This window comes from Xiphophorus couchianus, chromosome 12, assembly GCF_001444195.1.
Source record: "Xiphophorus couchianus chromosome 12, X_couchianus-1.0, whole genome shotgun sequence".
In the NCBI taxonomy this organism is placed as follows: Eukaryota; Metazoa; Chordata; class Actinopteri; order Cyprinodontiformes; family Poeciliidae; genus Xiphophorus; species Xiphophorus couchianus.
Window position 1 is genome coordinate 6,212,469 of NC_040239.1, and position 72,089 is coordinate 6,284,557.

At 36.9% G+C, this 72,089-nt stretch overlaps 2 protein-coding genes across 2 annotated transcripts; one reads left to right on the forward strand and one right to left on the reverse strand.

Annotated features, from left to right (window-relative positions):
- Window positions 1-5,847: 5,847 nt before the first annotated feature.
- Window positions 5,848-28,907, reverse strand: scarf2 (scavenger receptor class F, member 2). Its single transcript, XM_028033607.1, has 11 exons — window positions 28,183-28,907; window positions 24,790-24,848; window positions 24,594-24,695; window positions 22,193-22,712; window positions 20,901-21,119; window positions 20,657-20,785; window positions 20,306-20,409; window positions 17,707-17,821; window positions 17,344-17,441; window positions 11,720-11,875; window positions 5,848-10,667 (listed from the first exon to the last, which is right to left on the reverse strand). Exons 1-11 carry the CDS (start codon window positions 28,290-28,292, stop codon window positions 9,445-9,447), a joined length of 2,835 nt encoding a protein of 944 aa, XP_027889408.1. The 5' UTR covers window positions 28,293-28,907; the 3' UTR covers window positions 5,848-9,444.
- Window positions 28,908-32,464: 3,557 nt separating this feature from the next.
- prodhb (proline dehydrogenase (oxidase) 1b) lies at window positions 32,465-48,237 on the forward strand. The gene is made up of 14 exons (XM_028034261.1): window positions 32,465-33,049; window positions 35,002-35,207; window positions 37,345-37,379; window positions 37,468-37,617; window positions 37,790-37,854; window positions 37,960-38,070; window positions 39,853-39,926; window positions 40,117-40,198; window positions 41,129-41,221; window positions 42,188-42,334; window positions 42,513-42,688; window positions 43,261-43,359; window positions 43,520-43,608; window positions 45,404-48,237. Exons 1-14 carry the CDS (start codon window positions 32,684-32,686, stop codon window positions 45,592-45,594), a joined length of 1,884 nt encoding a protein of 627 aa, XP_027890062.1. The 5' UTR covers window positions 32,465-32,683; the 3' UTR covers window positions 45,595-48,237.
- Window positions 48,238-72,089: the final 23,852 nt, after the last annotated feature.

A 72,089-nucleotide genomic window follows, 5' to 3' on the forward strand; every position in this document is an offset into this window, starting at 1 on the left:
CCGTACATTGTCCAAATTCTTTATTTTTGATAAGAAAACACCAATATTAATTTGTTCAGTTTACAGTTGCATGTGCAACATGTAACTTTGATTAGAGACATATTGAAATGTAAAGTTGACCTCAGTCTGACTTGCTCCCACTTTCCCAGTGGGAAATCTGATGTCAGAAGGTGTTTCAGTTGATTTTACACTGAAAAGTCAGAATTTCCAGCATGAATGCAGTTCATACTTTATGAATTTTTGTTTATTAAACAAATAGAAATTCATTTTTCTTCCTCATCACAATATGTGTTTCATTGTGTTTATCTATAACACATAACACCAATTAAAGTACATTGAAGTTTGTGGTTGCAATACAACAGTTTAAAGATCACGAAAACTTTCATGAGGAAGTGTACTGTATTTGCAAAATTTGTGAAACCACTGAATTTTCTGATGAAATCAAAGTACTGTTCAAATAACAAAATGTAATGAAAATGAAAAAGGAAGGATGAAGTTTCAAATTAAATGGTCTTTTTTCTGCAGGATTACAGCAACTAACATGTTCCTGTGACTTGTTTTGTGAAAATAAAAACTTTAGCAAAACTTTGCCTCTCGAATAACAAAGCTGTTGCAAACTACAGTCCGCCAGCCACAGACTGGACTGAGCGCTGGGACAGCTGGGGTTCACTGCATAAAAACATAAGCCATCTGCTTATTTTCCTTGGTTTTGGGCAGACACATTGGGTCTTGTGATAATTTTCCATCCAATATCTCCCCTTTGGCTACTTTGGGATGAAGTGAGTAAGAAAGGAAAGAAAAGGAAAAAAAAACCCCTGAAGTGATCGTGTGGAATTATGTGAAAGCTGAAACCTCAAGTCACATTAGGAAGTCTGAAGTCCCATTTAGTGCACAGATATTGGCTAGATGGGTGCACAGGAGAACAGCTAGCTGTTAGAAGAAGGTGGAATAAGTGACGGAGAAAAGGAAGCACAATAGACTACAGACAAAGAGACATGAAAAAGAAAGGGAGGATTTAACAGAAAAGAAGAAGAGGAAGAATGAGAAAAGGCATATGACTGATCTGCTTTTTATTAGCCATCCAAATCTTTTCCCCTAATGCACTCCCAGGAATACTGCTGACAAAGGGGGAAAATCCAGGGCAATTTGAAGTTCTAGACAACTGTTTGCACACACATCCATGCAATGGGAAAAGAAAAACAGAAAGATCTTAGTCTGGATGGAAAAGGCCCGAAGCTTAATTATAAATCTGACAGTTTGTATCATTTTTTGCAGTGCTTTGCAAAAAACATTTGAAACCCTTAAACCTATTTCAAATGTTATGCAACCAAACCTCAGTGTACTTTAATTGGTATTTGATGTGACAGAAGAGCACAACATATTGCATATTTGTCAAAAAGAAGGAAAATTATTCATGGCTTTCTATTTTTTTTTTTTGTCATTTTCTTGTTTAGTTCCTGTTTTTTCTGATTCTGCTAAATATAACCAGTAGCAGCAGAGGTCACAAAATAGGTTTTCTGTAAATTAATCTCAGTATAATTCTAATTGTTCTATGAAGGCCTTAGAAATTTGTCAGAGAACATTTTTGAAGAAACAACATCATGAAGGCCAAGAAACATGTACAATGTTATTGAACATTGTACATGTTCAATAACATTTTATTGTAATTTTATTTTATATTGTATTTTATTTATACAATAAAAAATGAGATGTTGTTTCTTCAACATTTTTGAAGAAACAACATCATGAAGGCCAAGAAACATGTACATGTTATTGAACATGTTATTGAACATTTCTGTAAATATGCCAGAATTAGCCGGAATGCTATTTTTCATCTGTTGGCTCCGGACACTGCTCAGTGTTCAGATTCTAAATTTGGTAGATGATTTTATCTTAAACATTTTTCAGGTGGGGTGCTGTGGTGGTGCAGGGGCAAAGCAGAACTATGTATGGAGGCCTTAGTCCTCGTGGCGGTAGTAGCAGGTTCAAGTCCCAGCCTGGTGACATTGCCCACGTTTCCCCCCACATGGGCAAACTTACTTTCTAACAAAGGCCACTAGAGCCAACAAAACCTTAAAAAAAATTGCTCATGCAACAGACAGTTTATGTCTGTTGAATGAAAAAATAATGCAACAGACATTATTTTCTCATGTCTGCTGAGAAAATAATGTCTCAACAGACATTAATTGCACTTAATTATTACTAATTAACTGCAATAATTAGCAAAATTATAATTTGGATTTTTTATAATCCATTTGCTACATGGCACAAAAGTTCTACTAATATATTTATTAGTTTGTGTAAAATATGCATCAACTGGCATTACCGGTTTGGGCACAAGACATTGTAGTTCTTAAACTACTATGACAGAGTGGTGCTTTGAGGCAAATATGTAACAATCTATAAAGAGTAAAAGCAAGATGATACTGGTGAGAAATCTTGTTCAACTAAATTGACAGGACAGAACTGGAGAGTATTAATCACAGAAACAGCTAAGAACCTCGTGGAAAATCATTCATCAGTCTGAAAACATCAACCCCATGGTGAAATATTTTAGTGGCAGCATCATGTTATGGGCATGCTTTTCTATCACAGAGACAGGAAAACTGGTCAGATGAAAAGAGACAAGTCTTTTAAATTTGGGGAAGAGATGACTACAAATGCAGAATAGCATAGAATAGAATAGAATTACTTTATTCATCCCAGCAGGGAAATTATTTACCCAAAATTGTTGGATTTGTAATAATAAGTTTCTCTTTATAAACATGTGCTAATAGTACAATAAAATCCCAATAAAATACATATATAGTTTTTTATTATTATTAATTTATTTCCTTTATTTAACCAGGTAAATCCCATTGAGATCTAGATCTCATTTTTAAGAGGGACCTGGGCAGAAGTCTGCAATACACAGCAACCTGCGGTTACAAAATACAACTAATTCATAAACATTTGTAAAGAACTGTAAATTTCCAAGTTTAGAGAGGTACGCACATTAGAAAAAAACATTTTCATATAAAAGTCTCACATAGTGATGCAACAATGAGGTTAAAGGCAGTCAGAAAAAAAATCAGGGACTTCATAAAGGTGGCTGAACTAAAAGAATAGCAGCAGCTTTTTGCCTCCAAAATGACATTAAGCACAACACTGAAGATTTTCTCCACCCAAAGCAATGTCTTCCAGCTTCATCTGTTCTGACCCACTTTCTGCACTTTACCAGCTTGTCCGAGTGACTGTATGGGAGGTCGCCTTGCTGTGTGGTTCGCTTTAATTTGTGCAGTAAGAAGACCCTAATTTAACTCTGTGCCAAGACAGAGTAGTGTCATGTCTTATTATAAGACAGTCTCAAATCACAGAGTGTGCAGATGCCACTGGAAACCTCTGAACACATACAATGCGAGTGGTACCCTCCCTTTCTCCCCCCATCATTCAAGTTGCACGCTGACCTCAGTTCTCAGCGGTTTTGGCTTAAGAAAAGCACCAGCTCCATTTCCAGTAAATGTCATTTCATAGTTTCTGCATTTCCACAGAGCTGAGGAGCAGCGTTTTTCGTGTAGAAAAGGCTGCAATTAGACAATGTTTCTCGCAGACTGAGAGTCGACAGAGAGAAGAGATGACAATTGTATTTTTAAAATTTCCTCTGGCAACATCTGATGCAAGGATATGACAGCATCTCAGAAAACTGTGCCACATCTTGAAACAAAGGAACATCAAAACAGCATTAATGTTTTTTAAGACCCCTTTTAACCAAAGTTAGATTTTAGTAGAAAAAAAGGATATCATAAACTTGCCTTTGCTTTTAAGCTCTTAATCATCAATCTTGAACAATCATTCTCCTCTCTTTATAATTCCATTGTTAAGTTATTACTTTTAGTCACTTTCAAGTGTAATTTGACTCTCCTTTCTTTCTGCTTTGCATTGCAGAAAATATTTGTCTTTTTCTCCCTCACTCATAAATTTCTTTCTTCCTCTCCTTGCAAGGACTGAAATGGCTACCAGATGTGGTTCCAATCTGTTCTTGTTGCCATGGAAACACAGGGACTGGAATAGGGTTTTTTTTGTTGTTGTTGTTGTTTCTTAAGTCCTAGGCTTCTGGCTGACTCATGGGACCAGAGTTTTCAAGTCTCGCTATTTCTATAGACATGGCACGCGGAGGGCGCCCCGGGTCCAACTCGTGTCAGCCTGCCAGCTGAGATGTCACTGAACCCCTTTCCCACCCACATGGCTCCAACTCTGACAGTTTTTGTACAAACTTCACTTGGTGTTGTACAATTGATCCTTTGTGCTCTTTTCTCTGGCTTGAAGTCAATTACACCAGAAATAATGTTTCTCTCCACATGCTGCTATCAAAATCATTTTCATGGAACTCTCTTACTATAATAATTAAGAAAAGGACAATCAAAACTTCAGCAACAGAGTTATCCTAAAAGCTATAAACGTACATGCAAATATACATGCAAACATTAAGATCCACTGCTTTTCCCACAACATGTCAGGGATGAAAAGCTAGAGAACATGTGTCGGTATCCTCAGCTGAGAATCTTCTCCATCTGCTCGTTCTCAGCTCGCAGATGGAGGCAGTTGTGTCAACATTCCTCTCTATTCTGGCAGTAAATCTGACTTCAAGATGTTGTCACATGAAATATTGGACTATGTGAAGGGAAAGGGTGGAGGATAGATCCAGTAAAAGACCTGGTTGACAAGGCTTAACAGAATTTAAAACTAAACTTTGTGAAAGTTAAGACCAGGTTCAAAGTGGATCTAAGAAGAATGGGCCTAAAACAGATGGCTTTCCTAAGATAACAGCAAATTGAGCATCCTTCTGAAGCGGTGTATATTTGGATTGTAAGCTAATAAAATCACACTAGCAGTTAGGAATTAATTAAAGTGCCAAATTTAAAAATGTTGTCTTTTTTTCTTACTTTTATGTCCTGAAACATAGCATGTTAGGTTGTCTTGCTGTTGCGAGCAGATTTCCTCTACAAAAGAGGGAGAAAGAAAAAGCTGTGTGGGGAGCTGAAGGAAAGAGAACATAAAATGACAGGACAAGACAGGAGAAGTCTAAGTGCTATTCTACTGGAAAAATGGGGTCATACAAAGCACTGACAAAAATCATGGTAATAGGTGTGTCACTATTTCTCTTGTTAAGAGCATTTATTTCCTAGCGTTTCTTTTTTTTCTGTTTAGCTTCTGATTTAGAAAACTAATTTATTTCAAGGTTTTGCCACTTATTACAAAGAGAGTCAATAAAGATGTGGTAGTGTGGGTAAATCTTAAGTTGCAGATTTGAATGCATTGCACAATGTCGCAATACTGAAAACACTCCCACTTCTTCCAATTATCCATTCATCCATCCATTCATTCATTCATCCATCCAACCAACCAACCAGTCATACCTTAAGATCAGATTTTGCTCTATGCCCTCCAAAATAAACCATATACCCAGCACATGATTAAGTTCTTAGAACAGAGTTTCCACTGTTTTAAAACCCATGAAAGGAGCTCTTGTCCCCCTTCCTTGAGTAGCCAATCAACAGTCTCCTGGTTCCTTCTGGCTCTTTGAAGAACCGCTCTGACTGAATGCCTCGGGGCTTCTACCATGTCCCTGAGACTCAGCAGTCCAAACCAGAGAGGCAGGAAAGGGTCATATATCAGTCAATGACTTGTTCTGTATTGTTCTGCATTTCTATATATATGTATATTGTCAGCTTTACTCTAACGTCACAGACTTGGGAAAAAAATTCAATGTGAGTACATGACCCCAAATATGTGTCACAAAGGAGGATATTGTTTCTGTGAAAAGAAATTAAACTAAAGTTGAAGAGAGGATTGTTTTTCCAGTCATGGTTTCCACTTTGGCTACACATATTGCTTTTTTTATTCAAAAGAACTAAATGAACACACAGAGTTTAACAGCCATACGCTAAAAGGCAATCAAAGTTGTAGTAAAACAAACAACACAACTAAAACAAAATATATCTTACAGCTGGTGACGGTTTTGCAGTTTCTTTAGGCCCTTCTTTACAAAAATGTATTGTAAGGCAATGAAACCAGGCAAAGGCCAATCAGGCAAATGACTGCAACTTAATAGTTACACAGTATTATGGTTTTAAGCATATGCACTTGTTACAACAGTGGTATTATGGTAGTATTGTACAATCTTCTGTATAAGATTTGCTTATGGGAGGCTGCAACAACAAATGGAGAGGGCAGAAAGATTACAAATTTCCTCTGCAGCTATAATGCCATATAATTACACTCTGCGTCATGCAGTTAAGTGTTACACAAACAATAACATCAACAGAGAACAATTACAAAGCCAATGTAAACTTTAGAGAAGGAACGTACTCTTTCTGCAGATTTGATTAAGAGCCAAAAATAAGCAACACAGCAAAACCAAAAAAAGCTAATATAATATGAAAGTCAGTTCATTCACACCAAAGAAAACAGAGGAACCCACACGGTCATATAAGCACAGCTTACAAAGATAATAAAAAAAAGTACACAATGTATACAAGTAAAATGTTGACAAAAATAAAGAAATGGCTTGTACCTTGATGAAAAAAAGATAGAAACATTTTGTTAATGCAATATTCTTCAACTCAAAAAACATGCCTAAAGCAGATTATCATCATTTTTTATGCCACTAGTTGTTCATGTAGTTCAAGTTGTAAAAGCTGCTATAAATTAGCATTTTTTTCCTACCTGAAAACTTTATTGTTTGTGTTCCACAACAATACTGTCATGGATGTGAAATTATGGGGTCCGCACTTGGAGTAAACAGTAGCAAAATCCTTTGGCAGATATGACTTTGGTTTTACACACAAAATAAAGTACCATTTAAGTCTCTGTTTTTGCCAGAAGCAAGAACATTCAAACATCCTCCTAAATTTAGCATAAATCTGCTGGTATTATTTAATTCTTGGAAAGCTATTTTTGTCACAAAATTAATCTTACTGATATCTATTCAAAAATAAGAATTTGACAGTGACCTGATTTTCTGAGGGATCAAAGAATCTAGTTACAGAATGTTGAACAAACAGAAACTAAAGGACGTTACATTGTTTTGGTTCTCTTTTTTAGCTTAGTGGTTCAAGTACAGCAAGAGGACATTCTCTTTAATCTTAGCAAAATCCTTTCATATGAATCAACAAATGACATCTGACAGAGCTGGCCAAGTGATGCTGATTAAGCTTCAAGTGAAAAAAAAAGCTTAATAAGACTGAATCTATTAATGAAGAATTAAAATGTTCTTATTTTCATTTGTGAACTTTAAACCATCAAATCTGAGTGATGGTTGATCAAAGTTTTTTTTGTTGTTGTATTTTTTAATAAAGATGGTCATAGAAATACTCAGATTCACTAGACTAATTAAAAATTTTAAATAGAATACCAAGAGTAGACATTCATCTGCAAAGAAACTCTTTAAGGCTGGAATGATCTTGAAAAGCTTTGGTGTAAGAGCTATACAGCTGCATGTTGGTCTAAGTAAGTCAGAACAGAAAAATATTAGCTTCTAGTCATCAGAGCACCGATTACTCACTGTCTGTGCATTGCATGCTAATAGCTATTTTTCTGGCATTTGTTCTTTTTTATTCCAGCTGTACAACACATAAAGACATGAAATAAGTTTTGAACATGTCAAAACTTTTCTCAGTAAATGTATTTGTGATGGGGCTATTGACATGAAATTCACATCAACTCAGCAACAACATAAGTATTATACATATAAACAAACAAACTACTAAGTCTTACAAAGAAATAAATCTAAAAATAAAAGTGTGTAATAAAAACTTCAAATATAAGAACACAAACGCCACACAAAGGCATAGAAAACCAAGAAAATAGCTGAAGTTTGTTTGTAGGAATTAATCCTGCCCTCATCAGTCTCAGTTAGCATTGGTTGGCTTAGTCCTTGTTAATGGCCTTCAAAATGGTTTCTTATTATCAAGGTATCATAGAAGAAGCATGTCATAATTAGAAGAAGCTCTCTCAGGACCTTCAGATCCTAATTCCTAAGATCCTAATAGAGAATTAGTCACATACATGATTCTAATTTTTTTAATGTCTCAGTTAGAGCCATTGGGATCATCATTCAAAATCGGAAAGAACATGTCTCCATAAACCAGCCATTGCAAGATTTCTGATAGAGGAGTCAAAAGAATAATAGGCAAAGTTCTCTAATAGCCAATAATTAGTCACAGAAAGCCTCAAAACGACCTGAAATTAGCAGGTACATTCCTTTTTATGAAGTAATGCACTCATCCCATGTGGCCTCAATGCACACTCACTTTACAAAACTTCATTGCAAAGGAAAAAGCATATTGATGCTTGTTTCCTGCAGAACATTTGGACAAGCCAATCAAATATTGGGAGAGTGTAGTCTGGTCAAATGAGACCAAAAGGAATTATTTTTAATGTTATTGCACACTCCAAGTCTGGAGCACTAATGGCACTGCATATCACCCCCTAAACACCATGCAAACAATGAGCCCCAATGTAGCACTCCACCATGAAGCTTTCTATTTGGGAGTGATAGCATCATGGTGTAGCCATGGTGTACTAGTACAGCAATGGTACTGGTAAATTTCACATAATCAATGAAAGAATGACTAGAAAAATGTACCAGAACAATATTGATAATAATCTAAAGAGGAAACAGGGTTGATTGTTTTAACAAGACAATAATCTTATTAAAACAATCAACGAAACAGTCAATGAAACTATCTGTTTCCAAGACAGTAAGTAAAATTGCTGGAATGACCTGTTCAGTCACCTGATATGAATCTGTTTCAAAATGTAGCAACCTACTGAAAACAGTTTGTGTGAATGCATGGGTCAAAGTTAAATTTGAGCAATGCATGTAAATACTTTTTCCATACAGGAGGCATCTTGAAATACTCTTGAAGACATTTCAGTAAGCACATTTAAAACCTATTCTCTGTGTCATTCTACTTCCTTACACTTGATGCATCGACTGATTTGTGTGGATTACATTAGTTGTTACAGACAGCGCATTTCATATCAAAAGCCTCATTAGAAGTGAATCTACAAAAAAAATAATAAAAATATTGATGTAATCAATGCTCATTTTACATGCAGTAGATAAATATAAATGTGGGCTCATGGCCCAGCAGCTGAGATGAATGAACTTTTAGATAATGTCCCTGTTTACTGTTTTGTGTTCAGCTCCAGACAAAATTGTGTTGCGACTTGAATACATAGACTTGATATTTAACAATGGTGTTACGGTTATCATAAAACACGCTCCTGGTGTAATTCTTTTGTGCCTTTTATTTCAAAGAGGTTGTTACTTTTGAATGTTCCTGGAGGCACTGCCCTCAAGCTGTTCATTGATTAAAAAGCTATGTTGCTGCTAGCTTCAAACAAACAGTTCAGTCTTGTAGAAAATAATTGGCAACTGCTCAGAATTTTTCCAAATGCTTACTTCACTACCTGTGGTGGCATAATGGCTGTTTTTTGCTGGAGTGTTTTACTTTCAGGTGTATCAAGGGTACCACCTTTGCCTTTCTTCCTAGGTGGCTTTTTTATGGGAGTCTTCTTCGGTGTAGGGTCCAGAAGGTCCCCCATCCTGGAGCCGTTCAAGTCCTGCTTCTCCGGGCTCTTGGCTTCGGGGGTCCCAAAGTTGTTGGTGATAGGTGCCACCATTTTCTGAAGATTGCTTGTGGTAGGCAGCAGAGGCTTGGTGGAGCCCTGCTGACTAAGTCCACTGGAGTTGGTTCTTTTGGCTTTCTGTGGAGGTGTGGGCTTCTCCTGGTTATTTTTTGGTTTGGAGAGTCCATTGGTCTTTGTCAGTCCAGTCCCCTCATTCCTGTTGATGCTCTGAGTTTTCTCCTTGAGCTGTGCAGCCAGTAAAGTGGCCGCTTCAGAATTCATATGAGGGTGGATGACCTTCGGGCTCTTTGGTGGCTCTTTAGTACTCTGCTTTGGATTTTCAACAATCTTCTTCTCAGGCGATGAGCTACGGAAACTGCTTATCATTTTTAGGGCATTTTGGACAACACCGTTGATGTGCTCCATGTGACTTGGACTGCTGTGCTCATCTCCAGACTTTTTACCTTGTAGCAGTTTGTGTTTGCTAGGTGATCCATTTGCATTAGTATCATTTCCATCCTGTTTCTTCTGTTGGCTCCGACTCTTTTCTTTTATTTTATGACACTCTTTGTTCTTTGATGAGCCATTGCTAGAGCTCCTCTTTTTCTCCTTTGACACTGCAAATGCCCTATTCCCCCCTTGTTGCTCTGGTTGCTGAGACCCTGTTGCATTTCCATGAATCCATGACACTTTGGGTTTAGTAGATGGATCTGGTGGCCGTGGTTTGGGCTTGCCAGGTGAAGGGGGAGGTTTCCCATTGCCCTTGGGTTCTGATGTAAGGTTACCATCACCATCTTTGCCACTGCAATCATCCTCCTTTGACTGCTTGGAGAGGCGGGCAATGCAGGCGTATTGGGCAGCAGACTCAGACCCACTATTTGAAATCTCACTGTCAGAGCACTTGAGTATAGACAGCTCGTTGCTCTCCGGTTTGGTGACACTCGTGTCTTTTAGTGAAGTGTACTCTCCTGCATCCTCCTGGAATGTGTCATCCTCTGAGTTTTCGTCCACAGGGTTGGGGCTCTGCTTCCCTTTGCTGTCACTCATGGATTCTGTTGATTGTTGGCAGAGGATTAGTAAAGGATACAGTAAGTTCAACTTACTTTTAGATTTAAGGAACACAACCTCAGGTGGTCAACTATGTACACTGGGCCATAGCAATTAAGAAGGCCAAACAATAAAATAAACTTCAGGGTACATAACTCAAAAAGCTATACGAGTGTGTTAGTTTTAGGGGATGTAACAAATCACCTGGCACAAGATCTGATAATAAAACATTATGATATTTCTCTGTCATTTCTGTCTTGCTCAACACTTTACATTTGTTTTGAAAGCAAAGCATAATTTATGTAATCAAATCTAAGCAATTGTTATCAGCCTTATATACAGTGTGTGTTACAAGAATGGCACACTGTAAAACTCCAGAACAACCCCATGAGAATCTATATAGTACATGTTTCTTATATAGTTGGTATCTTTAGGGTTTCCCACAAATTTGTAGAAATCTTGTTTTTTCTTTTCTTTGTGAATCTAATATGTCTTGTTTCTTGAGCTGAAGAGCGCAACAAACTGATGTAAAAAAAAACAGTGGTTTATATACTCTAAATAAAGACATACCTGACAAACTGTGACAGGTTGAAAACAGTTGGACTGATATCTTGATTGATGTTGTTTTCAAATTGTTGTTTTAATTTTCTGATAACTAATATCTGTCATAGATAAGAAAATCCCTTCAAACCAAGACTGAGTTGCAGTTTCAAACTTTGAAAATAGAAACTAATAGAACTGGTGTTTTCCATCAAACTTTAACTCACTCATATGTGGCATATGCTGACTAAACCATTCCATTTCCTGTTTATACTTAATTTGCTCTCTAGAGAAAACCTGGATCTAGATGGCCTATGATTAGAAGCAAACTGTCTTCATAATGAGAAATACAGAAGTGTATGAGTCACTGGTGTCACATGGGAGTTGGCCTCTTTAGAATGTGTTTAGCTCTGTGTTTGCGTGTGCATTTATAGACCTCCTATGCCAAAGATAATCTGTAAATTTGACATGGTCATTCCAGATAACTAACTGTTTATTTGCTTATGTGATGACCAACCTTCATGCGGAACACAATAAATGGGCCCTTCATCTCCGCTCTCAAAGGAAGAGAAGGACTCCTGGGAGGACCATGAGGAGGGGGAGGGCTGCTCGGCCACGGAGGGCGGCTCAATGAAGCTGCAGTTAAAGGTGTTCTCTGGGTCGTGGTGTGCTACTGAGAAGAGAAAACAAATGCAGAAGCCAAAAGGTCATTTCAAGAGTTTTGTTCTCCATTACAAGAGTGACAAGTATGTTCCCACCCAGTGTCAAAGAAGTAAGAGGAAAACAGGTTTTAGTTAGCTCTGTGGAAAAGATGAACTTTTTAAGAGCAAATTCATTAATCTAGCAGCTTACCACATTTTTATATTTGACAGTTCAAGGTTAACCAATAGATTTATGAATTCTACTCAAAACGTCATTATAGGGATTTGAAAAGACATTCAGGACTAAATCATTCTGAATCACTTTTAACCTTAGCATTAATTAGCTTTTGTTGTTGTTGTTATTTTTTATAAAGACAGGTGCCAAAAATACTGATACAGGCATTTCATTTCAATAGGTTAGGATATTGTAAAGATGTCTTAAATAGTCTGTGAAAAATCAATTAGGCAGCTGCATCCCATGCTAAATGATGCTAGCATAATCCTGAGCAACAACAGGAAGACTCATCAAATCACACCAGAATCCCTGGAAGCTCTGTTTTGTAAAGGAATGCATTTAAAAATCCTGTTATTGGTCTAAGACACCAAATGATGTTGGAAATAATCATTTTTCCTCAACAGGTTATACGAGTTTTAGTGTTGCACATGAGCATCTACATGACTCAGGTCACATGAGACCTGTTCACACATTAGTATCAGGGCCAGAACCAAAGAAATGGACACATCTTTTATTAATCTCCTCAGCTCTCGAAGAAACTCCTTGAAAAGTGGAAATTTGCAACAAAAAAAAGGATGAAAACGTTATACTTCATGTAATAAAGGTCAAACAGAGTTTTTCTCTGGTATTTTCAAAATGTCTTGGCAATTTTTTTGAACTTTGCATTTTAAAGTTTATCTCCTTGAACTTTATGATGGAGTTTTACTATTATTACTTTAATGTTCTTTTTCTTGATGTGGTCTTCACTTGTAGTCATTCATTTATCTGTAAAGCACATTGAATTATGTACATTAATAGTGATTTAAATTTTAAAAACAGGCTGGCTAATTTTACTTAAGGGTTTTAAAAACTAATGTTATTTAATTTCTGTTATCCATTCCCTATTAAAGAATTTAAACTAACAATTGATGTCACTGCAAGTAGTGTTTGAGAGCTGCATTTTAAGATTGTTCTGTTTGAAGCTATTCTCCTCTTTGTTTAAAAGCAATGTAAGTCTTCTTCCAATAAATCTTTTTCTCAGTCTCAATGTAGGTCAAATCCTGTTTCCCTCTCCCTGCCTCCCAGCCCCCATCAGTCACCACAGCGTTCTGCTGACCCTTCAATGTCAGGACAGCTGTGGTTTCTAACGCATACTTGGAGTCAGCCTTCCCATCTGGTGTGAACAGTTCAGTACAGACCAAAGCTGCTTTCCCCGTTAACTTAACATGAGCAACCACATCAGATGCTCCAGTTTACATACCCGATGACACATGGGTCCATCCATTTGTTTAAGCTTCAGATAAACTGACTGTGGACAGATTTACAAGACTTTACAACAGGTTTGTTCAGGGATGAAGTTTTGCACTTGAAGCGTTTTTTTTTTCCAACTCTAGTGGTCTTTATTTGATAGTGTTCGGACAGGAAAGCAGGTTGTGAGAGAAGGGGAGGACATGAGGGCTCTGAATGTGGGTCACTCCTGCACTTCAAGTGTTTTAATTTGGAAAAAAATAACAAACATAGTGCCGCTACAAATTATTTTAGAACTATATAAATGCGGAGGAGATCTTTTGCCCCTCAGTAATGATAATTTGCCTATATGTTTAATGAAAGGTCACACAACTATATCATTTTGTTTCCTCATCACTGATAAACATATTTTCTACATTTGTTAGAAAAGTTTATGCAAAGACACCAAGATCAGTTTAATGAATCTTAAAATGAGACATGGGTGGAAGAAGACCTCATTAACTTGTTGGAACAGATTCAAGACAGTTTAAAATAAATTGTGCTTGCACTGCTCTTGCCAAAATATGTGTTTTCCAAGTGCATTTCATTTGAAAGCTTCTTCTAGTTGGAAAATTTTAATCTTATCAACAGTAAGAGTTAGTAAAGAGAACTCTCAAAATCACTTTTCTCTCCATATTTCTTTCTACCAAATCGTGTTTTAAACCTCTGAATTGAATCTCAGAAATGCATCTGTACATTTTTCTATGCTCACAAAAGAATGATTGGGGCATTTAATTTGCAACACACCACTTTCTTCTACCTTTGGGTAAAAATATCAGAGGAAAGTTTCTCTAAACCACTCAATGTCATTTAAGAAAGATCTTTGTTAAAATTTGAGAAGATTGTTACAAGAAAATAGCTGCTTTCAAGTTTAAAGCAAAGTTTAGTAACAAGCTGTTCTAGATTATGGAAGAAAAATAACCAGTTATATAATAAGGCTTTTTATGAACTTCATTAAGAATGCTGAATGAATAATAAAGAAGAAAAATATCGACAAAGACAAGGAGAGTATCCTGTTTCCATTGTAAGATCAGCAACAGGGAGTCAGACAGACACACAGTCACTGAGGAATGCAGAGTAGCTAACTTATGCAAAAACCTCAGCAATGCTAATAAACAAGCAAACACATGCATCATTAGATGTATGCAGTGCAGGACAACAACTGCCTCTGAAAGCTGCTGTCTTGAAACCAGAGGTTTAGTTGGGAACATTGCCTTGACGATTCATCGCCACGGTGATCCCTCCCTGCATGAAGGCCTGCACACAACAGCACATTATTGACCTATCACAGCTGCACAGCACCAACACCGCAGCTGCTCTGTGGGGCTGAGGTTGTCAGGAAACAAGAACGGTGGGATACAGAAAGAAAATTACTTGAAACCTGCCGAAGTTGTACGGTGATTATAATGTGACAGTAGTTACGGATATAAATATGTCTGAGCCTTTAATGTTTAGTTTCCAGTTTAAAAAAATGCAGTTTAAAACAAAATACACTTAATGAGATCTTTAGGAAGACAACCTTGGATCACACCATTTTAAACTATTCGGCTTTATAGGGTGAGAACACCCCCGTCACACACACACACGTAATTACATAGGCAACAGTTGCACTCTGACCTCTGCATTTACAAGTCAGTTTTTCTCTGAGCAAATTAAGATGAAACAACAGATGGTGAAGCTCTTTGCACCGATTTACAAGAAACAATTTGGAACCAGATGATGCAAGGAATACCAGACAGACACAGAAAACGCAGGGTGTGGAGTAAATACGCTCAGAGTGGAATGCTAACCTTCAAGCAAACAACCTCGGTTTGTCAAACAGATTTCTCTGAAGCTAGCAATGCAAAGAGTAAATCTTTTCTGTTTCCTATTGCTTGACCCTGTTATTCCTTCTTTAGTTTTGCCTTGGCACATTTATTAACACTGACCCCAGTGAGGATAAATCACAGCTCTGACACACACTAAAGTAAGTTTGACCACTTCCTGTTTCCAGCCCCAATGGGCCCCTTCTGGAATGCATGTGTTCAGTACCGTCTAGCTCCTGACAGAGTTACTTTCTAAATGTTGCCAGATCGCACTTCATTGGGCAGCTCTACAGAAAGCAGAGGAAAGCAAAACATGGAACAGAACACACCAAGAAACAGAAGAAACATTGAACATTCACAATAAGTAATACTTGATGTGAAAGTTTTTGTTTTAGGATTTACAAGTGGTTGATTGTACCATAAACCTGACATTTCTGAGTGTTCCCATTAAAATATTTTATTTGTAGCCAAAATATATTCCTACATTCCCCTTTCATATTATGAAGGAGAATGTGATCCTTCATAATATGAGAGATCACATTCTCCATGTGATCCTGCAGTATATAGGAAGTATATTTATGATGGTGAAAACTCTGTCTCTGTACTGTGATGGAATTCACATTGCAAGCAGAATTTAAATAAAGAAAAAAAACATGCAGTAAAACAGTGAAGACAGGCTTGGCAGTGATGGGAAGCTATTTTGCCAAAGCAACATAAAATTACATTGATGGGTCTGTTGTTGTTTCTGGTTCCCCCTACCTCCACTCCATCACACTATTGCACATTAGCCGTACATTTTATTGGTGTACAAACATGCATGAGAGCATCACAGCTTAAATGTTTTTTACTGCACACAGGCGCCACTGTTATATATTTTACTTAAGTGGTATGGAAATGTCAATTCAATTACTTAATAATTACATTAATCCTATGCAGACCCTCTGTATGAGTGAATGAAGATTCATTCAGCAGGGCAAACATTTTGAAAAATTTAGCTAAAAATTATTCAACTTGGAGGACTGACGATCATCGTTTCATTTCTAGATGGACTGGTAATGCATAAAAATATATGAAACAATGACATCACACCAAAAGGGACTTTACTGTGTTTCCCACTGACAATCTTTTAGCTGAAAAAAGGCTAATACACCTGACTTAACTTTATAGCAAAGATACATTTTGACATATAGAAATTTTTGTGACTGCAAGGAAATACTGGGAGTCATGGTGTAGAAATGGAAGGGGTAGCATCATTCTTTTTAAGTTTAAATAGTTTTAAAGCTACAGTGGACATGCTAAAATGGTCATACCTGTTAAGACAAATCATAAAAAGTTAGTGATGAATAGTCAAGCATATTTGCCACAAAAATAAAAGTGCACCCCTCTAAAATATTAAAACGCTGAAGCTTAAAAATGTTTGAAAAACTGAACAACAAAGACAACAGCCTGTGCAGACAAGATTTTTTTGGAAAAAAAAACTTATTGGTTAAAGATTTTGATCAGAATATGCTTTTCATTTTAAATTAGGCAATAGGACAAACCATAAATATGACAAATTGTTTGCAGAAGGGGGTTGAAAGATATCTCCTTTGACTACAATGAAAAAGACTGCGCTCACAGACACATATGTCACACACACACCACGAGACCTCCGCATGTAGCTGCAATGTCTAACCAAACAGTATGGCCTTTGATAGAGAGTCACACACATACGGGCCCCTGAACAACTACTTGCCATTATTAAACAATACAACCTCCTACTCAGTGTAAGGAAAAGAGCATATTTTTTGGGTGGGGGTTGAATGAAAAGGGGCAAAGAAAATGAGAAGAAAAAAGTTACATGATTAGGGTCGTAATAATATGAGCACATGGCATTTGAGAGTGCCAAGAATAATAAGGGTCTCTAAAACCAGTGCATTCCTTCTAAATGAAACCCCACATTCGTCTGCCAGCCACCATACACTTTTCAACTCTATTCATCATCTATGGAGCAGATGAAGGTAGCACTCAAGGAAAAGTCTCACACTGACACTCATTTATGGATGTACTTCTCTGTGTTTTAGTAAACATTTGTAAAGTCAGGCCTATCTGTTTTAGGAATAAAATTTCTCCGTTAATAAGTTGAATACCATAACATATAGTTTTTGGCTGGGATGTGCTGGGATATGAGGAGAAAAAAAGCTTTGAGGCTTACCGACTACTTTGGGCAGTTTCTGTCGCCTCAGTGGAATACGGGGAAGTTTAGTGCTGATTCGGCTGAATCGTCCGCACAAAATCCGCTTGGCTTTTTTGCTGTTGGTAGAGTTGTCTCAGTTAGCATTGAAAAGGGATGATGCCATGGAAATCTAAATGAATCATTGAAAACAGGCATTTTAAACCTGGCCCTCTGCCTCCTTGGAGGGCTCATGCACCAGCTTTTATCCATATGGCAATGGCAAATAAAAACACCCTTTATTATTTTACCCCTTTATTTTTGTAACAACTGTCTATATGCGAGATAAATTCTAAAAGACAATGTTACTTTTTATTTTAACCAAAATTTTCATCTATCACTCACTTGTGGTCGTCTTTGTCTTGACAGAGGCAGCAGCAGCACAGCAGAGAAAGTAGGGCAATCAGTAAAAAGGAGACCAAGGATCCAGCTGCGATCACACCCATCCGCTGGTTGGGCTCTGAAAGATAAAATGCAGTAAGTAAAGGGTGTGCCACACGTGTGCAGGAAATGCCAGTTTCAAAAGAACGACAGTCAAATTCAGTTCGTTTTTATGACTTACTGTAAAACTACATTCAACCTGAGCATGGGAACTAAGTCCAAGCACTTGTACGTGTAGGATTTGTATTAATGTGATGCCTTGGTGTTGCGTAATTCCTCCCCAAAGACATGTAACCACTTACCCCTTCAATGCAGATTTCCTGCAGCAACCTTCCTCCCCTCGTCCTAAACTCTCATCGTTAAATGATTTATTAGCACCCCTCCCTCTCTCAAATAGGATACACCCCAAGGATAATAAGTACTGTATTTCACAAGCATGGACAGTGCATTGCACTTGCAAGGACAAATGAGAATTAGATGAGGAAAAGTTTCTTCAGTAAGGAGTTAACTGACTATCATAAATAATGCTAAAGTGTGGGTGTGGCAGTTTGTAATTGCTGATTTTGAAAGAGGAGTTGTGCAAGAATGACAAGGTCTTATAATATCGCTGACCAGCCTGTCAACATCCATCTTTTCCTGTGGCCAAAAATCGCTACGATCGCTGTGTGCTCTAACCCAATATGCTTCATGCCTGTCTGAAAAAAATGTCTTTCCAAATCAACACCTTTTGCTTTCCTTTGTCTCAATTTCAGTTTCTCTATTTCTTTCCATCTTTCCATCCCCATTTCTTTCAGTTTTTCTTCCTTCTCTCCCTTGTCTCTACTCTAGCTATGAAGAACAGAGCCAACAAACACAGCCATAAAAAGGACATCAACTTCAGTCTGGAAATGCAATCAAGGACCCTGAATCTCACCTCAGACCTGAATAGATGTATTTGTTACTATGAAATGTGTACGCAATAGACACATTCTGTTGGTCTGGTGTCTAAAGAATACACTAATCAGCTGCTCTGATATGAACACATACTGTAGTCTCAGGGTGGACCCATTTCTGCCTTCAGATTTATCTGGTGATTGTGGAGACCAGAAAAGTGCAATGTGCTGCTACCATGTTTAATAAACCAGTCTGAAATGATTTGTGCTTTATGACATGGTGAAATCTCCCTCCGGAAGTAGCTATCAGAAGATGGGTACACGTTGGTGTGTCCACATTTACTTCTCCCAATGCAAAGTGAATTGCTATGATAGTTTGCTAAAAACTAGAGAAGGTAATGCCAGTCCCTTTGACATTTCGCAATGCTTGGCTTGTGTCATGATGTGACAGAACTTTCTGGTTTAACTGTGTGGTACAGTTGAAGTAACTGCAATAGAGATTGAACTGCTGACCTGAGTAAAGCGTTTTTGTTACATAGATTCTTCAAAATAAAATTTTTACACACTGCAGTGAAAATGTGAACCTTGACAAATCAGTCAAGTTGCCGTGAGCTGCACAGAAGAGAAAGAAAAGCCGTATGCGACTCGCAAGTTGCTCATTAGTCACTCCTGGTCTAACTAATGAGTCCCCCCACATTACAAATACTTCTGATCACACCCTGATCAAGGCGTTTATGTTTTAGCCAAGCTGTTTCAGATGAAATGGTATTCAATTCAATTGAATTTAGATCAATTTATTTATACAGCGCCAATTCACAACAAATATTGTCTCAAGAAACTTTACCAAACAAAAAATACTAATAATTTAAATTCAGTTATACATACCTTCCAATTGATCTGGGCTATCAAACAGTACAGTATGCTCAATTAATCATTCAAAGTAGATTAAAAAGGTTTCAATTTATATTCACACAACTACTACTTACTGGTTAATTTCTCGTTCTTTGAAGTCCACTTATCTATAAACATTAGGGTTGTAATAATATGAACACATGGCATTTGAAATTGCCAAATGGCTTGTGGCACTCTCTGCCATGTGATTGACTTATATTTGTTTAACAGGCATATACAGCATATTTCTAATATACTTCTAATATGATCATTTTTCCTCAGTTTTTTGATATGGAAATTTCTTTCAAAAGCACAATGATACCAGTGCCAAAACCAGCACATGCATTTAATCTCAAAAGTATTGCCATAAAAATGGATGTTCTTAGCATAGCATAACAAAATAGTGGCATAATAAAAGTTCTTCCAAAAATATTTGCCGAGTCAATTTTTTCTGACATCGTTTACCCTTTCTTCTACTTCAGTAAGTCCTTAAGCTTACATTTGTAGTTTATGAAGAACAGATTTTATAACATAAACACATCTCCATTATTATTGTGGTTTTAAGTATCTCTTAAATTGACTCCAGATGGATAGACCACTAGAGATTAAAAAAATCTCCCTGTTTTGTCAATAAAAATTCTATTTTGATGTGGATAGGAGGCGTAATTGCAACAGAAAATGTTACTGTTGTACAATCCAAATCTAAGGTTTTTTATCAGTGGCAAAAAAAAAAATGTAACCAGGCCATTCCTGATTAAGGCTCTAATAAAAAAGATGCATTTTAAAAAAATTATTCTTACGGAGATGACAGGCACCAGACACAGGGTCACAGTTCTTGTCATTGCAGGAGCATGTTTGGTTGCAGTTGACTCCATACTGGCCAGGCTGGCAGGTCTTATTGCAGCTTGAATGAGGAAGAGAAATGACAGCAATGCGTTAAATGTGTAAAATTAAACAAGATAGAAAAAAAGGCCTAGGAGAACCCTCAAACACTAAAAAACAGTCTATAAATGTAAACTAAACTCTTCTATTCCCAAGATATACAACTGTGTTGCGAAAATAAAATGAAAACGATCAAATCTTTTCACTATAAAGTTACCAAGGACATAAACATGTTTTCTTTTTACACTATGCACTGCCTTATAACTTACTAGATGCCATAAAAGCCTGGGTCACAAAGGCACTCTCCGGTGACAACATGACAGATGCCATTAAAACACTGGCTGCAGTTGTTCTCACAGTTCTCGCCATATGTGCCGTTGGGGCAGCGTACCTCACACCTATCACAAATAAGAAGTATAACACCAGTACTGTTAATTTAAATTATATTGATCAGATGGCCCAAATAGCAGAGCTATGAAATTAAAAATAGGTAAAGAAAAGGTTTGGTGTTACCTGTCCCCAATCCAGCCAGGATTACAGTGAGAACATTTGCCATGAATGGGGTCACAATGGTGACCGTCCTTACAAGTGGGACACACTTCCTGACAGTTTTCCCCAAAGAAGCCCTTGGAGCAGAGCTGATCACATCGTGTCCCGTTCCAGCCTCTGTCACAGGTTATGCACCGGCCCTCGGTCACCTTACAGGGTTGCTGACCCTTGCAGTGTCCACACCTGACAGCATTCAAGAAAACAGATGCAGAGTTATAGTATCAACATCTCATTCTCATTTCAATATTGAATATTCAAAACAGTACTAGTCTTTAGAGATGCACAAAGAATTTGGAGATTTTTGTTGTTGTTTGACACTCCCGGTAGGGATTCCAAAAATGTAATTATATTAAATTGAGTTTATTTATACAGAACAAAACAAGAATTCAGTTTATACTAATACATTCATAATCAACTCTGCTGGGTACTGGCCATTTTGCACCCTAATCAATTTTAGCTTTTTATGTTTTGGTTATTTCATACCCAACTTTTACTGGTAAGAAAATGAGGCATCTCTGACAGGCCATTAATTGTAAGGTTAGTCAGGAAACACAATGGGAATGTTTCCTCAGAGAAAACTGACTTCAACCTCAGTTCAGTTGACAACAGGGAGTCTGGATGTAATATAGTAAAGTATATTGGATATTGTGTAATGCATATAAAGAATAATGTTTTCACTTTGAAATGTTAACTGACAAGATGCTCACGTAATATGCTGATGACACTTTAAATTGTCAGCTCAAGCATTTTTCTGTATTATTGTACCACACCCTGTTTTACAGCAGCTGCCATCACACACATATATCATTTCTGCTTCTTCTGTACTAAATAAATGAAAACCACTCAAAGCAGGAAGGCTAAAAAAAAATAAAAAATTGTAAAATTAGTTTCAGCTGTAAGAGTTTTGAAAAGATTGATTGGAATTTGGCCATTAATTTCTGATAAGTGTCTAATACATTTGATTGACATAAGGAACGGTGATGTTTTGTCTTTTGAAAATTGTATATTAAGATACATTCAACAAAATATAATGTTTTTTTATAGTATTTGCTTTAGTGTTTTTAATTATTGGATAACGTGAAAACCAGAATAAGCATTTCCCCATTATTGTTTCTCACCATGGATTGTTACAAACCACATTTTACACTAAAAACACAAAAGCACACAACAATATGGATTTGAAATACAACATCTGTAAACTGGTTCTTGTGTTTTAAAATGGTGCATTTACTGCCTGACAGACATTTTCCCCCCACCTGTTTCTGCAGTTTTGGCCATAAAATCCAGCAGGACATGGTTCCCTGCAAAACTTCCCACGGTATCCTGGAGTGCAGGTGCATGAGCCGTCAGCCTTGTTGCACTTGCCGTGGATGCATTGGCACACTCGATCGCATCGAGGACCCCACATCCTGTCTTTGCACTGGCAACGTGTCGTGTACTGCTCGCACGGCGATCCGTTACAGTTGCACTGGTTTGCACAGTTCCTCCCAGTCCAGCCAGGATGGCACAGACATCGCCCCGTATTCACGTCACAGACAGAATTTATGCTGCAGTAGCACATGTTGTGGCAGTGTGGACCCCACCACCCAGTGTGACAGGTACATTTTCCTGTGTCTTGGTCACAGTTGCCCTTTTGGCACTGACAAGCATTCTCGCAGTTGGGTCCCCAACGATTGTGATTGCAGGTGCACTTGCCGGTCAAATCGTCACACTGGCCATTAGGGTAACAGTTGCATCTTCCTTTGCAGTCAGGGCCCCAGAACTGGGCAGGGCACTCTGTTAAAGCAAAGTAAAATGAGGGAATGTGAAAACTGTTATTGCATTAGGATGTTCAGTTAAATCTTTGTAGTTTCACACTGAACAGAGAAATGCTAACATACAGATGTTTGCAAATGTATGTTACATTATTATGATAAATAAACATAAATCTTTCCTCATGAATACACATAAATTATATTTTGAACTTATACTTTATTTTTCTAATTAAGGTTTTAATAAATGTATATATATATATATACAGTATATATACAGAGAGAGAGAGAGATGTAAATAAAACAAATATTTGATTTGTGCTCTACAAATTGATTGATTGATTGATTGATTGATTGATTGATTGATTGATTGATTGATTGATTGATTGATTGATTGATTGATTGATTGAGAGTATATTATCTTGCCAGTCTGTGGTATTTTTGTTGTCTTCCATTTACCTGAGGTCAAGTAACAGGTCTTTGAGGAAGAACCATGCATGCCTCTCCTCAAACCACGCAGCAGCTCATTCTGGAAGTTCCTAAGGCAATCCCAGGCCAGCAAAGATATACTGTACTGTATCTTCAATGAATTGTGGGTGTGGTGAGGGATTCCCTCCCTGGTCATGGTCAGAATGGTAAATCAATAGCTTCACCTTTTTTCTCCTCTTTCTTTAACAATACAGAGTAGGCAGCAGACACATTACTGCAGATAAGTTCCAAATCCATCCAATTAAGTGCAAAAACGCTTGTATGCTTCACAACAATGATCCACCGATGATTTTACATACAGTTTGAAGAGGTTACAATGCACTTAATTATATGAGGGCAGACTGAAAATTAGCATATTTAATATTGGTGTAACAATACCGATTACACCATTGTATTATGCATAAGCATGCTTGTATTAAAGTGAACCAAGCAAAATTGCTGAGGTTTACTGACATAACACTTTCATCTGGGTATTTCCCCTGAACTTGTTTATTCTGTTATCTGTTTAGGGTCAGAGGCATGTTTTTTTATCATCATTATGTGACCAGAAACTCCCTTGATTAAGTCTCTTTTTGAAGGAGACCTGGCCAACATGAGATGATGAATGAATACTCTAAACAAGTAGCCTGCTCTTCTTTTACATTTGATTTCTTATTTTCTGAGTCTGATTATTTTATTGTTTTTGTTGTCCTGTGTTAGTTCAGTTGTTTTCTTGCTCTGTCTGTATGCATTCATCATAGTTTGTTTTGTTATTTTTTTTGTAGTAAACTACCTTGATTCCTTCACTCTTCCTGTTATCTATTTGTTAATTACAAGTAACATGGTATATCAAGATTTTTTCTGTCTTTAGAACCACAGAGTTTTCAGAAAATTCTTCACATTGTTTCAAATTCATTGCGCAAAAGTCCTCCTGAAAGGTTTTAGAGTGAATGGAGTTTTCTCCATCTTTATAGTACATAATACTACCCCTCCCCCACCTGTTGTCAGGCACCCCCAATTATCTGGCATTTAGATGTCTACTACATTTTTTTGTTGTTGTTTAAAATGAAGACAAATTCATATATTGGAAATATTTCTGCTCATGCATCAAAATAACTGGAAATTTCAAGAAAATTGAAGAAGAGACACCTATCACTTTTATTAAAGTGACCTTGTCTTAAAACTAAACACTGCAGTTATTCAAATGAATAGTAATTACTAATTATTAAATTTTTCTAAGCATCATAAATTTCAGAGTTTAATTATGTGCTGTTCTTTTTTAAAATTATATTTTAATTTTAAATGCTTTGGGCTCAACATAAAAAGCTGCAAAGTGGCTTTTATTCCAAGAATTTGTTCATACAGTTTTTTTAGTATCCAAACAAAACAGAAAACTCAGATATCTTCCACCTAGAAAGGTGAAAAAATAAGGCCTCACTTGTGTCACAGCTGGCTCCAAAGTATCCATGTCGGCAGCGACATTCATTCGGCCTGACACACACCTCATTTTCCTTACAGGTGAAGTTGCCTTCACAGACGGCTGGAATGAAAAAGAATAGACCAGATTATTACAGTGGCTCACACAATGAGCCGTTTGACATGTTTTGATTAATGCAAGACCTATTCCAACGTACGTGTCAGGCATTCATCTCCCAGCTGCCCCCATCCACTGCAGCAAACCAATCTTGATGACCTGGAAAAAAAACAAACTCGAAGCTATGAGACACCGAACGAGAGGGCAGAGATAGAGCACTGCACTGAAATGAAGTAAAACAAACACATATCAAAGAGGCAGCATCCACACCCAGCTCACGTCTCTTTGAACTCACAGTTCTTAGTTTCCCACTTCTGCTAAAGTGTGCAAAAGATCAAATGTAAAGCACATTTGTTGTATAATTACACTAATATAATTAATTATAGTCTATATAAGATAAATACACTCCATCATCTATAACATCTGAGTTAGTGCAGTTTATCATGTTATCTGACTCTTCCCTGTGGGGAAGGAGCATGAATATTCAAAGAAAACATTTTGCAGACAGTTTTAGTCTTGACAGGATAGGACGGATGTGTCTCCTTTCCTCCCTTCCCTGTGACCTCTTTGGGCCCCTGCAACACGTCAGCTTCCTCTAATGCTTTGAAGATGGCGGCTCCTCAGAATGAAAGGAGCAAAGCTGTGCTTTATCCTGCCCAAACAGGCACATGTCTAGATCTATCATCAGTAGTACTTCTCATAAGAGCAAGATAAGACAAATTACTAATATTATTTGTGGATTTTGCATTCATAGCACCAGGTTTGATTCTCCCCCACTTTTTTATAGCGCTTTTAGCGCTGCCTTTAAATCTTAAAGGTATAGATTCAACAAGGAGTCTGGAGCATTTCTCAGATATTTGTGTCCATTCTGACATGTTATTGTTGTGCAGTTGTAGCAGATTATTGGCTGTATATCTGTGATGAGAATTTCACATTTCACTATTTTCCAAAGCTGTTTCACTGAATTGAAATCCGGTGGTTGTGGGTCGGTTCGCTAAGGTTGGCATTTAAACAATGCCAAGCTGGTACTAATGAGCATTGTGTGCCAAGAATAAATCCCTGCTACCATTGCGTTACCTTTACCTCCACCAGCCAGACCCATTGATACAAGACACATTGTTCATTTTGTTTATATGTAATTCTAACACTACCATGTCAGTGTTGTAGCTGAAATTGAAACTCATCAAACTGGCATCACTTTTCACATTCATTCCCGCATACATTGGTTGAGCTACTGTTGCTTTGTTTAATCTCAAACCAGTCTACCAGTTCTACTCTTATCCCTGACAATAACAAAGCATGTTGAGTTTACTTTTGAAAGACAGGTGTGAAAATCACAGCAGTTTCTACTGAGGCTGGTCTGTGTGGCACTACCAACCATGCCACTCTTAAAGTCACTTAAATCCATATTTTTTCGCTTTTGCTTAGTTTAAGCTTCAGCAAGTGGTTTTAGCCAAATCTAGAAGCCTTAAGTTACTGTAATTTAATTGGCTTAAATAATATTAGTGTTAATCACAATAATGTTGTGATTATTGAGATTATTTTTCAAATATTATATGTAAATCTTTACTATTGACTTGAAAGTTCTGCAAGCAACCTGGATGAGTAACTACATGGCAGGCCTTCACTGGTTAATCTTGTGTTTAAATAATTTTTGAATGTGTGTCTGTTTATTACCACAAAACTTATATATCATAGGCTTCCATAGGAGCTCTGTTTTTCTATTTCTGATTCAGAAACATATCAAGGCTGACAACGTTTTGGTTCCCAAGCATTTCAAGCAACAGCTAGACTAGAAAGCAATGGGTGATGAAAGGCCACATCATGACCAAGTTAGGCTATTATTGTCATTCCAGCTAAATTCAGCTGCTGATTTTGCAATGTGAGATCATGGTGGATATGCTTACAAGTGTACATAAATTCTTCTCACTTCCCCCAATTCACATGATTCAGTGAGGAAGGCAAAAATGACTATTTCAGGCATACCCAGAAACAAGAAATGCTCTTGCTCTTTTCTTGTTTGGAGATTATTTGTATGCAAAAACTGAAAAGCAGATATGCCAACCTTTGATGAGTTGCAATCTTCAAGTATTTATTTAAATTACGATTGTGGTTTCTTACAGTACCATGAATGATGCCAAATGTCATTTAGATCAGAATTTAAGAGATTTGAAGAATTTTGAGGCTAAAAAGAAATATGTTTGACATTTAGTATAGAAAACAGAATGGTGTTTGTCATTAGAACAATCAAGATTTTTTTTTTTTCCTGGACATAAATTCCAAGTTCCATCATGACTAGCAACACACATAAAACCTCCTGAAATCATTATTATTTGACAATCCAGTCACCCTTTTGCCTAACTGGTTGGAACCCCAGGCCAGAGGGGAGAAACCTTGAGCAGTTATTTTTTCAAGAAATATTATGTAAACACAACTTTATGTTATGAAAGAACAACTCCAGACTACTTCCATTCTGAAGGCTTTGGAAATTGTAGTGAGTGGCTTCATCCAGATAACCTATTTTCAGTGTGGTCACAATAATCTATACTTACTGCACATAAAAAAATTCTATATATTGAAACTGTCGTGAAAAAAACAGGTCGTTCTGAGACAGAATAAACAGAAACTTAAATACACCAAATAGACACAACATGACATAAGATTTTTTGAGATTAAAGATATACTAGCAAAAGATGCTTATCTGTTTCTGACCAAGCAACTTTTTTTTCTTTTCTTTTTTTTTTTTTTTTTTTTTAGAATTCATCGACATCACTTCAACATGTTTGGAAGTTGCAGTCAGCAATTGTGGACTTGGATGTCTTCCTTTTAGACAAGAAGCCAGATATGCAGAGGCTTCGCCAAAAATCTTCAAGAAATTCAGATTTGCAGGCAGACCAATCAGAATTCAATTTTTTTTTTTTTTTAGAGTTCCCATGCTTTGTAAAATGTAAAACTTGACTTTTATAACTAATTGGTTGTGTAAACGGTTGCCACGAAGGCCAACAGAGCGACTCCTACAGATAAAAACACTCCACATGTATGCACATCTGCACAGCTGCCTTCTTTAATGAACTCCTCCCCCTGCGACTGCTACAGTGAACAGAAACCGCGTTATGCACCTCAAAAAATAGGTCAACGTGGATAGCTTTAAAATTATGCTGATGATTATAAATACTACAGCATACAGCTTTAAAAAGTTTCATGATTTTGCAATGGCGAGAACCGATCAGAAAGTAAAACACTCGCAAAACTTTATATAAAATTTTGTCACCTGTACAGTTTAAGACCACATTTTCTTCCAAAGAATAAGACAGCAGACCCCCATTCATAAGTTTATGTAGCTGCATTCATCTCTGTCTTAATTATTTAAAGCAGACTCGCAGAAGCAAAACTTGGACGTTCATGTCTATGTTTATATTTTCAGTATGTAAACTGAAAACTACTTAAATAAAACGCATACAAGCAGTTTTATCCACCCAGCATGGATTCTTACCCGGATGCTTTGCACACATTCCTGCCTTTAACGTTGAGTTCTTGGCTGAAAACGGAGCAAAAGAAAAGACAAAGCAGCGCAGCGGTAGTAAAACAGTTCTTTACTTCCATTGTAAAAGCAGCAACATCCTAATGTAGACGCCACTCTTACTCCACATTTCCCCTTTCTCCAACTTTTTTTTTCTAATGGCGATGTTTCACTCTTCCTTTTTTCACGTCTGTTTCTTTCATAATCCAGATGTGGTCACGGTCTATGCTTAATGAAAAAACTCTTAAAATCCTCGGAAATTAGGTGTCCCAGCACCGAAGCCGACGAGAAACTCCGTAATCCCCAGGATAGTTTCAATAAAACAGAGCAAAAGTCCAAATTTTCAAATCAGCTGGTTCTCTTGGTGCCACTTCGTTGCGTAGTTTATTCCATAATAGTTCTGCAAAATGCCAAAACATAGCCTAACGGACTCCTGACTCATAAAACAAAAGACATTCCCTAGATGAAGAAAAAGCCCCATCAACTTGTCTTGAACGGTGTTTAGACTGTTGTTAAACTTTAGAATAGCAAAAAAAAAAAAAAAAAAAAAAAAAGTCCAAAGGATGGCTTTGACTTCACCCTCCTGAGGAGAAGCACCTAATCCGTAACTTTCGTCCTTCTCTTGCGCTCTCAGGAGTGGCAGAAGGGAAATTCCTGATTTGTTACTCTATCTTTGGCTTTGTGCGCCATGCCTCCGCCACCAAAATTTACATAGGCCTTCATGCAACAGGGGCGCAACGTGGTCTGCTGTAATGGCCCAAGTTAAAACAAGTACATAAATGTAAAATAAAATCCTTTTAAAAGATATGCAATATCAAATTACAATGACTGAATTCGAAGGAAATCTTATTATTATCATTATTATTATTATTATTATTATACTTATTATGTGTTATATTTCCCATAGGACCATAGATATCATCTTAGATTTGTCATAGTCCAAACAGACTAAAGTAATAACTTAAACATGCAGCATCTGACCTGTAAAACATTATGAAAAACTTTTCCACCAAAACATAATGCAAGGAAAGAGTGTGCCTTTGTCAGACAGTGGAAGACGCAGTGGCACTACATGTGGTACAATAGCGCCCCCCTCAGGTCCAAAACGATGCCGGTACATGGCATCTTCAGTAACTTTTGCTGTGAATGAATGTGTAGATCCCTGTTACCAACACAGTCACAATGTCGTACAGAAAAGCACATTTCTATATTTTGTCCCATTTCATCCACAAATTACAATGAATTTGATTAGGATTTTATTTTACAGTGTGTAACTGTAAAGTAAATAGAACATGGTAAACGGCTTTCAGTTGTGCTTTATTTTTAGAAAAAAAAAATCTGAAAAGTGTGTCAGACATGTGCTTTTAATCCCGAGTCACTGCTTTTGCTGTAATTACAACATGTAATTGTAATTAAAACATGTAAAAAAAAAGTGGTCTCCACCACTTTTTCCACATCTAGAAACAATAAACTCCATCAGATGGGATGGAGTGTATTTGTAAACAGCAATATTTAATGTTTCTGTAAATTCTTAAATAGATTTAGGTCTGGACTTTGACTGGGCCTTTCTCAGACTTAATTATACTTCAATCTAAATTCTTGCATTGTAGCTCTGACCATAAGTTTAGGGTTGTTGTCTTGCTGAAAGATGAACCTGCGGCCTAGTTTCAAATCTTGAAAAGCCTGTCATGGCTTTACTTCCAGCATCGCCCTTTATCATATTCCAATCATCGACTCTGCAGCTTTCCTGTCTCTGCTGAACAAAAGCATATCCTGATTTTGCCACAATCACATTTTGCAATGCCAAAAGTGTGTTCAGGGTAATATGTAGAAGTGTTTCTTCATATATGGTGTTTCATATGCAGACAAAAAAGTTTAGTTTTGGTCTCATTGGAATAAACTACATTCTCTCATGTTTGCTGTATTCCCTACACGTCACCCTAAACTGTAAACAGCACTTTTACAGTGGTTTCTTTTTACAACAGTTTAATTAATGCTCGATTTCGGGAGTACAGAACCAAAAAATGTTCGATCAAGCTGTGGATCTTTGCAGCTCCTCTTGTCACCACATCACATGTCACTTGGTTGTCTCTCTGATTGTTTCTGTGTCCAATCAGTTTAAGTGGACAGGAAGTTGTGTCATACCCTTTTCATCTTCAGATGGTGGACTGAAGACTGTGTGTTCAGAATTAGGGACATTGTTTTATAACCAAACTCTGCTTTCAACTTTTCCACAACCTTATCTGTCACCTTAACTGTGCTTTTTGGTCTTCATGATGCTGTTTGTTCAATAACGTTCTGTAACAAACTTGAGTTCTTCATAGAATATCAGAATTTATACTGAGATTAAAATGCACACATGTGGACTCTGAATGCTAATTTTAGAGTAAAGATGTCTAAATACAAATGCTAGGCAAACCTTTCTTAGTTTTATTTGTAAAAAAAAGAAAAAACAAACACGCACTTTGGAATGTTTGCTTATGACATAAAATCCTTGTTAAACATATCAGATTTTGCTGGGTTAACATGACAAAATGTAATCCAGAAATGTAGACTTAATAAAACATATGTTTAACCCCTTAACTGTCACCAACAAAACACTTAAATATAATTCAATGGGTCCACAAGGACACTGGTTTCCTCATGACAGTTAAAAGATTTTAATACTTGCTTAAATGTTGATATTTTGGCAAATGACTATTATCAGAACACATATATAAATGTATCCAATGTGGATAGTTGTGCCCAAGTTGCACAACTTTCCTGCAACTTTTAGATGCACAATTTCACCAATACTCAAAGGATGTAGGCTGAAATCATTATGGGATAATTAAACTTGCATGTGGTCACCATATGACATGTATTGAGTTACTTACTGACCCTTCTTATATATAATGAGTGGGTCTGGATGTGCTCTGATTATGACTGCATTTGTCATGTTTGTGGTTAGTAAAGGACCCAAACGCAGAGACTGACTGTCTCAAAAAGAGCAGAGATCTAACAAATAATGAATGCAGAGAAAAGAACTGAATACAGCAAGACGTTTCCAACATAAATAAACAAAATGATCAGAAAAACAAACCAAATAAAAAACAAAACCCATATCCACAATTATCAGAATGGCATAATGGTTTCTTTTATTTTTCACTTGTTATTTTTGAGATCAGACATTTTAAGGCTAAAGAAAATATTTTGTCTTATAGTCCAATTAGGGGAATTATCAGCAACCAAAGTAAAAAAAAAAAGAAAGAAAGAAAAACATTTAAATGCCACCACAATTTCAGCTTAATAGTTAAATGTGTTCAACATCAAAGTTTTCAGTAATCATACCCAGTACAAAATGTACTATAGTGGAATTATTTCACTCTAAAGTAAAGTGGAGTGGCAGTATATGTTTGAGCCAAAAGGACATGCTCAAGTGAAATTAGGACCTCAACATTCTGACAAATCAATACAAATGAGCAAATGTGTTTCATTGCTCTCTGCCATTATTTGAAACAGATGCGAAAGATATGCTATTACTATTTTCATGAAAGTTCCACAAAAAATAGCAAAAACACAAAGGGTTCTATGAAACAATACATATATTTTTAAATATCACACAGACTTTAAATGATGCATTTTCAGTAATGAAGATGCTGTTCCTAGTCCACAGTACCAAAAGCTAAGTAGAAAAGAAAAGCTCTCCACTTTCCAGTATGTTCACATTCCAGGCCAAACCTATGACAATAAGAGGTGGACCATCACTAAAAGAATTCTGAATAAAAGCAGATGAAAGAGCTTCATAGAGCAGCCTGGCTCAGCCTTAGAGAGGGCTGAGGAGTACATTGATCTGAGGAAAATTCAGAGTACAGCTGCTGCTACTCCACAATAACAGGAATAAGCTGAGATAAGTTATATAGATGTGAATTCCTTCTGTGAGTCGTGCAGAAAAACCTGAGGTTCTTTTCTGTCAGAGCTCATCCCACTGAAAGGAGACGCTAGTATAGTTCTAGAACTTCCTGGAATTATTAAAATCTCTCTGGATAATTCCTGGGATACCTCAGAATGAGCTGGACGGTCAAAGAGAATGGATGATAAAAGATTCAACCTGTGAAATGTGAAAGAAAAAATAAATCTGGAACGCATGAATTCAGATACAGTTGCATTTTGCAGTGCTGTGAAAAGGCTACTTAGCTTTAAGGTGGTGGGAAAGCTATTCAGTTATTTTGCAGAACCAGTTAAAACTGCCTCTAGAACCACACCTGGCCATGCGATGAAAGTCTCTGCAAGAGGAGTTCACTCATTGAATACTTTTCTGAGAAGCTGGATCAGATGCATAGTTTTTGGGTGTGGAGATCGTCACACCCTCTTTCCACCAATCAGGTGATTCCTTTGACAGGCACGTCCTGTTTATTTACACTGTCGCGTGCCAAGCTAAGAAGATGGTGTGCTGACTTTGACAATTCTTTCTTCTCTACGTTATCATTGCCGGATGTTTTGTCTCAAAACCGTGCCAGCCCCCATGTGGGTAAACGCAGAGATTATCTTGAAGCGGTTATTATCCAACCGAAGACTGCGATCCACCTTTACCTCCAGCTCGACGACCCGGCCGGAGAAGACGGACCATGGCAGAAACCGGAGCGGAGCACAGCTTGCCTCTGCCCGACTGCAGTCTCCTGGGAGGAGTGGGGGAGCAGGGAGAGACCGCACCAACTCTTCCTCCGCCGCTAACGAGATCTCCGTAGACTTTGAGCAAAGCCAGGAAGCTTATAGGAGCAAAGACTCATTAGAGCTACTCAGAAGTTTGGTGGTTTTCAAACTTTGTTCCTATGACTTCCTGGTTGATAAGAATGAAGAGGTAATGCAGACAGTAGCAAACTAACAAATAGGAATTGGAATATTTCTGGTGATGTAGTTTTGTGGGTTCAGAACGATTTAAATTAATACTATGATGTTGTAAGCAGTATTTACAACACTATAGCAACAGGTTAGAAGAATGGCGATAAACTTAAAAGCAAGGCACACGCGATCCTACTGTTACCTCTGCAGGCAATACCTCGTCACAGTGGGCTAGATATGATTTATTAGTCAGAGCTGATAACCTTTACCCAAATATTTATAGCTGTTTAAAAACAATTAGTATCTTTACCAATTTTCAAATTTGTAAACCATAAACTGAAACCACAATACATTACAGACTATTGTGTTGTCCCTGATTGCTAACCAACCAAACATCCTGCAGCACACCCATGTCTCAAATTACAACCTGCCTTTGCACGTCAAGCTCTTTGCAACCTGTTGCATAATGCAAGCTAGACACTATTTATAAAGTAAAGTAGCTGAGAGGTTTTCTATGGACCAATATTTCTGTTCACATGTACAATGTTACTTTACATGTGGCAGATGATAAATTTGCGATAATAAATGTGTAGTTGGATTTAATCTCGTATATGTTCAGACATAAACACACTTTTCTTATCCACTAATTATTTAATGTTGTGACAAAGCTGCTTTGTCTGCCTAACAGATGCACATCCATCTACATTTTACACATCAGAGAGCTGTATCAAATCATTCTTAGGCTGTCTTCATCTTCACTCTTACTTGTCTGACTTTTGCTAAGAATATCATCTTGTGCAATTTCAATTTAGCCTGTTTCATTATAAATCTTATTAGATGTGTGAAATAAAAAAATGACCTAAGTGCTAAATCAGTACAAAAGACCGACTAAATAAAATTACGTCTGCTCAATGATAGAAAAACATAATTTGCATTAAATGTCACAAAGTTGTTATCTATAAAAGATTAATCCTTTATTGCATTTTAAACACACCTCAGATATGACAGTTTATGCAGCTACTGGCAAAATTTAATCTGCTTTTATTTAGGAAATATTGTTTATAGAAAATTAGTATTAACTTGATCTGCTGTTTTAGCAACAAACAAAAGTCATACAAAAATTTGCAGTTTTGTATGACTTTATGAACTGACCTTTCTAATAGCTTCCTAAAAGATTTTCTGCTTCATAAAACAAAAATCATCTGCACATTTGTTTCTGACATAGAGAGCTTGAATTTATTGTACTTGTGTAATTAGCTGATAAGTATTGAAGTTCAAGAAGTTATTTGCACTATTGACATTGGATGCTCTGATTCTCCAGTATATCAGGAGAATATATTATGGCCAATCTTAATTTTTAGGCATTATCTAAAATCACCAATAACTAGCAATATAATATGTATTTCAAAACCACAGTTAAACAATACCTCTGACACCACAAAACTAAGTTCAATGACAGGGTCGCAGTACAGAGATTGTACCTTTTAAAGTCTCTATTCATGTTAAATTAAATATACCCAATAAAAACAAACACATAGATACACATCTTAGTTTATTTTTCATTTAAATTTTCGTACTATTAAAACCTCATTAAGGCCAAACTGCCAGTTTTTGGTAGTTTACGTTTATAATATTTAAACATCAGGATAAAAGCACACCTGCTGCATTGCAGTGGTAATCTTTGTACACTTTTTTGCATGCAGGTATCATGCACAATCCTAACCTTCACAATAATTTACTATGTTTAATTTTATTTACTTGTTTTCTTAACTATCTATTTAGCAATAACTTGCTGCTTTTATGTTTTTACATTGTTAGGTACATTTAAAACATGTCAAGTAATTGTTTGTCATTGGGTGCTATGAGTCATCTACATGTAGATTCAGTACTATTGTGACACAAATGAAGAGCCACACTGTCATTGTCTCTCATACTCCAAGACTATAGCAATGTTTTCTCTTTTTTGCCTAGATAATGGATCTTGGTAAGAAAATTCTAGGCCAGAAGCTTTTTGATCAGCTCATGAAGATGACCTTCTATGGCCAGTTTGTTGCTGGGGAGGATCACATATCCATTAAACCTCTGATCCAGAAGAACCAGGCTTTTGGCGTTGGCTCTGTTCTGGACTACAGTGTCGAGGAGGACATCAGCCAGAAGGAGGAAACTCAGAAAGAGAGGTAATATAACATTTGTTGCTTTTTATTTTACATTAGAACTGATACTACATAAAACATGAATAACCATTTCTCTGAATTTGTGTTTTAGATGTTATTTCCATCAACTTTTATCAAATATATGACAAATTACATACATTTTATAATTTGCAACTATTCATCTAAATTGGAAAAATTAGATGAAGAATTGTGAAAAAAATAAGATTAAGATAAAAACTGTGATTTTTTTGGCACCTATTTAGATTGGCAGTATTTTGTCACTTGCCTGGCATCCGGTCACATGGACAGCACAAGGCAGCAGCTATCTGATCTGCCTCCTGATGTAAACTAGGATGACAGTAAAATCCTTGTGCAACCACTATCTCTAGACAGCAGCAATGTTACTTCACTCTCAGCTCTGGGCGTTGATGCATATGTGGAATAATTAGAACATTTTCACAGACCAAGTTTAAATATAGACAGTTTGGCCTTCTTCACAGTTACTTGAGTCAGTTGAGTGAATAAGAGGGAACATTTTGATGAGAATTTCTTAGAAGCAAAATAGAAAAATCAACTTGTCAGATTTATTCAGTGTACTGTACTAAGTACAAAGACCCTGTATATCTTGTATGACATCTCAGATTTTTAAAAGGTCAAAAACGGTGAATGAAGTGTAAGGTTTTCAGGCAGCATAATTCTAGGTTGATGTAGAGTGACAGCTGACTACTGTGTCAAATCGTGGCACAAAGAAGTACCTTAGTTTTTTTATGTTTTGTCGAATGTCATTGCCTTCATTATGACCTACTTATTCTATTTTACAGTGTTGAGAAAAAGTACATGGCTCTTACAGATTTTGTTTTGATGTTTTTATCACAGTTAAATGTTCTAGAGCTGAATACAAACTAAATACAAAAACAAATGTGGGTAATTAGTTAATTCAGTTATATTTTTACGTAGAACAAGGCTAGTTTTGATAGAGTTCATTATTTAGATTTTGCATTTTGTATTTACTATTTATTTTTTGTCTGATATTAAAATTTATTTTATGACCTGAAACATTTAAGTTTGACAGTTGCTCATTTTTAGACCAGGGGACAAAATTGCACCAACTCCATCTGACAAGCTCCCCAGTGAGCTGGAAAAGCCAGACTATAAGGAAGAGAAACAAACACTGGATTACTTTTAAGAGGGAGATGCCTACAGTAATCCCCAGGTTGTTTTGTCAGTGTTAAAAGAATCCCTGTTTTTCTATTGCCTAATATAGATTATTTAAGCAAATATTTAAAGTCTTATGTTTTGTAAGTGATAAAACAACAAATCTAATCTTGGTTTTAATGCTAGAAGTCATTACTCACTCATAATAAGTCTGAGTGGGTACTTATATCTTATTGTTAGTATTACTTAGTACTAACTAATACTAATGAATATTAGTTAATTTTATGAAACTGATGTCTGTTCCCATAACATGGGAAAATGTCTTGTTGTAAATGAAATAATCTTCTAATGCAACTAGTTCTTTTTCATCAGAATTAAGAAATTATTTACTTAAAACAAGCTCCTGTTTGGCTGAAAAGTTAACTGTAAGTTAGTTTTGTCTTATTTCAAGTGTACTAAAATATTTGCACTAAGAACTAGACCAAAGATCCAAAGATGCTGTGCTTTTACAGTGCAAACAATTCAAAATTTAGGGAACTGAGCTTACAAACTAAAATATTACTTAAAATTAGTTTTTTAAAAATGTTTTTAGTTCTATATGAATTGTATTGCAGCGTGATCCAATTTTCAACTGCTTCATTCTGTCAAAATGTTGCAGTGGTAAAAGGACACAACTCCCATCAGCTCTTCTGAATTTCTGATGAGTGACTTGCTCTCTGTTAAGTCAGATGTTTGTTTACATCTGATACCTTATGATGAGAAGGGGAAATAGGTCAAGTGAAAAGTGACGCTTCAAGGCCCCATGAGGGAGTCAGCATCAAACATCAAGGATGTTTCAGCATACAGCGTTTAAGGTCATCAAACACAATGACACTCTACGGCATGCCACAAGACCAAAAATGTTCACAAAGAAATGTCAATTCGCAAAGTCTGATGCAACTTGCTTTTCTAATGTTGCCCCAATCCTGAGCAAATTAACTGCCTTTTCTCAACACGCCTATTTCAGCTCAAGCGTTTCCGCTGGAGGGAAAGGGAGCATAGGTAAGCTGCCTTGTTTTGTTCTCATTTGTGTACACAGCACATGACGCAATTAGAAGAAATAGGCATGCAAATTTGTTTTCATCCCCAGGCGAGGGCTACAGAGAGAAAAACTACGAAGCAGGCGAGCAATTAGGTGACAGTCAGAGAGAAGTGATCGGAACCTGCACATATTTCTATGCTGATGAGGCCAAATGTGACCAGCATATGGAGACCTTTATGAAGTGTATCAAAGCATCTGGTAGGTAAACTAAATAAGTGACACATTTTGAAAATAAGCTGGTTTCATGCATTTTATTGAAGTCATAAATTTAAATAGGACCCCAATAGTTATGCAATATGCTTATTTACTTCTTTCTAAATTGTTACAGCAAATGTCTTTACATCATAATCAGACAGATTCCTATCCATAGGTGGGAGTTCTATGGATGGCTTTTCTGCAATCAAAATGACTGCACTTGGACGACCCCAGCTTCTGGTAAGCTGTAAATGATAATGTAAAGCTCAGTTTGACAATCTAGCTCGAGGAATAGCAGCAGGAGAGAAGAAGAATAAGATCTTTTCTTCTCTTTGTTTCGATAAGCTCCGGTTCTCAGAGGTCCTCGTGAAATGGCAGCGATTTTTCACGTTCCTGTCATCACAGCAGGATGGCATGGAGTCCTTGGAGCAGAGGCTGGAGCTGACACAGTTGCAGGTGAGTTTTTTCTTCTTCTTTGAGTCCAGAGATCTTTTAATTCAATCTCATATGGGTAAATTTATCTCTCACAAACACCACATAGGCAGCAACAAGATATTACTACATGTTGTAATGCAGGAGCTTATTTTTCAACCTTATACTACATGCCTAAAATAATGGGGCTTGAAAGATGCTCGGAAGTGGAGTCTGCACCTGTATTCAGATTGACTCGTGTTTGAACATTAAGGACACTGAGAAAATTTGCAATTCTAACAGTGAGGAGATAAGTTGGCGAACTGATGTGCAGCTTGTCTACATGTTAAAGTTGGTCTTGTCTTTTCTTGCTGAGTATGCAGATCCTCTTTTCAATCAATAGCCACCATCAGCATGTGGGGGTGTGCATGAAGGGGTGAACCAGTGGATGTAATGTAAAGCACTTTGGGGACTTTGTGAGGCACTATACAAGTACAGACTATTACTATAATCTAAAGACCAAAACCTAGATTCTTGCTCACCTTAGTGAGATGCTGTTTACATTGGAATTTTTTGTTAGGAGATAAAAACGTAAGACAATGAGCTAGACAGTAAGAAAATACAAATAAAACAGGACATGTAAGAATAAGATAAATTAATGTACAATAAATCAAACTAAGGTTTATTGTAGGATAAACTAAGGTAGGATAAATTAGGCTAAACTAAGACAAGTTAAAAATCTGAAAATTTGATCAGATAAGAGAAGATAAATTATTTTAAACTCAATTTCACTGAACAATGACAGGCAATATGCTACAATAACTTTATCCTACTCAAAGTAAACCAAGTAAAGGTAAGATAAGGTAAAGTAAATTAAGGTTGAAGGGAAGCTTGTTTAAACCAAACTAAGTTAAAAAGTCAGACATTAGAAAAGTTAAGTTTTAATCTTATCTGAATTGTGAACTAAGAAAACTCAGAAAACTAACTAAGGCAACCTGACATAAACTATGTTAGGATAATATAATCTAAAGTAAGAAAATTATCTTAAACAAAGATAAATGGTAGAAATAAGGTAAAAGGAACAGTTCCTTTACCAAAAGATAAATCAGGCTTAGCAAAGTTAAGGTCAACTGACTAAAGCTGATCTAAGTTAAGCCAAAGCTTGAGCTTAATAAAGCTAAGTTAGACATTTTATTGATTCTTACGTGGTCAAACCTTACTGTCAACACAACGACAAAAAACAGAAGCAGTCAAAGCATAGCATGCATATTGTCTTTGAGTTCTGTTTAATCCAATTAAGCTAAAGTGAATAAGTAAGTTATGTTAGTTGTTGAACATACATCTGTACAAGATATGACTATCTAGGGTTCTGCAAGTTTAAGTATCATTTATTTACTTTTAGACTTTTTCCACAAATAAATACTCCTATTAGCTACTGCTAGGAAACAACATGAACACAAGAATCAGAATTAAATAGCTTTTGACATATGGCAAATACTTGCCTGTTAGCACATGAAATACATTTTTTGGTCTTCCTCTCAGCTTCTCTGTGCAGTCAGAAATCTGCAGGCACATTATTTCTCATTAGCATTCTTGAGCCGCTTTGCATTGATCATTAATTGGATATAAAGCCTAATCCAAGTGTGCTCATTTCCACAAGCACTGTGATTTATAAGGGGAGGATGTGCATGTCTACTACATTTTCTTATTATGTCCTTCTGATGCTCAGCACATTTATGAATTTTGCAGAGTCACAATTTTATTAAGTATCCTGCACGCAGATTTATTGAGAAGGCCCTAGAAATGTAGCTGTTTTTGTGATTACAGGAACTGATCATCAAACTGGGTGCAAAAGGTGACTTCCATGGCTGGTTTACTAGAAAGAAAGGAGACTCAGCAGGGTAGGCACAAACACATAATACCACATGTCCATTGTATACAGACAATCTACTTTGTCTTTACATGAGGTGTGTTTTGTTAGATTATTGACGCTAATGAGAAATTATGCACAATGTTTGCATCACATTGTTGCAAACTTTTATCATAATTTAGTGCAATTATGTAATATTCTTCCATTTTTATCCCCAACAGATGCATTGACATCCTTGATTGGAACAGTTTACTAGATGACAGAGTGAACACATCAGACCTGCTTTTAGCTCCAAATGTAAAAGTGAGAAGAGCATAATTCTTTGAAGCATAACACAATTCAAATACAATTTTATGCATTAGATTTAGGGTCGAATTAATTCTTCTCTTGCAAACTTGATAAGCATAAGTTACAGTTAAAATGTTGGTTTTCATTAGCACCTGATGAATATTTTTAGACCTGTTGCTGCTAGCATTTGGATTTAGTTATAATCCAAATGAAAGAATGTACTTAAAGAATGTACTTAAAATTTGCAAAAAAGAAATGAAGTGATGCAATTATAATTTTGAAGCTCTGAAAACAACTTGCTGCAGTTAATTTATTTAACAACTATGGACTTGAAATTCTATGAAAACCATCAATACACCATATTTTAAAGGTTAAGCTCTCTGACTTTTATTTTACTTTTTTCTTTATTTTATTATATGCAGTATTCCACTAGACAATCAACTAATCTCATTTAGAAATTTTTAATAGCATTCTCATCAAAAGTGGTATTATCAAAAAAATAAAAAAACTACTTAACACCCTAATAAAGAATTTGGCTCTTTAGAAGCTAAGTACATAGTTTTCGTTTTTTTAAAACCAGTTAAAGTTAATTGAGGTTAAATATTTCCTATATGAGGCAGTAATTTAATGTGACAATATGTAAAATTAAAACATTACATAAAAAGTGACAAAGGATGAAAAGAATTTACTGGAAGACTTATTTATTTATTTGATCAAACTGAACCTTTTATATTTTTATATTTATAAAACTCCTAGAATTTGAAAATACATTTAAATTATTTAAATAGAGCTACCACTGTGTTTTAGTAGTAGCTCTATGTCTACCTGAGCTACATAGAGCTCAGATATACACAAAGGTAAGGTAAGGTAAAAAGTACCTTATCTTACCTTACCTTTTAGATATGTTTTGGTCCGTAGGTTAGTCTGTGCTTGTTGTTTCTATAGCTGGATAAACTGGAGCCTCTGCTGAAAAACTTCACCATAGAGGATGAGAATCAGCTAAAGAGGACATTGGAGCGCCTTGATGTATTGGCCAAGGTAATCAGAAATCACATGGAAGCTCTAAATGTTTATTATGGATTAGCTATGAACACAGTTTTAGCAAAGTTGACATTTTTGACCAATATCAATATATACAACTTTTTTGTGCCTTTTCTTACAATGTTTCTGCTTGCAATGTCTATATATATATATATATATATATATATATATATATATATATATATATATATATATATATACAGTACAGACCAAAAGTTTGGACACAACTGTGTGTCCAAACCTTTGGTCTGTACTGTATATATATATAAAACACAATATATGTTACTGTATGGACCAATGAATACACATTAGTTAAGCAGCTCTGAAAACAACTTACTTTAGTTCTTGTATAATCACCTTATATTCACTCTTAAAGCTGTCATTGTGCAAATCTGTGTGTTTTTTTGTTCAAGTTAGAGAATTCCATTCATAATGTAATTAATAAAACTTGAAAAGTGCTGTATAAAGGTTCCTACGGAGTATGAAAAAGTATGAAATTTGTTTATAAATATATGTCCAGAAATGGGAATTGGTAGTCTAAATACGGCATCCAGCTGTATCCATCCTTCCATCCACCCACGAATTCATCAATCCATTTGTCCTTTCATTTCTTTGTCCATCCATCACCAACCATCAATCCCTTTATTTATATGCTGTCCATCCATTAGTTTTTCTGTCTCCTGTCCTTCCATCCATCTTTCTCCATTCAGTTATGTTTTTTAGACTTTGTATTCAAACTTACATCGCTGTCGGTATTTGGAGTAAATTCATAGTGATTTTTTTTCGGTCTTTGTAATAACAAAATATGGACGGAGTCTAGAAAGGTGTGGAATTTTGTATCAGAGAAATGTGCATTACCCATTGTATTTAACAGTCAAAATGTTAAATATGATTAATTCTAGAAAAAAAAAATCTTGACTGGTACATCATTAAGTAATTTTAATTAAAAATATTGTTTCACAGTGTGCCTTAGAAAACGATGTTCGCTTAATGGTGGATGCAGAGCAAACCTATTTCCAGCCAGCCATCAGTAAACTTACACTGGATTCACAGAAGATCTACAACAGGGAGAAGCCTGTTATTTTCAACACCTACCAGTGCTACCTAAAGGTTAGAACCAACAAAACCAAACAATTAAACTTATAAATTACCTGAGAATTGTAGCAGTACAATAACTTTAAAGAATTTTATGTTTAAACAGCTAAAATATTAGATGTAGAGCTCTAGAGGTAAAGACGAATGAGAACATAAATAAAATCTCACTTGCTCTTCTCTTTTTATTTTGCAGGAAGCATACAAAAATGTAACTGTGGATGTAGAACTGTCCAGAAGGGAGGGTTGGTGTTTTGCCGCTAAGCTGGTACGTGGAGCATACATGTATCAGGAGCGAGAGAGAGCGGAGGAGTTCCGATATGAAGACCCTATAAACCCCAACTATGAGTCTACTAGCACAATGTACCACAGGTTTGAACCATGGCTTGTTTCTTCATTTATTATAATCTGACTAAATCTGATACTTTGGAACTGAATATAAAAACTAAGTTCACATTTTCTATTTTCATAAAAAGCTAGCTGACTATGGTAGCAAGCAATTTTTCTTTGGGTCCCAAAACTAATCACTAAATCAATAAAACATATCTAATCCCAAACATTGACTTGGAGAGCTTGGATACGATATATAAGAAGCTATTATATTTTTAGTGCCTTGCATTTAAACTCTGCTTTTGAGTAAGATACAATAATTTCCCATCTAGTTAGACTCCCCCTACCTTTTGTGCCCACACCTGGTGTAGATGTTAGTGGATAACATGCAGAGGCTCAAGTCATCGGTAGGGCCTTGTGATGATGGAAAAGAACCAGGAGAGTGAGGAAAAAATAGCTTAATTTCAATGGCTATTGAACTTACAATAAAAGACAAAACTAATACAATTTCACTTTTTCCTTGTATTGTGCAACCCTAATTGTGACCATATCTACGATGTTTAAAGAAAATATTACAACCAACCTCTGTTTATTTTCATTTGTCCTTTGGAAAGGTGTTTGCACTATGTGCTGGACGAGATTGCTCTTAACAGAAAGGCCAATGTTATGGTTGCCTCTCATAATGAGGACACAATAAAATACACCCTAAAAAGGTAAGATTAGATTTCTCGCCAATGCACTATTTAAAGTAATAATATATATAAATATATATATATATATATATATATATATATATATATATATATATATTTCTCTCGACCGCATGTGTCTCAGAAACTGAGCTAATGTTATTTGTTTGTCTCAATCATTCAGAATGAATGAGCTCGGTCTCTTACCAGCAGAGAACAAGGTGTTCTTCGGTCAACTACTGGGCATGTGTGATCAGATCAGCTTCCCACTGGGTGAGGAAAACACAGAAAGCACCCTGCCCACTCTCCTCCACAGTCACACAGGGACAAGGCAACAATCCTTCCTGCCTTACGTAACAATGATTTGAGAGTTTCAGTCCAGCCTCTGCAGGATGTGCATTATCTGTCCTCCCCCCTGCAGCTCTCAGCTGCGTCCCATGAGGCCTTCAAGCTACTCTCAGGAACCTTACGGGTTACACCGACAAACATTTCACATGTCAAAGCCGGCCTCCAGCCTGCAAGGTGACATATGAACTGAGACAACTCAGTATTGACCACCTGTCTTAACGAAGTATCACTGTTGTTCTCACCACTTTATTTGTCAGTCAAAGACAGACACAGTGGTGAAAGACAGCTGTCTGTCAACATGGGGCTCAGGATGAAATGAACTGTTGTGGATGTAAACAGAGACACACCAATTCTTTTTGTTGCTTTCTAAAGAGAGAGAGAAGGTGCAGTCATACTGGAGTCACTACCTTCCAAACTATATTAGAGATGAGATGAGATTTTTATTATTTGTCAGTCACTCAGAAAGTCAAAACTTATGTATTTCTATGATATTGTCTTTTAGGAAAACTGTTAGCCAGGAGGCTTTTGTCAAAACTTTGTTTTGCTGCAACGTGTTTAGTTTGATGGATGATTCTGATAAAACATTTATCTGAAAGGTAAACACCAAGAAAATCATAGTTATGCTTAGCAGATAACCTGACAACTTCAAAGTCAGTGCAGCTGAGCAACAACAAGAGTCCATTTGTAAAATGTCCTTTTGGGTCAATCTAACATAACATGTCCTGTTCTGTGGAAATAGCCATGGGCTGTGAGATTCTCGTGGTTTAATAACCTAAAGCAAAAATACAATTCTTGTAATTATTGACTGACAAAACATATATAATTAAAGTGAAGAATACTTTCTAATATTGACTTTTCATCTACAAAGACTGTTGCTTTGCTTTTCTTCCCAGTTTAGTTGGCCAGTTAGATTTTATGATTTAGTCAAAATTGACCCATAATTAATTTATTAGAGCTGCTATGTAGAAATAATAAGCTAGATTCTCAAAATAATAAATTTTTCTAACCTGGCCAACAGTTTTTTGTTCAAGAAAACAAAAGGAGCATGATTATTTTGAAGATGCTTGTTTTGATTGAGTCTTAGAGTGACACTTATTATGACACTTAATATGGCAAATGTTACTGTCAGGAAATAGGATAGTCAGACTGTGAGTTCCCATAAATACACACACACAAAAAAAATCATTTTTAAAGACAGGGTCACAGGGTCAGCGCGACCCCACTGGACTGCACAGACTAAAAAGAGGGGTCGAAATGACCTCATCTCTTAAGACTTAATGATGTCAGTCAAAGACAGACACACTGGTTTAAGATTGTTGTTAATCCTCTTTTTTTTTTTTTAAAGATGCAGTAAAGTCTATATTTGGTAATACACAAGAAACTGTTTTTTCTGAGAGCGGCTTAACTGTCCAAATAAAAATGACTTTCATTTTATCATAGTGGATGTTGGCAAACTGACCAATTATCTCACTTACTCGGAACATTATGTATTTTTATTTTTGTCTTCTCATTTTTTTTTTTTCTGAGATTAAAGTGAGATTAGAACCGATTATTTTTTGAACTCTTAGGTTTTTACTTAATCTTTTGTGAGCAAACGTTGATTGATTAGCTTTCAAAAACATTGGTTCTCCTTGAAACTAGTAATAGGTCTACAAGGAAAGGTATAACAAAATTATTTCTTTTAATGATAGAATACCTTGTTTTCTTTGTCTTATCTCAGGCCAGGCAGGTTTTCCTGTCTACAAGTACGTCCCCTACGGGCCGGTGAGTGAGGTGATGCCCTACTTGTCCCGACGGGCACAGGAGAACCAAGGCTTCATGAAGGGTGCCCAAAAAGAGAGAGAGCTGCTGTGGAAGGAGTTGAAACGTCGACTTGTCTCTGGGGAGCTTCTCTACAGACCAGTGTACTGAAAACACAGAAGCAGAAACCGAGAGGAGAGTTTGTCAGCTCCTTGAGGGATTTTTTTTTAGCAGCAGCCGCTATCAAACTTTCTCTCTAGCTTGATGGCTACTGCTGCAGCTGTCTGCTCCAACTCTCTCCCTGTGCATGTCCTGTTTTATTATGTTCTGTAGTTTTTCCTTTTTTTTTTGCAGATGAAGTGCATGGGGCTTTATTATTTTCACCCACCTTCAACCCATCCAAGTCCTGTTACAGATCCCTATTTCTTTTTTTATCTGCCACAACAACTAACAGCGTTCCTCATTTTTGTCATTGTGCTGTCTGTAGAGCTCTGCCATCCATCAAATGGGCATCTTTACTGCTCCAAAAGGACTCCCTAAAATGTCAACAACACTAGGGTGGGCATCCTTCGTTATTACTCCATTTATCTTGGAGAGGATAGGTAATAATAAAAATAACAGACTGGATTTAAATTGCAGCAAAGGACACATTTTCCGTTTTATTTTTTATCCATTCTATTCCAGCCACGCACTGCCAGTGAAGGCATCCCTGTACTGTGTCTTTGTGTCTGAAAGTGTGTCGCCAGTTTGAAAACAAGACTTGTTCCTGAATCATTGAGAAACCTTAAAACATATTATATCCCTCATCTCTTTATAATTTGCAATTTAAAAATGTCAAGGTTTCTATTTTTGTGCTTGATGGATTCTATCGGTGAGGTGTTGCAAGTAAAAATGTTATATTGGTTAACCTTTTATACTAGGATCTACAAACCTGAGTTGTTTTTTTTTTATTTTCACACAAAGTTGCCTTTTCCTCATCAGTGGGTTTTGATAAATTACACTGGTATAAATATATTGAAAGGAAATCTTTTTTTTCTGATATAACTTTGTAGCAATCCAAAATCGTTCAGTAAACAAATGGAGCGTCTTACAAATAAACACAAACCTGGAACTCTTACATTGTGTCACCTTACAAACACAAATTTCAATGGATTTGATTTAAACCAGTTATCATTACCACATTATTGTGAAGTAGAAGGGAAAAGCATATGTAGTTTTCAAAATTTTTGTGGGCATTTATATTAAGTTCCTTAGAATCAATACTTTGTACACTCATCTTTCACTGCTGTTTCAATTGCAGTTCGTTTGGGTTTCATCTCTACCAGCTTTGTAGATCTAAAGACTTCAATTTTTTTTTTTATTTTTCTTTGACAAATGTTTCAGACTGTATGTCTTCACAGACATACTGTCAAATTGCACAGTATATAGACAGTATGTGAACAACAATTTTCAAGTGTACTCAAGAGGATGTAGGTCATGAATATGCTTTGATGTTGCTGTATGTCCTGCGCTGTCGTACTTATGGAACCTCTCCCTTAGTCTTCAGTCTTTTGCAGCCTGGAACATGTTTACTTCCAGAACTTACCTGCATTCATTTCCATCATTTGACCTGCTCTCCCATCTCGGCCATTCCCACAGCATAATAATTCTAGCTTTCCAATTACACAGAGCATTTTGCTTGTCGGGCAAAAAGTTCAGATTTGGTCTGAACTGATCAAAGCAACTTCTTCCACATATTCAGCGTATAGCGGTACTTTCAACCGATTCCCCCACCTGTACTGTATTTCAATTAAGCTTCTCCCAAGTTGTTCAGTTGGACAGTCATGACTTGTGGGCTGTATATCTAAGACGTTTTAAGACATTAAATGTATCTTAATAAATGTAAGAGTTTGTGTAACCCTGCAGAAACCTTTTGAAGGTTGGACTGGATTTTATTTATGGCTATCAGAGTAAAGAGACTTGAACACAAATACCTTTCAGATTATTTTGTCTCTTTTTCTTCCCTCTTCACAGACATACATTTCAAATGCACATAACATTTTGTGGTTGTAATGTGACACAAGTGGAAAAGTTCAAAGACTATGCAAGGCAGTGTAAAACACTAAAGGAGCAATAGAGCATTTTCACATTTTCTTTTTACAAAATTAGTACAGTAAAGGGTCATTTTCACACTTTAGGTTTCACCAGGAAATACGTTTTCCTCAGTTATTGATACACAGTTCATATTTATGTCAGGGGGAAACTAAGCTTCATAGTAATTATGGCCTTGTCATTTTGTGCGAGGAGTCTGTGCTCTGTAGACCATCATCATTTAATTACCCCTGATACTTCACTCAGTGCAGATCACAGAAATTGGATGCATTAATCATTACTCAAAAGAAATGTTAGCGGCTGGTGAGTTTTACTGCGGCAGAGCACCGCAGAGCTGTCACTGTTGCTCTGTTCTATTGGTTTAATTAAGAATCAAGATGCCTTTGATTTTAGGAACACCTTCTGGGTATACATTTGCCAACAGAATCCCTTCTCACTGGTTTTCCTGGACGTTTTTGGGTTTGCTTCACAGATTACAAATCGAAGAATTTTGCACAGCTTCCAAATCAGCTAAACCTACCATCCACTTAACATATTATTAACCAAGACAGCATTGAAGGACACAGTCAGGCAGTAAGTCAGCATAGGAAAATATGACTGGTGTAATGCTGACTTTTCTCAGTATGATTGTTTAGGTGAGTCTTTGTTATTTTAAAAGGTGAAAGTTTGGTGTCTTCCAAAGCGCTGCTCATCTAAATAAAAAAGCATTATTTTTCAGGGAAACGTCTCAACCTTTGGTTTTTTTTTTATGAAATAGATGGATTGGCTCGTTGCTGCATCCCAGCTGCTGTTTGAGCCATAATCAGGGATTGTGTGCCAGTACACGAACTGACAGTAACAAATATAGTAGCTTTGAGCCGCTGTGGAGTGTCATGTATTTTTATCTGTTGACAGCGAACTAAGAGATTACAGGAAACCATCCACATTCGGTTTAAAAGCCGCAATCATATCCACAGTGGGGGAATAATGCCAAAGCTTTATTTCTCTCCGTGAGATCGCAGGGGGAGTTATCAAAAATAATTTTGTGAAATACAGTTGAAGGCTGATGCATTATGCTTTTTGAATGCAAAGGGAGAGTTTTCAGTCCTCACCCCACTGGATTTTATATCACTGGAACCAAATTTTTATTATTACGAACATTATCATTTTTGGTTGAACTATAAATTATATAAACTGCTGTAGGAGTATTGCTTCATCCCTAACCACAAGCTGATTGGCCTTTTGATTATGACCTTACTAGAACTACAGAAAAATCCAGTTGGTTGCTTAATCAATCATTGTAGTATTCCTATAGTTCTCCTCCATAATTCAACAAAATACACTTTTCATTGGCATAAAAGACAAATATCAGAATTCTATGAACAGACAGCACACTCTGTTTTCTGACATTGCACCATGATCACAAAATTATTTGTACATGGTCAGCCAGAATCCTGAGGGCAGTTTAGAGCAGGTCTGTCAAAGTGCTACATGACACAATGTCAATATTTAACAGCAACATCTGACACTAGCATGACTCAAATGTCAAGCCAGGAGGAAGAGTTGTTAACATTCAGCAAGGCAGTGACATTTCTCCATAAAATAATTGGCAACACATAAGAAGATGTTCACAAAATCCAATGTGATTACAGAAGAACGGGTAAACAAAGCTGACAATTGGCTGGGTCCCACTAATTATTGGCTACATACACCTGTCATGTTGTTCTTGAATATATGTAACATTTGAAATAAAATAAAAAATAACTTTGAAGAAGACCAAATAAACAACTATAACACTAACAAAACAAAACCACACAGGCACTCTTTTGACACCTGCTTTAATATTGCACCTTTTGTTTTATTTAGGGTGTAAAATGTCTATTCACTAGAAAAATGACTTATGTCAACACCAAACATCTCATTTATTTGTTTATTTTCTGTGCTCAAATTGTGGAATTAATCAGAGAAATGTCTCAAAACCCCTACCATATAAGCCATTTAACAAAGTAAGCGTGCTGAAGTATTTTCATTGGTGCAGACACAGTAAAGTTATTCAGGAGGACAAATTGCTCCAAAGTCAGTAACTGGATGCAACAGGCTTACACCTTTTTCTAGCATGTTTAATAAACCAAACCACACAACATCCATAACAAGTGACATGGAATGTATTTGGATTTTATTCTGTCTATACAACTGTATTGAATTGACTATATTTGTACAGTATATAAATTGGATTATACCTTAAGAAAACTTGTTGAATTTGTGCCATATCAATAAACTGAAATGAATTACTTAGTCATTTCTGCAACAATTTGGGCATCACTTAACTAAAGCATCAGCACATATGTGCAGTACAGATGGTCCTCCTAAACTCCCTGTCCAACGGAATATTTCAAAAACCAGTAATAACCTTGCTTAACTACTGATCCTCTTATGTACAGCAAAGTATCAGATACACAGAAAAGGCAAAACTTGAACCTTATTTACTCGCAAAATTTCTGATGGATTATTATCCTGTTGAATACTGCAAATACTATTTAGTTTTGATGGAAAACTGATTTAGTTTTTTTATGTCACCTGCCTTGCTGTGATATGTCAATCTTAAAAGATCAGAGTCTTTTTAACCAGGGTTTTTTCTATGAAGCTCTGTAGTAGCAATGACATGAACTCTGTAGTACACTCTACCATCAGCTTTAGCTTTTTCCTTCCCTTATTTCCAAGACTCCAGATGTCAAACACAGAGAATGGTTTTGGTCAGAGAGGAGAAATCTGTCTACCCTACCTTAGTTTACTTCCACAAAGCTCACATATTTCCTGTATTGATGGCATTTTCACTCCATTCTTTTTCTGTGATGCTAGTAAGTAGCTACACATCTATTCCAGGATGAATTTTTTATACCGACGTAGAAAGTAACAAGCAAAAAGGTAGTATTGTTGGATACTATATCATCATGAATATAGCATCCAACAGTTCTTCCTGTTTCAGAGGGGAACTCAAATGGTTGTCTCATGCGATAAACCTATATGGTTTGGAAAAACAACGTATCGGTTGCCTGATGTGTCATGCTTCATACTTTAGATTTAAAATGATAATAGTTGACATTCAAATTCACAAATGCAGAGGGTAAAATAGTAGTGGACCAGGTCAAATCTGATTTCTAGGTTTTTGTTCCAACAGTTTTACTTTGGATTTCTAAATATTGGCTTTTTAACTTTCGTCCAACCATGAATAGAATATCTTTTATCAACACTTCACATTTACCATCACTTAATTGAAAATGTGATAAATCATTGGATAAATTTAACCCTGTACCCCAGACCTAGTCCCAGAGCTACAGAAGCCCCTTGGCTGCCATAAAGCCCTGATGTGAATCAGTGAGTAAACAAATGAGTCGTAAAGATAGCAGATGGGAGCTGCGATCACTAATCTCATCGCCCTACATAGAGTGGCAGAAGCATAGATAATCAAGGGAGCAGGAATGAAGAGAGAGCGTGTTATGTTTTATGTCGTGCACACTGGCAAGTTGACACACTTTTATTTTACACATCAAAGCTTCACATTGTGCCACCTCCATCAGTGTCATCACTGAGCCATCAAATGGAGATGACTGCAAAACCTCCTGAGTGGATTCCTCAGGCAGAATGTTGACATTTCTTACAGTTCTTGCAAAAATCTGAGTTGGAAGAAAAATGCAAATAAATAACGCATCACATGCCTCTCACATTCATTTTTTTTTCTTTTCACTCAGTCTACGAACTGGTTTGTTTTTAGTTATCTCATTTGAAAGTGCGCACAGCCGTCAATGGAAAATTCAAAACACAATGACTGCGGCCTATCGTTCCTTTCACTGTAAATAACAGTTTTACCTGAACACACAAACAATTTGCTCTGTGCCAATGAGCACCACCCACATATTATAGATCATTAAACCACTTTCATCTCCTCTCTTTGAGATGCATGCTGTTTTTCCTTTGAAAGTACCCAGCATTGTGCTGCACCAATGGGCCATGCATGGATTAAACAAAAAACAGGGTGGGGAAGATGAGAGGAGGCTTTTCTGTATGTGTGTTAAAGAGGAAAAAGAAAACTGCTCAGAGAATGCCGTCAGTGAAGGAAAGGAAGTGATCCATCACAGTGTCTGCCCACATAGCCATGTTTAATTTATTTCCCTGCAACTCGAGGATTCCCAACTTTCCCTTAATGCACATCTAACGCTTAAAGACACACAAGTCTAAATGTATGTCCAAGTGTGCATAAGAAAACCAAGAAAAATAAAAAAAATAATAAAAATGTTATGTGGAACCAATCATTTACTGACTCACACAGACACACCTGGTGGCTCATGCTCACATTTTCCCCCCGATCAGATCCTACATCTATCAGTGAGGGGTGAGAGATGATTTTGAGCGGCTCAGTGTTTTGATCATTAGTTTGGTCTCATGGAGTGCAGTAGCAGTGAAAAATGAGACCACTATCTCATGGCCACCTGTTCTTTCAATAAGAGAAGAACAATTCCCAATCATCTGATAGATTGGACTTGATGTATGGAGGGCAAAACATGTTGGTGTGTTTTTCCAGTTGAGTGTTTATTTGTGCCTGCCTGCCTCTGAGTTCCATTCAGCCAATATAGAATATAATAACCACTACAGAGCTTGGTGGAGAATACTAGATGTTCACAGGGCACAATGAATGTACTCTACCTGTCAGGTCACAAGAGAAAAATGTTATCATTTTACTTTTTTCTCAGATACGTATAATGTTAACATTTCTCAGTCAAAAGGGCTTAGTGATTCCCTTGTCTTATAACTCACAGTATTATCAAAGGCAGTTTTTCTTTGCATCAAATCAGAATCTTTCCCCATCCTTATGTCCAGGAAAAGTCAAGAGGAGATGTCAGGGATGGAGGCTTACAGAGCTTACTGAGCTTTTTAAACTTTCAAAATAAGAGTTATTCTACATCCTGCAGCATTTTGGAAGAGCAGATGGACATCACTTACGTGGTTCTTCACTACACCGAAGTGTTGCTATGAATTTGTGTCCATTTTGTCACCTACTTACGCCTGCTAAAGCGACATTATCAGCTTTGTTCTTGAGATGCCACCAACATCACAGCTCAGCATAGAAATACTTATGTGAACTATTCTCACTACAACATATGCACTCTCTTAATGCTTGTTTAATTTTTATATGATGATTTTAAAAGAACAAATTTTTAAGAATCAAAAAGATTTTTCCTAAAAACTAAATTATCAGATGGATTTATGTCAAATAAAGGCAAAGCAAAGAAGTGATCCACATTTCTTTGCTTTATAGCTTCTATCTCAGATTTTTATCTGCAGTATGTTTTCCTGTATATTACATTTTTTGCCCCTTTAAGGCAAATAAAATGGTGCCTCAGTTCTCAGTTAAATAAGTATCTTAACAGATCTAAAGAGCAGTGGACGTATGCAGACAACGTTAGCACAGTTGTCAAGAAGGTCTCTCTCTTTGTGAACTTTCTCACAATGTATGCATGGATTTTTATTGGCTGTTTTTTTCCCCAAAGATAAAGACTCCTGAAACATTTTGTTCCCTTACTGATGAACTGGCAAACCATCTAACCTCTCTCCAAGGTCAGCTGGGATCTGCTTTTTTTTTTTTTTTAAAGATGACAAATAGAGGCAGTGCTTTTGTTGAGACAGCAGAAGTAAGCCAAGGTAAATTCTGTTAAACTGAAACTTTATGGTGTAAGCAGGTTGTTAAATGCCCTTATTTTTGCTGTTTAGAAAATACTTTCAATTTATAAGAGTCTTACAATGCTTTAAATGGTTTAAGATAAGCTGCTGATGTCTAAAGATTTGGTGCTTGCATTGTTATTTCATTTTAGCCTTCTAAGGGTTAAAATAGGATACTGTTTCTCTCCCAACTTTCATCTTGCACAAAACAGAATAGACTATGAGCATATCAATGACCCGTTACCAGGAGATAATCACATTTTCCATAGGCCATAGTTATTATTTCTGATCTGTTGCTTATCCAGTCTTTTAAACTTTTTGGGGGCCTAGTTTTCATTTTGTATGTGAATTCACAAGAGGGGGTCCTTGTAAGAAACTGCATGTCTGCTTTTGACATTTTCTCCCTGCTCTGAATAAAATCGATTAATGGGAAAACATCAAAGTTATTGTCTGAGCAAGTGAACCATAACAAAAAGTCTCTGATCCATGCCTTGGATTTGTGAGAGCAAGCAATTTGCTGAAATAAAATGTTGCCTGACTATATTTCTACAAACAATATATCCACATAATATCAATACTTTTCATGTTGCCATTTCATGTTCCCAGAAGTGAATGACTTATCGGCCATCTAGTAACTCCATATTGAAAGGAGATGAAGGAACCTTCATTCAAGGAAGCAATCTTTTTTAGAAGGTTTCAGGCCTGACTGAGTGTCCTCTGAGTCCTCTATCAAACATTTGTTTTAGCAGTAAAATAACATGTGGATTAGTGAGCTGTTTCAATCAGCAGAAGACCAAAGTGCTTCTTTTCCTCTCATTATTTTGACAAGGATTATGGAGATATCCTGGCCAGACACAGGATATCTGCAAATGTAACATAAGGTGAAAGATAAAGATTTTTTAAGCATTAGTAAAAATTAACATTGACTTATTCATGACAAAGTGCTACAACATTAGAGCTAAATTGATTTGTTTTGTGTTTTGTTACCAGATCCTTTACACTATTGTGCACTTCTTAATATTTAACACCACTTTATATGATAAGAGCAGGTAACTTAGTCAAATTACATCCCGGTGCTGCAGAAACAATGCCAGTGGCTCGATTTCAACTTTTCTCTGACTGAGAAAATCTCTTAGCCTTTAAAGAAGCAGTGGAGCTGTTACTGGCATGTGGAGCAACCAAGTCTCTGGTGGAAGAGGTTGTTGTACTGGCATGTGTAATCTGTAATATACCATGACTTTACCAGGCAATGCGATTCACGGAAAACATGTTCATTTTATGCATTTCTAAGCCCAGTCATTTTGTTCAGATTTGTTTCTAGTTTTCAAATAATAAGCAAGTCTTGGTTTGGGCGCAGACAGAAGCATACTTTTCAATATTATGCTGCATTAATATTTGTATTTCCTGATAATTATACACAGTGGAACTTCTTGTATATACACAGTTAAACTTGTACTTTAAACTGCAGTAACTTTAAAAAAAAAAGTTTTCTTACATATTTGTTAAAAATGGCACTATGTTGTGACTCGTGGCAGTGTAGCAGGTGACAAATAAAAATCCTTCCTGTCATCCTACTGCAATCTACAGAAATGCACCGCTCCGAGAAAGAAATAATCAATCAGAATCAGGAAGAAGGATGGTGTGCACACACAATTTTGCTTATGTATGTGCTGCTCAAAATTGTTGGTTTTCTGCAGCTGCTAATGGCAAACAACACCTTTATCTGCCTTCACCAGTGGCCATGGATATTAGCCTGCACATCCATGGTAGGTTCTGCTGTGGGGAAGGAGCTGCAGTGTAGCAGAGAGCAAAGGGGAGGGTGTCACCAGTGCATACACGAGCGTGATGGAAATTGCCCCTCGAGGACAAATAAAGTCATTTGAATTTGGATAAAGCCCTCCTCCTTGTTTTGGTTGTTGTTTCTGACCAAGTGGTATATTTCTGCAGATGGCAGTTGGACCACAAGCTGGAGACAGAGGAGCTAGATATTTTCACAGATTATCTAAATGAGGTTATACTGTCACTGCATAGTGAAAGTTTGAAGAAATATGTAAAAACATGAATTTTCTATAAATGTCACATACTGCATCTTTAAAAAACATTAAGAGAAATTCAGTTTTCTTTCTTGAATGAAAATGATATAATTTGTCAAGTAAAACATTTCACATTGACACAAGTCAATGTGCCATACAGTGAATGTACAGGACACATATTTAATAGAAATGACAGGAACATCAATCGGAGGGTAAGCTGAGAATCCTGTCAGCACTATTAACTTATTCAATCCTTTTCCAAGCAGGATATGAATAATTGCTTGTTTTATTTCAGGGTGATGAGTCACAGATTGCCTCTCTATTGTTATACAACCTCAGGCGGAACGTGAGGTGGCAAGCTGGGAGAGCTGTGATTCTGTGGATAAGAGAGCCAAGTCTGGCGCATCCACATTGATTTCTCCCTCCCTCTCATGCTTGTGTAAGCTCTGCCACAGAAGACGGTGCAGGAAGTGGAAGGGGGAGGGACATCCTATGGGTTCTCACTCCGTGTTTGACTCCCACAGCTTCCTGAAAGCCATGATCAGGATGCCTACATGAGGAAGCTAATCCTACGCATTTTTGCAAGTCCAAACACTCAGTAGAGGTGAGCCTCTCCATTTAGGGAAAAAAAAAATATATATATTCCAGACGTAAACACCAGGGGGCAGTAGTATTCTTTACGATCCTCCCTTGAACCTGAATCCAGCAGAGTATGTGTGTAAAAACGAAAAAGAGATTCTCAACTGCATCTTCTCTGAAATCCTCACTCCTAAAAATCCTTTTTAAAAGGCTGGATGAAAATTCATTGTGCTTTCAAACTGACCTATTTTGGAAGACTGGTTAGCTTCTCAGAAAAATTCATTTTTTTCCCCCTTACCCATATAGTATGTTTGAATTATGAGGATTTTTAAAAGGTGCCCAAAATAGGGGGAAAATATTTGGGGCAGATTAAATACAGACAACCAATTGCAATGATTTTCACAATCTCTGTACTAAAAATAGAGCTGCCATTTCTAATAAGTCTCTTATTTTCTCCAAATAACCTAAAGAACATATGGCAGACACGCATGATCATCCATCCATTCATGTGTGCGCCAACATGGATATAAAACACTTTTTCCTCCTTCTTTTATTCAACTTCATAGACTTTTTAGGACATTTAAAGACACAACCATCCTGGGGTTAGAGCTGCAGACATGCCCTTTAGTAAACACAATAATCCCCTCCTTCATGTTTTTAGGATTAATATCATCTTTATTCATAAGCATAGCAGGAAGACTACTTGCAAAGGGACACTTAAACTACACACACACACACACACTTAAACTGAAAGAAATGTGCATGAACCATTAGGTGTCATGTGGTCCAGCTCAGACACACGTGTCCTTGTCTTCTTTCCATGATGACATGATATGTGGGTGGCAGATTGCTTTGGTCTGACAAGAGAGAAAAACAATCAGATCAAAGATGGGGAGGAAGTTGTTGGGAGAGAATGAGCTGGGGTGGTAGAAGGCGGGAGTGGGCTGGGGTGAGGGTGAGAGCAAGTTCTCTTGCCTTTTGATTTGATGGATTTAGTCTTCATTCAAAGAGACAGACTCAAACGCACAGGAAAGACAGTTATCTCCCCTTAAGCAGTCTCTTCTAGGGTGCTGGTTATTCCTCGACAAACCTACCTTTGTAGGTTTGTTCATTTCTACCCCAACTTTTCCATGTATATAATTGTGCCATCTACCGCATGATGCTTTGTCCTGACCATGTGTATTATAATACCTGGCAGCTGATGATTCAAAGTAATTATCTTTTCTACTCATAATCCACTGTAACAAACTGTGATGATGAAATGTGATGGGAGATTAATATCTACACGCAGGAAGTCACTTACTTATTAAAATCTGACATATTATATAGGAGACAACTGGTCTAAACATGGATCAGAACCAAAATGCTTTGGAATAGAGTGTAACACAAAATTTTCAGATAATATATATTAAAATATGCACTAAATTTAAGAAATGTTAAGTCAGCTTACCATAGCTGTGTACGGCATACAAAAGTCTTGTTTATGCTTACACAATAGAAGTAGTTATGAGAAGTAGGGATGAAAAGGCATCGTGTTGATACAAAATGAGGGTAGGAACTGGAAAATGGACGAATTGACTCGGAACAGGAGTGAAACGCACACATTCATGTGGTTGTAAAAACATTTCCAACTCTGCCCTCTTTTCTCCCTCTCTCGCATGGACCTCCAGTGATCATCTCTCTTCACTTACCTAACACTCTGCTATCTACCCTTTCGTTGTCTTTCAGGGATGACTCCTGCTAAGCGGGGCCGGGGCTCAGGGGCTGCATTAGTGAGGCCCACAGTCTGCAGTACCCATTACAGAGCTGGAGGAAAGGTTTCAGGTCCGATTGCCTGTGTGATAAAACATAAAAGCTGTTAGGAGAGGAAAAGGAGGAGGAGAAAGGGGAGTATCGTTTTAGCAACCTTTGCAGTGCAATACGTTTGGCAAGATGGGAGCATGATTGTGCTCCTCTGAATTCCCTGTTTGCTCAAGTCCAGTGCTGATAAGACTAAGGCAAAGTCTTCAGGGCTTGTGTTTTTGCGTGGTGCCTCAGTTGGTGGCATTTTGTTCTTTTAATGTGTGCCAGAATTGTATGTTTGTTAGCTTGTGTATTCACTAGTGGTTCCAGGTGGGGATTACCTGAGCACTCATTATCACTCTTGGCGAAGATCGTCATTGCAGACTTGCCTGCTCCACACTGCTCCCTCAAGTCTCTGGCAAAATACTGCTAATACCCACATTGCACTGATATACTGTAAGCTCCAGTGAGCAGCAAAGTGTACACACTGCACATAAAATGAACCTGTCTGGGAGGAGTGTTTTACTTCCATCAAGGAAAAAAACTTTGAAATATTAGTTGTAAGTTCACCAAACTCTTCCGCTGAAAGCTCTTCTAAGCTGGCAGATGTATGACTCTGTCGTTTTTGTCGACTGTGTCTCATCTGAGTGAAAGCTGCTTACAAGCTGCTCCGGCAGTTTACAAATCTGTCCCCAGAAAACAATTTCACTTTCACAGATCTGCCTCACACCCATTGTTTTCTGTCTTCTTGGTCTCAAGTAGACATTATAGCCATCTCACTCCTTTGATCTCAAACTCTGTCACATTTATTGCTACCTGATTGGAGTTCTGTAGTAGCTTTACTGCTTTGTGTATTTTAATAATCGTGATAACAATTCAACTGTATTATTGCTGTTTTATCCCATTTAAGACAAAAGTTCAAAGGAAAATGTTCCATCTGTGCCTCAAAGGTTTAGACAGTTTACGTGAGTTTTTAACCGCACAAAAGAATGAGGCCAAAGTGAATTGACTTTATAATATTAGATATGACCACTGTGGAGATTGTGATTTTTTTCACTTTTATAGAGTCTTGTGTTTAGAGAAATATCTGTGTCATTTCAAAACTGAAACAAACATCATGGTTACATTAAAATAACTTTAAGTCTAAGGGTTATGAAGGGCTCTGAACCTATCTGTACATACTGTGGGATTGTTTTGCAGGCTCTGAAAGCCACTTTCTAATGAGATTTTTCAACATTGATAAGGATTTAGACTATTTCTCTGCATTCTTATGAGTAACAGGATGTTTTTTTATTTGGAAGAAAAACTTTGGCATACCATATTCTTCCTAGGCCAGACATAAGGAGAAAGCAGGAGATTAATGTCACATTTTGACACACACGTACACAACAGTTGGCAGAAATTAGTTTAACTCCTTCCATGTAGCCATCAGCCTATTGGCAGACTCCATGATTAGTTTCCTTCTTATCTTTCCATCAGTGTTGGAGAAATATCTATATGTTGTAAAATGCACATTTTTAACAAGGGTGTATACCCTTTTCGGAAGCACTGAACTCTTCAAAGGATATTTGTTTTGAGCTGATTCTGCTCCTCTTAATGTCTTTGGTTTTTAAATGGTAATCCGCTGGGTTTGGTTACACAGCAGCAACAGTTTCTTATGCTTATTTGACAGTGATATATAGGGAAGATCATTGATAGAATAAACTTAAACATTTTGTATTTCTCCTTGTCAAAGAAGCTGTGCAGGGAATCTCTCCCGATGGCCTTGGAGCTTCATTCACAAGATGCAATGAGGTGTGGCTGAGGTGAACACGACTATCGCTAAAAGCAAACACAATGCACTCACAAACCATCAAGGCGCATCTGCCTTTGTCTGCGGATCTGCCTCGCCGTCTTTTTCCACTCACAACCCCAAAATATTCTCCGTCACGCAGGCTCACATATAAACTCCTGTCATTCTCAATCCTATCATCCCAATTCACGCTCCCTTTCAGCTGTTTAATCACTGCAGAGGATTGTGGGACACAGTGCTTGATAGACAATAATAACAAAACAAAAGATATTAGTTGGGCAGCCGTCGACACAGATTCCAGTCTCAGCAGCACAAAGCACTTCTGACCTTGAGCTGTGTTAGAGGAAGATATAGAAAGCTGTTTGTTGGTCTTCCTCAGCAATAGGCCCCTCTCTCACTTTTCCCCCCCACACACAAGCACACGCACGCACACACACGTCCCTTCACCTATGCTCCCTCTTAACCCCAGTCTCACATAAAACTGATGCAGTGTTTCCACTAATCCCCGCAGCTTTTATAGTTCTGTCCCACTTCCTACCCCATCCTCCCCCTCTTTCACACACAATCATACAAGACTAATCTCTTTTATTCCAACACCTAGCGGAAATGAGTGTTGCCGACATTACTGCAAGCCACGTGCAGCACAGTTTCATATACTGTATGTAAGTCTGAAAGTATATATGCATATTTCTACTCTAATTCATTATGTATGCCGTTTCTCCTTTTCCTATTGATATTGAATTGACTTTCTACTTTTCCTGTAGACGCAGGAATTTAGATTTCCGAATGTAATGTAATGTACTAATTACTTAACTGATATGTAGTCAAAAAAAAACAGTTCACGGTGCAAACAGCAGGGAAAACAAAACCTCATCCTAATTTAAAAATGTTTGAAAAATTACTTGCTGAATTAGAAATGAATAATCTTTTCCACAAGTGATTCTTAATATTGTGTTAACCAGCTATCACAGTAATTGATTGAATGGAGTGATGGACTACCAAGATGGCCACTTAAAAATAGTTTCACAAGATGGCAAACAAAAGGTAGACATAATGATGTTGCATCCGGTATTAGTGGTTCAGCTTAACAACAAAGTAAGTAGTTGTATCATCACAATTTGACAAGCCCTTTTGGTCCCACATGTACCTTCCCATTAATACCAATATTAATGTGTTTAATGAGTGTTGGCACTGATCTAAGGCCAGTCGCTACATGAACAGAATGGGTCGTGTAGTAAGAAAATTTAGCATCAGCACTAATGATGAAACTAATTGAACGTCAGCAACTGAGTTAATGGAGACACAATTTAGCATTTTTATATGTTGACAAGTTCTGTGCTGGCTATGATGAGGAGATGAAGGGAAACGCCAATAAAAGAAAATAAGCTCATGTTGCTGGAGTAAAGTGAATTTTTTTCAGTCATCAACTTTACAAAACTTTTACATCAGGGTCAGCGGCCTCAGCACTCAAGCAATTAAGCATCACAAAACCAAGCACAATAAAATGTGGCCCAGTGTTTTGCAGGTCAGGTAAACTGCTTATTTTCATCTGGGGTGCAGTCTCTGGATGCACAAACACCAGACTGTAATTTACCTAAGATCCAAGGTTTCTTTGAAGATGTAGTCCTTTGCACGGCTGGCGAGTTCCAGACGTTCATGTGTGCATCCTTACCAATGCAGCCTTTGAAGCTATGGGCAAAGAGGAAGAAAACTGCCAGGGATATGCCTCTGTGATATCACAGGTATTCCAGCTGTGACTCCACCTTCCTGGGAGTTGTGCATGAAATCTGGGATTCAGAGTTTTTCCCAGTCACCTTTGTTCTCTGTGTGTAGTCCAGGCCTTTGTTTCCCTCCCATGTCTGGGCCTAACATATGCTTCTATTGTCCTTTGTTCAGAAATTACTTGACAACACAGGACCTTGTTCTGACTATGTTTGTTTGTGCTGACTCTTGTACTAACTTCCTCTGGATTTCAAGCCTTTTGAATCTCCCCAAAGCTCTTGAATATGCTTTGCCTCACAATTCTTTGCTTGTTACTTGTGCTCCTTTTGGGGCCACACTTTTTGATTTTGCTTAACTTTTAATTAATATGCGTGGATACAACTCTAATACAGCAATGACCTTTTGTGGCTTACCCTCCTCACTGAGGGTGTCAATGAGTGGCTGTGGGACAACCTTTATGTCAACAGTCCTCACCTCAATTGTGCAGACCATACAGTCAAAAAATTAACTTTCTGTGTTTAAGAATTCATTTAAATTTCATCTAATGTTTTAATTTTGTGAGAATATAAATTTGGGATTTTCATCAGCTGCGGCCCAAAATCATTCCAATCACCAAAGAAAATAATTGCTTAATTTCTATATCTTTGTGTATGTAGGACTGAAAATTATGTGAGTTCCCTTTTACAACTTTTTGAGATAATTTAATTTATTCAAATGCACCTGTAAAGCTTTCTTTAAAGAAGGAACCACTGTATCTCACAGGATTAAGACATAATAGGTGGAAATAAACCTTATTCAGTTTGGTGATAATAATCACTTTTGGATGTGCATTAAAATAAAAACAATATTTTGTGTATTCTCCAGCTGTTGTGAAATAATCCCTTTTTATTGAAGACTACAAGCCACCTTCACATTTCTTGTTTCATCTTTCCTATGATGCCTAATAAAAGATTAAGAAGATTATATCAATATCATTTAATTGAGTAATGTATAACTTTGTTGTGTGCTATGATAATTGTTTATACTTCAAAACAAATTAATTCTATATGAAGAAAGGTTCTTTCATGATGTAAAAGATGTATTTTGAGTTTTGTACGTTCAGTTTATTCTTCAGTTAGATTAGCATCTAATGTCACTCTTGTGTTTGTGTTTGTTCAGCCTGGTTATAATTTCTTTTATCCTTGTGTTTTCCCAGTTCAGTCAACCTGACTCAGAGCTGGTTCCCTCTCAGTTGTTCCACCTGACCTTCATTTCTGTACACACACCCAGCATAAATGCCTCCTGCTTTTTTCCGATCCTCCTGAAAAAAGCAGGAGGCCAGTGCTCAGCATTTGGTTCTGCATTGTTGTTCCGTTGTTCAGTCCTCTTGCTTTCTTGTTTGGGATTAAGTGTTCCCATGAAGTATGATTCTGCAAGTGACTAAATTTTACTAAAAACACTTTCCACATCGTCCACCTGCCTACTGCCTGCTCGTCATTCCTCACCACACCGCCACCAATATATGAAAGGATCAAAGTAACTGACATCAGCCATAAATCATACTTCTAGAATTGCAAGTATGCCTAAGTATAAGATAGATCTGTGTATAATTTTCAAAGTATATGTTTTTTAATGTTTTATTAATTTTTGTTGAATAATAATTAAATAAGAAGGAAAAACTATTTGGTGCATACGGCGAGAGCATGTAGATCAGTATGAAACTCTTACACTCAATTTTCACTGCTATGGAGTTTCAGCTTATACATGACAAAAGTCGAGTATTTTAAATACCGCAAAGAACCGTCCACCATCCACCCAATGTTTTCTAGATGTCTTAAGTTGTCAAAGTCAAGATAAGGTTATTTGGTAGCCTGTTAAGAATGGAAACCTAAACAATAAACAATATGTTTGCTGGATCTATATTGCTGCCTTTACATCACTACAAGAAGGTTACTATCAGCTGAGACTGTAGAGTTTTTAGTTTCTTTCCATGCATGCTTCAGTTTTCCCCAGGTACTCCTTCTTCCCACAGTCCCAGAGCATGCATGTTCATTGAAATAGCATCCTTAAATTACCATTAGCTATGAATGTGTGCTTGCACGGCTGTTTGTCTCAGTTCTCTTGTGTTGGCTCTGAGACAAAGCAATGAAAAATCTCACACTTCTTCAAAATTATTCTTTTTTTAGTATGACTCTGTTTTTAGAATGACTTCAGGCCTCATATTTATCCTAGATTAGCAATTATGAATGGTTTCTGTGACACATGCAGGTTGCATTCTGTTTTCATGAAATGCTACAATAAAATACACTTTTAACATTTTATTCAAATCTGTGAATAAACAAACATTTTCATTGAAATATTTATTTTATTTAAATCAAATAAATAAAGGCCAAAGTCTAGCCATCCATCTTTGCTAATTTCTTTGCTTTTTCCCACTGAGCTCTCTATGCAGTTCTGCACCTGACCTGTAATACCCCATCGCTTCCTTGTTTGACATAATGATATGATGCTAGATTGCAACAGTAGATTTGGTATTCCATGACAAAATTGGGCTCACCTCATCCTCTCTAATGAGTTGGATCACTCACAAATGACAGATCACAGTACTATGATAGACTAGTGATTTGTCCAGGGTGTTCCATTCCTTTTATGTGTTCGCTACAGGGACAGACTCCAACTCTTTCATGGCCCAAAGGCAATCTGTGGGTACAGAAATTTGATGAAAATTTTATTTACAGGTTACAACTTTACTTGTTTTTTGCTCATTTGCTGCATATCAGTGCATCAAAATTGTAAATTCATGTTAAGCCATGAAACAAAACAGTATGTATAACAATTTTTTCTAGATCTATTCATCATTTATTATTTTTATACAATATAAAATAGGCTTTTAAAATAAAATAAAATAAAAATCTCACCATTTAACAAGCCAGAGTCTGGAAAATGAGTAAAATTGCTTCAACCTTCAATCCAGAGAAAACCAGCTCTGGAGAAATGTTAACAATGGGTCTAAAGTGAGTACCGTTGTGGCACGTATGAGTTATGTTAAAAAGGTCATCTATTGCTTGGAGAAAATGAAGTTAGAGCTAAGGAACAGGTTTGAGTCATGGAGAGCAAAGAGAACAACAACAAGCAGCATGCCCGTTTCCACAAATGTGTGGAATAGCATTTTTGTATTCCTCTGGCTTTCTCTGTGCACAGAGGAGGGGGAAGGGGGCTCCGCAGTCAGTAGGTGGAAGGTGGTCTGGCATTTAGGCGTTTGACAGTATCAGTAGTGTGTGAGCGAATGTCAGGAGCGCGTGGGTGTGCAAGCTTAGGGGAGGGGTGATGAGGAGATGTTGGGGTGTTGTGGGGTTTTGTAGCAGTTGGGAGGGGCTCCGACTGAGCCACGAAGCAGATGTTGCAGATGTGAGTGGGTGTTCTCAGTCTGGAAGTCCGGGGATTCATCTCCATCTTAGTCTCCATTGAGGATTCCACTGCTTACTAGCTCATTAGCAGCCCCAGGCTTCGCTGTGAACATTTATAACGCCTGACTGGCACATTGCCAGGCTACATATAGAGCAAAGTTTAGCATGGTGAAAGTACAAGCTTTGAATTCTGAGAGGTGTTGAAGCGATGCATCATCATTTTCCATTGCTCATCACATAGTAGAGGACAGGGGTTAGGTGTGGGAGAGAAAGAAGAAACGTTTGTCAGAGTGCAGCTATTTCTGAATAAAGGTATGGCATGTCAAGGTGCTCTGTTGCTGACACCACACAAACCTGCTTTCATCTAATTTCTACAGATTCACATACAGTACCAGGGAGCGGGTGCCACAATTTTGAGTAAACGTCTCAAAGACTTTCCCCAGTGTCACTGTTGGCTTACTCCATGGTGACAAAAATTCCCATCATTAATACATGCATGCACCAATTACTCTACAAATCAATTATTTAATCTTCCCATGAATTAACCATCCAAGCAATCAGCCACATATGAGAAAGTCAATCACTGTTGATCTAATAAAAGCATCCGGCAGACTCCTGATAACAGTACGGTCTTCTTGTACCTCAACAGACAAACATGACGTAGGGAACATCTTTTTGCTAGCAGGGTAGCCCACAGCAATCTGGTATTATTATTTCCATTACTTTATCCAATGTGGGCATTTTCTGGCATATGGTTAGCCATTCTAGCATGAAAAGTATGGACCCATATTCACCGTTAGCAGTTTAAATTAGTTCTGTATGAAACTCTCTTTCTTTGTGGAAGTGTAAATGTTGTATCGTCACAAGAAGATTTGATTACATTGAACTTTTTGACATCTTCAAAAAAAAAAAAAAAAATCTGAACATGTTTTTTTTTTCATTGAATCATTTTTGTACACAAGTTCCATAAAGTTTTGAATGAGATTTGCTTTCATGTCTTGAACAAATCTTGAAAAAAACTATTTTTCTGAATCAATGTGGTGTGTTAAATATAAAATGATTATTTAATTAAAAACGTAGATGATACACCTGCACCCTGGGCCGAATTGAAATGGCAGAGGCCCCTGGGGACAGAGTGTTGGAAGAGATCCCTCCTTGACATTTGAACTCAAAGTTTCTTACTGAAACAGCTCACGGAAATAGCAGAAGACAATTGCAATAGGACCCATTGGATGCTAATGCACATATTGCATTGAGCCAGGATCTTTGCCAGCTGCATTTTCTACATAGTTTTACAGCCATATAAGCAGGTCAGAATCAGATATGAATTATTCTAGTTTAGTCTGTGCCTTGTTGGCTAGACTCTATAACTTAATAGAGGAGAAAAAAAATCAACACTCAACCTGTAAAGCTTTACCGACCTGAATCATTCAGCCTCCTTCAGCATCAGCTGCTCTATCGGCCTTTTACATCTACACTGGTCATTAATTGATTAAAATATCAGTAAAAGCGGTTAACAGGGACACTATGCCATTTAGTTTTTTATGCCAACAGCTGATATAGTAATGCATTGATGTAGAGGTTTATGTTTATACTTGCTTTGAGATGAAGCCAGGAGATAACTGGAATCAGAAAATAAATATTTATTTTAAAAATAATGTGTTTAACACTTCTACATGTGCTAAGCTAGTGTATAAATGTCTTACGCTGCACGTTTCATTTCTTTACCTGGTGCATGTGATTTTATACACAGGAGCCTGGAAGCAGAGACACCAATAGATGCAATAATTATTTTTCCTTGGGGTATTAACATGACCTGCTTCATTTTGAGTCATCAGAGCACTTAAATTTCCATGAACATGACCTCAGGTGGTGCCTAATTAGCCACATAAACAAAAAGGTTCCTTGTTAGTACAGATTGATTTGCTATCACAACCCAATGCTGCTCCACACCTCAGTAAGTTGGTCTGAAGAGTTAATTAGAAATAGGTTTTACCTGTAGATGCTCTTCAAGACAAACAGAGAACTAATATTGGTTGCCTCTCTTGTATGTGAAGTTACAGCTTCACCTACTGTACCTAAAGCTGTGCAAACATTTAGCTACAGCTAACAGGATTTATAACCACTATACATGTCACTGGAAAGTATTGAAAACTGTTCTAAATAAAAATTAGCATATGCAGATATTTTACATCAGACTTTATCAATCAATCACATTTGCTTGTTTTTTTATCCCCGTTTTCTTCAATTTCGGGGAAGAAAACGTGAGCATATACAGTAGATGCTCATCTACTGTATATGATGATTTAACCTTGACTTTTCTCTATTAGTCCTCCACTTGTTTAACGTTTCTGAAACCTATTCTGTGCTTTGTATTTATAGGGTTCAGGGACTGGTCAAAATTGAATCAGAAAGCAGTTCAAGTTGAAATGAAAATGTTTGAAGTCGTTGAGCCTTGAGAACTACTGACCAATTTCAAAATATTGGAAGAGAAGTTGGTTCCTCAGGAGCAAAGTAAAAATGAATGATTTAAAAGTCTTGAGCAGAACTGTATGTGATAGCTAGGAATCTGAGAAAGCCTTATCTTCAGCCTCCATATTTTGAGTGGGGGGATCTTCTTGTATCTTCTGCTGTTGATACCTGCAGCATTCTCAGATGCTTTCAACAAAGTGAGTCAACTTTTTGCCTGATAAGCTCTGACTTTAGACTTGTAATGGTCTGAAAGCATCATAGAATAAGTGTCACGTTTTGAGGTGGTGAGGTAGACGCAGCGGATCCAGGTTGTTGAGAATGAAATTATTTTAATGATGATGTCAGAAACACAAAAGTCCAGGCAGCACAGAATGAGCGGAAGGCTAATCGGCTCAATACTGGTAACAACTGATTCAATATAACTGACAACAGACCTGATGGAAGACAAGACGACTGGATAGACGACTAGACAAGGACTCGACAAGGAAACAAGGATCACAGGTGGGTTTAAATACACAGGGAGACAATCAGGGGAACAAGGAACATGTGTAACTAATCAATGGGTGGACAGGACAACATAGAGACTCCACAGGACACGGAAACCTAAATAAACATACAGAAAAACTCAAATCCTCACAATTAGAAGCTTACTTGCGTTCAGTTTGTGCAAAAATAGAAAAAAAAATCTTTTGAATGACTGTTTTTCATTTGAACAAAGACCCATCAAGACGACCTAGTGCTGAATATTCTTGAAATGCTCTTTGTTTATAAGTGATACACAATGTGGTTCAAAAGAGCGATGCATAATTATGGAATGATGGGAGCTCAATAAACATCTTTTGGAGAATAGTCAAACTAGACAAAGAGGTAGAACACCTCATATCATGGGGGACTTGAAATGAGAAACATTATTGTGCTGATTTCCATTTCAATATCGGGTAGTAGACAGACAGTCCTCTAAGTAGCCCTTCAAGGGTCAAAATGAGAGTACTTTGCTTCGTTTTTGCTGAGCTTCTTTCCATTAAAAATGAGTAAAAATATATGAATAGAGAATTTGGTTGTCAGAAAATCCAAAGCCATTTTATTAAGGCCATGCATAAATTTCACATCTGCAGGTCAACTATCATTTTATAATGCTTTTTTCTTTAATTGTTTGAAATAAAAAAAATTATCAGGAGGTTTTGAAAGGTCGATGCATTTTTTTTCAGATCTGGATGCATACTGCTGGACCCTTGTATTCATACAGTGATGTTCTAACAGATTTCTTTCTTGCTTCTTTTTTGTGACACTTGAATGTTAAGACTTAAAAAACATTTTGAATCATCCTAATACAAAGGCCCATTTTGAACTGTGACTTAGTTTATTGAGGGGTAAAAAATATACAAATACCAAACCAACCTGGAACTGCCAGAAAAGGAATCTTGTGAAATTATTGATTAATCTGACAGTTTTGTGGTTGAATTTCACCAGTAATAAGGCCTTGGTTGTTCAGATTTTTTTTTAATCTTTAAAATCAGGAAAACACCTGGATAGAATATGTCTGATAACATGAAGTGGACTAAAACACCTAAGCTGATAGATATTCTACAGAACCAAAGTGAAAGCCAAATTTAAAATTGCTCTACAACCATCTCTACGACTCATCCAGGAGGGTACCATGGAACCCAAAACATTAAAAGCACTCACATGTCTAAGTTGAGGTCAGTGTGCATGATTTGACAATAGGCAACAAGTGTTTGCCAAGTGTTTACCCAAGTTTCCAAAAGACACATCATGATGATGCCCAAGAATATAGTAAGATAATCTTCCAATTGAACGGGGAATTTCTTGGAAATGTATGTATTCTGTTAGATTTATTGCATAACCAATAATTTTTTTTTAGAAAAAGACCGTACCTATTTTGGAACACGTTGGTGATAGTGTGAGGGTTTCTGTTTGCTTTGCTGCTCTACAAGAAGGGCACCGAGCAAAAATCCCTAAAGGACAATGTCTTATGATTTGTGTGTGCTTTTAAGCTCAATGACACTTGGGTTATGCAGCCAAACAATGTTTCAAATGCACCAAGTCCACCAAAAAGAAAAAAAAAAGTTTCCAAAAAGCTTTTGAAGTAGCCTGCCTAAAGATGCTGTGGCATGAACTCAAACTGAATATTTGTGGTCCACAATATTTAAATGCAACAAAAAGGTGAAAAGAGATGCAATCCTTAATGGAACAAATGTTCAGAGTACTATTTTATTCAGGTCAGCTGAACCACGGCATTCTCCTCATACATGCAGTCTCTACTACTTCATTTTAGGCAAAGAAAAAGAGAAGAATGCAACTGAAACATAATGTGATTATGCACCTTTGATTCTTTGTGTCACTGACATATATATTATTCAAATCAGAAAAATAGCAGATCTCCCCAAGTGAAATTTCTTTAGAACAAGCATTGCTGTCATTTCTGCTCCACTCATGATCTGTTAATGTTGATTTGATATGTTGCAAATCATGTACACTCAAAAATTTCTGTGATAATTGAGTTTTAGTGGCTTCAAAGAGACGGTTTGTGGTAAACTAAATAAGAATCATGGGGGCATTCAAAAAAAGAGATAAAAAGAGGCACAAAAAAAGTCAAAACTTATCTGTGCAGGATAATTTCAAAATGTCAAACACAGAACAGCAGAGCTTTGGACTTGATGGAGGGAGAGCAGATCAACATCCATTAAGCCCCCATGTGGGTAGCTTTTTTTTTTCTTTGATCGGCATGTCATTTGTCAATAAGCTGCTTCATTTGCTGGCCTCTGGCGGGGTGTGCATGCGTGTGCGTGTAGGGGTGTGTATGTAAGGCTGGGCATTGTCTGTTAATCAGTTTGAAATAATCAGGCCTCTGTTACTGCCCTTTTGAACCACAGGAGAAAACCCAGAGCTTGCTGTCATTCGACAGAATTACTAACACAAAGTGGGAGCTTGTTTGAGAAAAGAGAGGAAAGGATGAACACAGAGATATAAAAAGTCAAGTCAAGTATTTTGTACTGCACACCTCAGGAAGAAAGCAGGACAAAAAGACACCAGACCAGGTGACATCCTTACAAATGTTCTTCAACTTACATAGATTACTGAATCCTATTTACAAAAAAAAAAAAAAAATTAATAGGAAAATGCAGATGCACATTGCTTTCTTGGTGTTATGGAGATGGTGTTATAGTTTATTGTTTTCAAATATATTTGAACTCTACAGGAAAATAAATAAATAAAAAAAATTGTGTCAACAAGAAATATTTCCAGATTTTGAGCGACTAACTTTTCTTTTTATTTTATTACAACACAAAATGTCAGAATTTCATAAGCAAACAGAACAATGTTACCATACTGTGAAAATTGCCTCTGATACACAAGAGCAAGTAGAACAAATAGGACTCTCCATGGTTTGTCACTTCTACAGCACATCAAATATTGGTTTTATTGAATTTAATGCAACAGTGGCCAAATCTATCACCCAATACAAGAATTCAATCAACAAAATTTTAATATTGAGAGGTGGGATATAAAAAGATGATGACACACTGATGTCACTGCCTGTTTTTATATGTATTTCACACATATGTCCAATTTAGAAATGCTAATCCTTTAACTTATCCAACACATGTTTGTAGAGCAATCTTCTAATGAATAATTAGGCACTAACTGCAACTGATAAGCATGTCTGCTCGGGTAGATAATATTTCAGTCCCCAGGTGTTACGAGAACAGACTATTAACATGCTCTAAAAGTACCCCGTTTCTGTGCAGCAAAGCATCATGGTACATTTAAAGGTAGTTAACATTTCAGATGTGCTCACAGACTTATCCGTTCTCTGTCACTACAAACAGGTGGTGATTTCATTGGTTGAAAGGAGCTTTAATTCCAGATGACTAGCAGCAAACAATATCACACGCCTGTGCAGCCAGAGAGGCCCGCCATAAATGCCACCACTGGGGAAATAGAATGTGCTAACATGCATAATCTCCTACTGCAATGTAAATATTGCACTATAAAACCCAGTCAATACAGAGTAGGGAGTATGCCTGGGTCCTCCTGTCCTAAATCACCCCATTAAGTACTCAGTATGGTGTGAACAGTTCAATTAAATTCAGTTTATCTGTGTAGCACCACTTCATAACAAAACGTAATCCTGGAGAAGGTAAAACTGCAGGTTCAGTTAAGATACAGTTGCATTTAAAACTGTACAACAACTGGAAAACATATCAATGTAGTTTCATTGTTAAGATATCAGTTTGTGATTAAACTGCATTTTATTTACTCTGTTCCATCCCATTGTCAGCATTACTCACTGTGAGGTTTAGCTTTATAGCTGATGTTAAATTATGCTGCTGCATAGAGTATCAATCAGTCCCTTATATTTACCCATCAGCCAATGTATGTAAATTATGTTACTTTCTCAAGGAAGGGATAATGTTATACATTCAAAAAGAGCACTAGCTTAAAATTATGTCACATAACTGTCCTTTATTTTCAGTAAAAAAAAAAAGAAAAAGCTTTATGTTCAGAGAAAACATTATCAAAAGATAAGAAAATTCCTATGAGCAATTAATGGAATCAAATATTTACTTTATTTACTGACCATTAAAAAAACTAAAGTACACTACATGAGGACAAGCTAGGAATAAATAAACTTCTGGTAGAGATAAAAGGGCTACTAAAGTAATGAAATGTTTGCAAGCCTATAATGACATTTATGATTATGAAGACATCACCGTCTTGAAACCTTGTAGGAGATGAACTCCACACATCTTCTGATTAATTCTTTATCCTATGTAGGGAGGAAACAGGAGAAAGAGTTTGACTTCTTTCTTCCATATCTATGCAGAAGTTTTTATCTTTTGACCGTTCTCATCATTCTCTTGCTCTCTGGACATCAGCAATCAAGCAGGATAGCAGTTCAGCTCTTCATCATCAATCTGTTTCCCTTATGACGAGTTTGAGTTGCTCTGAGCAATGAGAGGAGGCACCAAGTTTGACATGTTTGGCTCAAAATAATGTTTGCTTTCTCTGCCCACCACCAGGTTTTAACATAACAGCAGAAAAGAAAAGGGGTTACTTGGTGGGCTGAGTCAAAGGTGGTTTTACAAGTGA

Bases quoted from the DNA above. Each gene is read 5' to 3' on its own strand.
- scarf2 (XM_028033607.1), bottom strand. From the start codon at position 28,292: ATGGAAGTAAAGAACTGTTTTACTACCGCTGCGCTGCTTTGTCTTTTC. The intron at 20,786-20,900 runs GTAACACCAAAC...TATTTGTGATAG, and splicing joins CCTGGCTGGATTGGGGACAG to GTGTGAGGTACGCTGCCCCA. The intron at 10,668-11,719 runs GTTGGTCATCAC...AACAATCAACAG, and splicing joins TTATTGTGTTCCGCATGAAG to AATCCATGAGTGACAGCAAA.
- prodhb (XM_028034261.1), top strand. From the start codon at position 32,684: ATGTTTTGTCTCAAAACCGTGCCAGCCCCCATGTGGGTAAACGCAGAG. The intron at 33,050-35,001 runs GTAATGCAGACA...TTTTTTGCCTAG, and splicing joins TGGTTGATAAGAATGAAGAG to ATAATGGATCTTGGTAAGAA. The intron at 38,071-39,852 runs GTGAGTTTTTTC...TTGTGATTACAG, and splicing joins TGGAGCTGACACAGTTGCAG to GAACTGATCATCAAACTGGG.